This window comes from Eucalyptus grandis, chromosome 2, assembly GCF_016545825.1.
Source record: "Eucalyptus grandis isolate ANBG69807.140 chromosome 2, ASM1654582v1, whole genome shotgun sequence".
NCBI classification, from domain to species: domain Eukaryota; kingdom Viridiplantae; phylum Streptophyta; class Magnoliopsida; order Myrtales; family Myrtaceae; genus Eucalyptus; species Eucalyptus grandis.
This window is the reverse complement of record NC_052613.1, coordinates 2211896-2283984: the sequence shown is the minus strand read 5'-3', so window position 1 is coordinate 2283984 and position 72089 is coordinate 2211896. Positions and strand designations below refer to the sequence as shown.

General features: G+C 39.7%; 1 protein-coding gene, 1 long non-coding RNA gene and 2 pseudogenes across 2 annotated transcripts; all 4 read right to left on the bottom strand.

The window, feature by feature from the left end:
* Positions 1-14649: 14649 nt before the first annotated feature.
* LOC120290227 lies at positions 14650-15343 on the bottom strand. Its single transcript, XR_005548072.1, has 2 exons — positions 15143-15343; positions 14650-15001 (listed from the first exon to the last, which is right to left on the bottom strand). It is a non-coding gene; the product is annotated as an uncharacterized LOC120290227 (long non-coding RNA).
* A 12618-nt stretch (positions 15344-27961) lies between these two features.
* On the bottom strand, positions 27962-31758 carry LOC104434252 (annotated as a pseudogene).
* Positions 31759-44867: 13109 nt separating this feature from the next.
* Positions 44868-45424, bottom strand: LOC108956046 (hypothetical protein). Its single transcript, XM_018864999.2, has 2 exons — positions 45229-45424; positions 44868-45088 (listed from the first exon to the last, which is right to left on the bottom strand). Exons 1-2 carry the CDS (start codon positions 45362-45364, stop codon positions 44868-44870), a joined length of 357 nt encoding a protein of 118 aa, XP_018720544.1. The 5' UTR covers positions 45365-45424.
* A 25726-nt stretch (positions 45425-71150) lies between these two features.
* Positions 71151-72089, bottom strand: part of LOC104434251 — a 5229-nt pseudogene continuing 4290 nt past the window's right edge.

Below are 72089 nucleotides of genomic sequence, written 5' to 3'. Positions count from 1 at the left end.
CAGCTTTTGCATGGTTGAAATGTGAAGGCGGTATAGAAGATTGTGAAAGCTTTCTCAAAAGCCATAACATCTGGACGAGGAGCGGAAGGCATTTTGGGGTTAGACCTTCATATGTCCGAGTAAGCATGTTAGACCGTGATAGAACTTTTGGCTGTTTCGTTAAAAGGTTATCGCAGATCCATATGTGATGATTGATGGAATTTCAGTCGGCGGGAGATGACTTACCTGATTCCGACGCGCAAACAAGAATTAATCCCGGAACGAATGTTGAATTGCGGATGAATCACGAACAATATTACCTCACGACGGTTTGGATGCGATCACGAGGAAAGCACCTGATTTCCACGGCGTAAATGCAAATTTTTCTTGTAAAAGTGAAATGGAACGCCTTGATGGAAAGGGGAGAGAAAGGAGCGTACGTTCTGTCAACAACAACCATCAACGGTTGCTTTCAGGAGGCTTTTATACATCTCCCTTCATACCCTTTCAATTGTGTCTTTCCAATAACACCCCATCATGGACGTACCAACTAAAGTACAACATCTCCCATTTGGACGTAATGGGCTTGATAGCGCTCTATCAAGAATATAAGGCATTCAACATTCATCAACTTTACAAAACAATTCATACTGGCAAGTAAGCCGTGCGACCAGTGAGTACACATGCATTTGGGAGCTCAAATTATGCACTTGTTAGGGATGACATAATAGCTACAACCTCGAAAAGAAATAAACAATCGATGTCTTAGAGTGCCCCAGACATATTTTGTTACATTAGTTCAAGTATACCTATCTCTTAAAGGCTATACTTGACTATTCTCAAAACACCATATATTTACAATTATATCCGCAACCACATAAGGGCAATATAATTGGTCGACCAGTAAATACATGTAATGGATATAAAACAACAATAGTCTTCCTTTGCACTCATGTCTCTCTCCATTTCAGAACAACTGCTTTCCTAGATATGTCCCATAAGACCATATCCATTCATGACCGCCGATAACATGCTAAAGTAGCAACATTGATTTTTCACTTTGAGAACATAGTCAGAAGTACCATAGGGTACAAAATGAGGTAAATTATAAATTACCACAAGGGCTCACACGATGAGTAAATAGGGATAATTTTGCTCATCTTCCCTTATTGGTCGTACAATACACATGTAGTATGAATTACATGCTATAGTGGATTTCTCTTTCTATAAGAGCATATGTCATTTATTAACTATATTCATTATAAGGATCTTAGCCTAAACATGGTCACGTGCTTCTCATGTACTCATGCTTAGCTCGAGTGCTATATCAACTCGCTTTCCATAGCACCCAATTAAGTACTCGCGTTCGACATCTTACAGGCATACATGATTATGGGACTATCATGTTCGGTCTTATTATAAATAAATCATAGATCTCATCTTGACTCCAATCAAGGCGACATATCATTTTATGTACTAAACTTGCTCATCAACGTTTATTTGTACATAATGTCCCATATTAATGTGCTATTTATAGCACTTGAGGCGATTGCTCATGTGAGTGAGTCAATCATTGCTTGCTGACATACTTTTCAATAATATATGTGTGTAGTGCAAGTCTCATACTATATTTGTACTTATTGATAAATATCAAGTCACTAATAAACAAACAAGTACAATACATATGTTCACAAATACATAAACCAATGATTCTCTATAATAACACATATCACATTCTACGCAATCCTAGTGATATCCTGTGGGTTAAGAATATGTCTCTAGGAATAGCCTTCGTAAATAGATCAGCAACCATTCTATTGGTTGTAATGTATTGTAAGATCACTTCTTTCTGCGCTATTATATCTCTTATGAAGTTGTTCTTTATGTCAATGCGCTTCGTCCTTCTATGATACTTAGGATTTTTCACGTAGGCAATGGTTGCTTGACTATCGCAATAAACTATCACCGATCTTGGAACCTTAGTGATGATGGCTAAATTTTTCAAGAAATGTTTTAGCCATATTGCTTCTTGACTGCAGTAGAACATGCAATAAATTCTGCCTCCATCATAAACAATGTCGTGCATGTCTGTTTCTTGCTATTCCAAGAAATTGCACATCCATTGAGCAAAAACGCATATTCGGAAGTCGATTTACGCTCATCCAGGTCTCCACCCCAATCAGCATCTAAATAACCCAATAGGCGTAAATCATTCCCTTAGTAACAAAGTCGATAGCCCATGGTGCCCTTCAAGTATCTCAGGATTCTCTTCACTGCTTTCTAGTGTGCTTGACCGAGATTTGATTGATATCGGCTCACCAGTCCCATGGCATAACATATGTCGGATTTAGTACACATCATAGCATACATCAAACTTCCGATCGCATTAGTATAAGGAACAGTTTCCATCACTTTAATTTCTTTTGGAGTCTTAGGACATATCTCAGTATTTAGGCCTTCACCTTGTATGACAGGGGTATCAATGGGATTACAATGCTGCATATTGAAACGTTCAAGAATCTTCATTATATAAGACTCTTGTGATAAAGTAAGTAGTTTCCTTGATCGATCTTTTTCGATCTTAACTCCTAATATATAAGCAACTTCTCCCATGTCCTTTATTTCAAAGTTGGAGGACAACCATTCTTTTATGATGATATCCAAAACCTTGTCATTTCCAGCCAATAGAATATCGTCCACATAAAGTGATAAAATCACAAATTTATCTTTGGACCGCTTCACATATACACAATGATCTTCCTCGATCATCGTGAAACCAAAAGTGGTTATGGCTCGATGAAAACGAAGATCACTGTCTAGATGATTACTTAAGGCCATATATTGAGCGATGAAGTTTGCAAATTTTATGCTATTGACCTTTAGCTACGAAACCTATTGGTTGTTTCGTATAGATTTCATCATCTAGTTCTCCATTGAGAAATGCCGCATTTCATCCATCTGATGTAATTCAAGGTCCAAATGTGTAGCGATGGCTAGAATAAGACGTATTGAGGCAAACCCTACAATTGGTAAAAATGTTTCCTCATAGTCTATACTCTCTTGTTGAGTATAACATTTCGCCACAAGACGAGTCTTATACTTTTCAATGGATCGATCTGGATCCATCTGTCCTTCGCTTAATCTTGAAGACCCATTTGTTTTTAATGGCCTTACAATTAGGTGGTAGATCAACTAAGTCCCAGACATGATTTGCCCGCATAGACTCCATCTCATCTTCCAAAGCTTTTTTCCATTATTCCTTATCAGAGGATGAGAGAGCCTCTTGAACAGTCTTAGGCTCGGCATCATCATTCTAAGCAATCATAAATACTTCACTTTCAATCTCAAAACGACGACGGGGAATACTTTTACGATTACTTTTATGCAATTGAATTTCTCTTGAATTCAATTCGTCAGGCGATACAATACCCCCACTAGGTCTTACATGTTAAGGTAAATTTTCATTTCCCTCTACAACATCAATGTGTGTGTTATTAGAATCTTCCATCTCATATAATTGGAAGTCTTTATCAATCTCACATTTACTAGGAAAATTGTTCTCCAAGAACGTGACATCTCGTGACTCCATTTCGGTCACAATTCCATCAGCTTGTTCACTTGTGAACATGTACCCTTTTGAGTGTTCAGAATATCTTATAAAGATACATTTCTTCTCTCTAAGGCCTAATTTGCCATATTTGTGGGAAGAATCATGAACATAAGCTGCACATCCCCATGGACGTAGACTACTCAAGTCTGGTTTCCTACCAGTCCATAATTTATAAGGGGTGGAAATGACCGATTTTGAGGGCACTTAGTTAAGTACATAGACAACAGTCAATAACGCATCTCCCCAATAGGAGTTAGGTAAATTTTCTTGCGCCATCATAGACTTAACAATTTCCAATAGGGTTCTATTCCTTCTTTCAGCTACCCTATTTTGTTGTGGAGTATCAGGAATAGTCAATTGCCGTACAATTCCATTTTCATCACAAAGAGCCTTGAATTGCTCAGATAGATACTCACGTCCGCGATCGGTTCTCAATGCCTTTATTGTTTGGTTCAACTGATTCTCTACCATCGCTATATATCTTCTAAAGCAGTTTAATGCTTCTGACTTATGCGAGATCAGAAAGACATAACCGAAATGCGTGAAGTCATCTATGAAAGTGATGAAATATGAGACTCCATGCCTCACCCTCACATTTTAGAATGTATGAGTTGCAATGGAAATTCGGCTCTAGTCCCTTTACCGAATGGTTTTCTAGTTGCTTTTCCCACCAGACAATGTTCACATACGGGTAGATTAACATTAGTGAGTGACCCTAAAAGGCATTCTCTAGCTAATCTTTGCATTCTTTGCAACCCAATGTGACATAATCTAGCAAGCCAAGTACTTGCATCAATCTCAACATTATTAGAAGATGCAATTAAAGAAAAACAACCATCAACATTAACATTGTACTGATCATAGTCAATGTCTAACACCATAAAACCATTCGATACATGACCTAAACTATAATAAACTGTTCCATACAAAATGTTAACACAATCACCATGGAAATTCAATATATAAGCTAAGTTAAGAAGAACAACTACAGAGACCAAGTTTCATCAAATATCTGGAGCATAAAAGATATCATGCAGGAATAGGTTTCGATCACTACGTAAGATTAATTTACATGTGCCGATACTTTTCACTTCAACTCTTGAGTTATTCCCAACATATATCCACATTCTTCCAAGCTATATCCGACGATACTCCATAAATGCTTTTCGGTCTCTAGCTATGTGGTCTGTTGCTCCTGAGCCTACAGTTCACATTGGATGAAATTCAGCAAGCATTACAGTACTAGAAACAAAAGCATTACTCAAAGTAATGGAGTAATAGGGTACCTTTTTTCGGCTTAGTGCATTCACGAGCAAAGTGACCCATCTTGCCACAATTGTAGCACTCCATCTTGGTCTTGTCATTCTTCCCACCACGCTTCTTTCGTTGGAAGGTCTTAGCCCTCTTAGGTGCCTGATTAGTCTTCTTCCCTTTGTTGTTGAATTGAAAATTCCTTTTGCCCTTGAAGCCCGAAGTTTTGCACGAACTCGATTCAGCAACATAAGCATGAGTAGAGGATCTCGCAGCCTCTATGCGCTCGTCCTCTAATTCCAAATGACGCGCTATATCATCAAAAGTGACAATATTCTCATTACGCGTCATATTGATTTTATGCTCCCAATTGTTAGGAAGAGACCTTATAACAGCATGAACTTGCTGTTCATCAGTAAAGGAGTGACTTGCCGACTTCAGCTCGTGAATCATGTTTGACATCTCCCGAAGATGCTGCCTCATCGTTACATTTGGGTGCTTTCGGAATGTGTCAAACTTGATAGTGAGTCTCCTCAGCTTAGTGGCAGATGCACCCCCAAACTTATCTTTCAAGGCAACCTACATAGCTTGAGCTTGATCACAACTTTCAAACTCACACATGAGATCATCTTGTATACAGCTCAGCAACGTGATACGAGCAATGCTATTTTTCTTTTTTCCAAGCTTGAAAAGCTTCTAAATCTCTCTTGTATTGAGCTGAAGTTCCATGCTCAGGTTTATATATGGTATGGTTGAGGGTTTCCAAAACCTCTTGCTCCTCAAGGATGTACTGAACCTTTCGGTGCCAAATATCATAATTATCACCGTTCAGCTTCTCACTCTTATTGAGGTAAGCCATAATCAATTGTTATAACATACTGACATAATAAACGTAGAGTCAATACTAGCACACTTTACAGAATAACACACATATTTAATTTGCAGCAAGACAAATTAAATTAATGATAATTCAACAAAAGACACAAAAGCAAAAGTTCACTATGTTTCCAATCAGCTTCTATGTACAATTGTTCTATTATCATTAATTAGTTTAATTTGCGTAAATTTTAAGTTCTAGGTGAGAACTCTCTCAAATTCTACCAACCTACGAACTCCCACTAGGAAAAATAATTACATGACCTTATGTAATTTCTACATTTTTCCATTAATACAAAAAACATAGCATGATGTAAACCAACGTACAAACAACAATTATGCCTCAACTATAATCAAAATCACAATTCAACATGTAATGGATTTCCTACCATTGTTCAAATTTCTAACAACTAGAAAATTGCAAGTATATTAAAATATATACATGATATCATCAAACCAAGCTTTACACAGCATATATGACATCATTTGCACACAAGCTAGCTACTGTATTTCCTAAACCACAAGAAAATACAAGCAACAAATGAAAAAACTATGCATTAAACCCCAAAAAATACGCATACTTAGGGTTTCCTTCGCATTTTCATAAATTTATAAAATTAAAATGTGGCATCCCAAAATCTCATGGCAATTCCTGGAGGCATTACAACCTATGGAAAGATGATGGAAGTACCCTTAAGTTGAATTGTAACCATTTAATCCATAATTTGTAATAAGATTTATGGCCAAGCTTTTAATGGATAATTATTTGATAGGAAAGAAAATTCTATCATTGGCCATGTGTGTTATAAATTGGAATTTATAGATTTATGACTACTATTTTTATGGCCATATTATTTTTGTAAGTTAGGAATTCATTTAAGTGGTAGATATTAGTAGATTAAATTAGAGAAGGGTGGGCCAAGACTCTTAGGCCAAGACCAGCCCACGATCACCCACCATTCGGCCATATGAGCCTGGCTTGTGAAGCCCAAAGGGAGAGGAGGAGCTGCCGTTGACCAAGCTGGCCCCAAGCCCAGCCGATAAAGCCCATCTTGCATGGCAATTGCCAAGTGGCACCGGCATGCAAGATCATGATTGTTAATCATGAGGGGGAAGAAATTAGAGAGTGAGGGGGTGGATTAAGCGAGGAAAGGGAGAGAAAGAGAGAGAGTCATCCGAGAGAGAGAGAGAGAGATGAGAGAAAGAGAGAAAGGAAATGAAGAAAGGAAGAGAGAAAGGAGAGGTCGTGCGTGCAAGAGGAAGGAGGAGGGCCGTTCGCCGATCGTCCGCCTAGCTCGCCGCCGTTCATTTGCCACCTTACCCGCCGTTTGTCGCTGTTTTGTGCTCAAATTCGAGGCAAGTAGAGTCCTAAAACCTACCCTTTGCTTGCTGTAATGTGTGTGTAGAAGATGGTGAATTTTGGTTGTGGTAGATGTGATGAAAGGTCGAAGCTATGGGGAGAAATTCATTGGCCTAGCATACTGTTTCCTGGAAAAACCAGTCCGACCCTTCACGAGTTTGTGAGCTGCATGCGACTTTTTTGTTGGAATCTCGCTTCGATCTCTTCATGAAAATTGTAGAGAACATCTTGAGGAATAACATACTAAAATTTAAGACAAAACAGACTTCTTAATGAAAGTTGTAGAGTAATTCTTGAGGTAAAACATATCAAAAATTTAGAGAAAAGGAACAAAAATAGGTTGGTGAAATCGTTGTCCTTTGAAGGAACTGGATCTGGGAAAATGCTACCTCGACCTAGTATGATTCTGTGATTTTTATAAAATCATACAGTTAAAATTTGATTGTGTGTCCTTAATGAAAGTTGTAGATAATATTTTGTGGTGTAGCATACTGAAAATTTAGAAGAAACAGACATATGTAGATTGGTGAAACGAGTTTCCTTTGAAAGAAGATAATCTGGAAAAACGACACCGAGAACAAGGGGAATTAATCGTCTATATCTGTTAATCTAGAACGATTTGGATTTGGATTTCTTCACGAGATATTTACCTTTAGGACTTGTCTATAACATATTAAAATTTCAGAATTTTTGGAGTTCAATTAAATATTTCATTTAAATTACTTCCGAAATTGTGCAAGCTGAAGTGTTAAAATTTTGAAGATTGTGATGTATGGACCGTACTGTTTTGTGTGAGATTCTTTTGGTATGGTGTTTTTTCATAAGATATCTGCCTTTAGGTCTCGTCTATAATGTATCAAGTTTTCAAAAATTACTTATACTATTTATTAATTTTCCTAGAGTTTTAACCAAAAGAGTGTATTATGTTTTATCTAAAAATTGATGTGTTATCGAAAATAAATGAATTTTTCCATGTGATGCAATGCTTTGAGTGGTTGATTTTGCTGTAGATGTAATGACATATGGCGTGTTATGGAGCATCAAAAAGCTGGTTGAGACTCTTGATATTGATGCATCAAATGCCATGTTGAAATTGAGATACATATGTGAATATAAATTGAGATAATAACAAGACCGTCGGAGGTGTGAGCTGACGATACCTCGAGAGTTTCGAGATGCCCGGAGTGTGTGTGTCGGAGGGATACCTTGTGATGCTAGTTGGGGTACGAGATGCCTGGAGTGTGTGCACCGGATGCCTGAAGGTGTGTGCCGGAGGTTCCTCGTAATGCCAGGTTGGATGCGAGCGATAAATTGAGGGATACAAACACTGATCCCTGGAAAGATAAAAAATTGAGACTGTATCATGCGCATGGATGTGTACATATGGCATGATGATATATGCATGACTGCTTGATGATAAGTGCATGGTGGGCACATATGGCATGGTGATATATGCATGACTGCTTGATTATAAGTACATGGTGCTATATGCACATATGGCATGGTGATATATGCATGGCTGCAAGGTAAGGTATGCTTGAATGCATGAATGATATGTGCTTTATTCATGATATCTTGATTATTCTGTTTGATGCACTGTGTAGTGAGGCGGATCTTTACTACTGAGTGGTTGTACTCACCGCTTTTGGGGATTAACATTTTAGATTAGAAAGATGTCTCTTTCACCAGTTGTGCGTGGTACCCTCTATGGCATACCTACTAACGTCGAGGTGGAGTGCACCGAGCATTCCTGTCTTAGTATACCTGGTCTAGAGTATGTCCGAGTTTGAGTATTGGTGATGTACGACGTGGGTTCAGCTGATGGCCCTATCATCCAAGAGTTTTTGTCTGTTCATGTTCAACGCAATGGGGTGATGCTAGGGATGTTACCGCCGCCGCCGCCCGATGCACCGGGTTGGGTGTGATGGTACGTAGGACTAGTGGGAGCTGACGCTTTCTTTTTGGGGATAACCGACACTTGTTGATGGAGGGATGTACATGTTTCATATAGGGTCAAGTTCTCTTTTGGGTATAGCCAAGTATAGTTAAAAATTTTGGCCTTTTTTGTATCGACCCGAAATGTCCATCATGAAAATATAAATAAAGGTGAATCGGCTTTATCTTTTCTTTTGGTGCGTAGTTGGTGTGCATTGCATTATTGTTATTGGAGGGAGAGATTGTGAGACTTGTTTATGCTTCTACTGATGAACTGCGTTGGAACCTTAAAAAAAATGGTAAGGAATTCCATTGATCAACCCCTATGAACTCTGGTTTCATTTTAATCATAAAAGTCATTAGACTGGCATGTGATAGGATGAGTGGCAAGTAATCTGTGGCGTTCCTAACGAATTGGGGGCCGTCGAGGAGTGCCACATAAAAAAGTATAAAATAATTATACCACAGTGTAGAGCACATTCATACGAGCCAAATGTCACTAACCATGCTCCAATCAGACCTCACACACGCCCATGCGCTCCGCCTGAGTGCGCGGCCCGTATGGAGCACGCGCCAGCGAGTCAAATGGCTCATGGCCGGTCCAACCGGTCCAACAGGTGACCGGTCCAATCGGTCCGACTGGTTTGATCGCTGGATCGGTTGATAGGTTCGACCGTTGACCGGTCAACGGTCGGGTCAGTCGGCTAAACCTCGGGTCGGGTCGGGTCGCGGCCAGCCAACTGCCGCCGGCTGTGACGTCATCGATGACATCATCCGGCGACCGACCGTTGGATGATGTCACAGTGACGTCATCACACGCCAATTCACTGACCGACGCGTGTTGCGTAGGTACCAGTTCGCTGACCGGCGCGCATCACGCATGCGCCGGTTCATCGATCGACGCGTGTTGCGCACGCGTTGGCTTTCTCAGCGCTTCAGGCACGTGACACCCATGCGCAGCGGCTTCTGGCCGCGCATGTGGGCGTGTTCGACATCCTCCAGCGGCGCTCGACCCATCGCCGGACTCTTGACGAGTACTTGCACCCTGTATGTTTAAAAAATTATTTTGGCTGAAAAAATATTTCGAAAAATGGCCAGAACCGCATGGATGCACTCGACCCCGAACCCGTTCTTCGCTTTAGTTCGATTTCGAGTTTTCAAATGGCAATTCCGACCATTAGACATCCAAATAGTGTAGATTTTATACTCTTGATCTCAATATCAAATGGTAAACGAGAAAATTCAATGAAAAACAAGGCAGAAATCACGACTCGGCTTTGATACCAATGATGGAATTCAAGTCGGTGTAAGACGACTTACCTGATTCCAACGCGCAAACAGGAATTAATCCCGGAACGAACGTTGAATTGTGGACGAATCACGAATAATATTACCTCATGATGGTTTGGATGCGATCACGAGGAAAGCACCCGATTTCCACAGCGTAAATGCAAATTATTCTTGTAAAAGTGAAATGAAACGCCTTGATGGAAATGGGAGAGAAATGAGCGTACGTTCTGTCAACAACAACTATCAATGGTTGCCTTCAGGAGGCTTTTATATATCTCCCTTCATACCATTTCAATTGTGTCTTTCCAATAACACATCATCATAGACGTACCAGCTAAAGTACAACAATGATTATTAGTAGGAGCAAGATCTTTTGTACGTCAAATTCCAACCCCCAAGTCTGCAGCTAGGATTCTTGTGCATTTATTCCAATTTTATTTAAATCCATTGGTGCCAAGTACGAGAGGGCGGTGATTTTATTTGATTTATCGCTAAAATCCATCCTAAGCGTGCAATACTATCTGTACCAAGGTCCGTCCGTGCTAGTTATGAGTATGGGGAACCACTCGTGGACGCTAGATCTGTCTTGTGAGGAAACGACGAAGATTGTCTACTCCGTTATCAAATACGTTACACATGTAAGCTTTTTTCTTTCTGGAATATCTTTGGTTCAATCAAAGTGAACCGTTGAACTCCATGTTGTGGATAGTGGCATCACTGGACCATTCACAATCAAGTGTTCACTGACTTTTGCATATATTTCATTTAGCTCCTCTCATCCATGTCTGACATTCTCGAGTATGCTGGTTTTTAGAATTGTTGCATAATGTATTTGAAAGGAGCGACATTAATCTTCAATACCACGTGAAAATTTCGCTTGCTACGTGATGACAAAGAGAGGCAGAACGAGGGAAATCATCACGTTACATTGACCAGTCCAGCATCACGTCATGCGTTCTAATTTGCAGTTTCATGCCGAGTATTAAAGGGAATTAAGAGAGACGGCATACAAATTGGATAAGTCAAGATGGACACCAAAGAGCGTGCTGAAAATGGCCCCAAGCGTGAGGTGACAAAAGCTTCTGGAGCCGTTTCCTGGCCATCGCCTTGAGTGCTCTCGTTTATCTTCTGTTCAGCAACCCGCTGAAGAGTCAGTCATTCTCTCCAAGTGATGCTTCCCACTCCATCGAGGACGTTAAATGTGAGAGAGTTGATGAACAATTTCTTTCATTTCCGGTCTGTTGAAAGCATCATCATTCGGACATCGCTAGGCCAAATCCGCTATCTGTGGGGCAAAAGCAAAAAATAGCAGGAGTATGAGTTTTTTTTTTTTTTTTTTTTTGGGGGGGGTGGGGGCGCGGGCTTGGTGGTGGGAACATCAGATTGACTCTTCAGTTCGTGTCCTGTTACCATATTAATTATAAGCTTTTTGTATGTATAAAATGTTTGCATAGAATAGTTTCGTATTGAAGAACTGTTACTCATTTGACGTTCTAAGATACAGAGAAATCAGTACATATGGATGGACCTGTCCTGCTATGGTAGACATACTAATCACTTTAGATCTCATCACATGGATATGGAACATAATAAATCAAGCATACTGGTACAATTTCACTGACCTTAAAAACCTCCTCAAAGGGGTAACTCCCTCTCACGTCACAATCTATGATTGCTTCCAAAAGCATTTTGTGGTTTTTGGCCTTCGAAAATCGTTGTCATCTGGGAAAGGCAAATTAAGCGGTGAATCCTGAGATGGGATGTTAGCAATAATTTAACGCAAATAGTTTCCTTGTATGCCAGCTGATTCTGCCTAAGGATATATGCGCCTTATGTTAATGGCATTTTGTAACCTTACAGTTTACAGTAATGGGGAGATTCGATGATGGTATGTTGTATGTCATCTTTGAAAATTGGAAAGTGCATGTAGCATGCACTCTCCCGTGAAAGCTGCGCATAAAACCAGTTAAGATCGCAAAATGCTGACTTACAGTTGATAGTAGGATCCTAAACTTACTTGGGTCCCTGTCATCACGAGCGAGTGCGTGCTGACCAGTGACTATTTCTGCTAAAACCACTCCAAAAGCAGAAACATCTCCTTTCGATGTCATTTGCAGCTCGCAGATGGACCTGCAGGGAAACAGTAAGCTACAATGTCGAGTCTGAGATGAAATGCATGATGTCCGAAAAAGTTTGCACCATCGGTAAGCATGTTTTCTCTGTGGGTGAGCACTCGTGGGTGAGCAGTGACGCGGAGAAGCAGGGCGCTGGACGGCAGAGGAGAACCCGGCAGCAGGCGGCTTCGTGAGGGCCGGAACTTCAGCTGTAGCTCCGGTGTTGCCGCGCTGGGTCACGACTACCGGCGTCGGCGACGAAAGCAGCAGAAGTTGGAGCGGCTCGGGCAGCAGAGGGTTGTGCGACAGCTTTGGACTGTAGCTCCGATGCCGCGATCAGAAGCGGGTCGGTCGTCGCAGGCAGCGGAGTCGGCCGTCGCAGCGCAGGTGAGGAGGAGCCGTCGGTCTGGTGAAGACGCGGGCAGCAAGCGTGGAGAAGATAATGAACAGTAGCTGTCCAATCACCCCTCCTCTGCTGCTTCTGCTTTTTACGTTCCCCCTCTCTCTTCCTTTTTCCTTCTTGACTTTTCTATCAACTTTTCCTTTCCTTGTGCTCCTCTTCGAAGGAAGAAAAAACTGGAAGAGCTTCTTTTTTTTATTGTGTTGATTTTTCTTCGACTCGAGAGGAAACGAAGAAAATGCTCATCCTCCAAAACTGTACGCGTATTAACCTATTTATAAATCACGGATTATGATTTTAATTTTCCAAATTTATATTCACGAAGATTTCTTTTGCAAATGTAATATTTACTTTTCCGAACACAATATTTGTTTTTCAATTAAAATCTCGTAAAAGATAAATCCATAAAATCTTCCCGAGGATACGGGTTTGGGCCAATTTTCTCTTTTCGTGGGCTTAGCCCAACTCATCAAATTAAAATTCTGAACCATCAATTCGAAATCATCTGTCACCGGCCTAATGTAAATGCAAATTAAAAATAAATGCACTTAAAATTATATGTTAATAATTAATTAATTAATTTTTTTGTAGGGGTTAAAATTAATCCTCAATTTTTTTTTTTTGACCCAGAACCATGTATGTCAACAAGAGCGTGAGTGAGTAAACTTGGGGGGACACGTAAGCGGGAGGACCCACTACCCTTGGCATCCCACTTAAGACCCCAAGCGACCGTGAGGGGATTCAAATTCCTCCCTTTCGTGAGGGCGAAACCCCAAACCATCGCGGCCACCAAGGCGGTGGTATTAATCCCCAATTTTTTTTTAATGCAATAAATAACTAAACGAGTCACCAAAATTAGGTGTCAACATTGATATGCATCCATTATGGTCCAATTGGTTATCGGCTTTGCAAAGGCCAGCTTTTACTTTGTTTTTCGGAAAAAAGGATACCATAAATATTATAAATTTTGTGCGTTACTCATTTCAATATCATAACTTCTTTTTTTCGATCACTTAAAGATCATATCAGTGAAAAACCGATCACTTCAGTGTATTCGCCAACTTATTTTCATGGTTTATCATACATGACTTTTTTTTTTCTAGAAAAAAGATATGAAGTGCAACATGGACAAAGGGCAAGACAAAGTGACACTTTGATCAGAGAAAAACTAATTCTCTCTCTCTCTCTCTCTCTCTCTCTCCACACCAGGGGCGATCTTCGCTCGTCTTCAGAAAACCTCTGCACTTTCGCAACTTGAAATTCGAAAACTTCATCAGTAAAGCAAATCGTGAGGTTTTCACAGTAAAACACTTGTTCAGCATGATTTGCTGACAAATACCATTATGAGATGATACAGAGGGCGATGGCAGGAAGAAAGAAGGAAAGAAAACGATACAGGTTTTGTTGGCATTAGAATATAGAATGCGTAAGTTCATTTGCTTTATTATGAAAACTTGGTGGGGGAAAACCTCAGAACAATTTCTTCACTTTGAAAACTTTATCTTTCGCTCACTCCGTGTCATCTTATTTTACTGTCCGTTGCATATTTCGTCAAGTAAAATTTCCCCAATTTGAGGAATTGGGGTTCGGATTATAAGCAATTTTGCTCAGATCTGTTAATTTGGGGCAAACATTGTGATCAACGATGTCAATTAGAAACAATTTTGCTGACTTTATTTTGCCGATGAGGCATATCAGATGGTTTATATTAAATATTGCCATGTCGGATTTTCAAGCCATGGAAATTAACAATTGAAATGATCAATTTTTTTTTAATAAAAAAATGACCCTCGAATAATTGTCAAAAATAATTATGACAATAAGTGAGCACCGCTCTCACAAAATCCTTACACCAATATTATTTAGAGTAGGATTGACCTACAACCCAACTCTTACACATTTAGTATATGCCAAATGTTCGTACGTAACTCCTTTCAAAAGGGTACAGGATGATGGGAGTAGTGACTAGGGTACAGCCGGTACAGGAAAATGGGAGCGGGGAAAATTACGATTAGGTGAGGGTGGAGACATGTCGAGACTCGCCCTTAGGCTACGCGACCCCATCGCTTTCCTCCTCTTCTTCTTCCCGAAATCAACGTAGGAATCAAGACCAATTGCCCCCTTGAGTTTGAACCAACCACCTAATGCTTTTCTTGGGGATCCCGTCTTGCCTTCTTTGCTTACACCTTCATTACACAATTTAGAGAAATCCTAGAGTGAGTATATTGAGCTGGCGAAAGAATCATATGTTCATTATTAACAAATGTGATCTTTCTCGCGATAAGGAAATAAGAAGAAGAAAAAAGAATGATGGTGATATGTATGACCTGGGGCATCGGGAACATGTTGAGCAGGAAGCAAAGAGGCACTCGTAGGTGAAGGCAATAGATCCACCATGATGAGTAGATATGCCACCACTGCTATCGCCACCCACTCTCTCTCGACAGTGTTCTTTTTCATCATTGCTCTCGGACCAGGCAAGATCACAATGCAATCACACTACGAGAGTGGCGATGATGAGCAACGGATCATAGGCAAAGTTCGAAAGTTAAAGGATGAGATGGCTTGAATATATAATGTAGCGAGCTTCTTTAGCCCATGAAGAAAGATGGCTTTGTGGAATTCATGGTTTGGTCAAACTCGTTCATCTCTTGACTCTAAGTCTACAATAGAGCCATAATTCTAATGTATTAGGGCCCATCCAAACTTTTGGGAGGCTTCCTCGTCCTTGCCCTCAAAATTTAGTTAGTCTCTCATATTCGAGCAACCATTTGTGGTCTACTCCATCATTGACTTCACCCCCCTCATGATGACCACGAAAGGTAGTGGTCATGAAATTGTAGAAAATCTCTTCATAAGATCATTGAAAGCATAATGACATATCAATAAATTATAAGATATCCGTTTTTGTAAAATTTCATGTTTCGGTGGTTGGTTACTTAAATTGTCTGAAGGGAATTGATGATTTTGCATTTGAAACAGGAACAATGCAAGAACAAGAACATTCAAAAGTGCCTCCAATCTCTCCACCAATCAGTCTAGCCAAAACCTGACCAATCCAAAATCTTCGCCCAGAGTGCCTCCAATCTCTCCACCAATCAGTCCAGCCAAAACCCGACCAATCCACAATCTTCGCCCAGAGTGCCTCCAATCTCTCCACCAATCAGTCCAGCAAAAACCCAACCAATCCACAATCTTCGCCAAGGTCATTCTTCTCTCTCCAGCTCATATAAAAAACGCTAACACACAAAACAGGTATAGAGGAATCAAACCTGTTTGTTTTTGCAGACATTACAAATGAGAGAGATCTTGGGTTCTCTCTTTTTAGATATTCATGTTGAGAAAATGTTCCGGATGAAATGGAATAATAATGGTTGAGAATTGGCAAGACTTGCTGTTTCCTTTCTTTTCGCTGTTCAAGGAAGTCCATGTCGTGAACAGAAGATGGAGGAGGTAGAGAAGGCCAGAGAGGAGCTAAATTATGTATTCAAGATTGTTGTCGGTCAACCAAAAGTGCCAATCAATATGTAATTTGTACTCGAATCCTGATTACTCCCTACTTTTAGCGTCTCTTAGCCTTTTATTTAGCTACCTTGCGTACTATACTCGAGCTATCCTACGGTCCAATGATGATTTAACCTTATAATTCTCATCGCCTTGGAGAAGGTGTTAGAATTGTTCGCTATGTTAGCTTCACGGGCCGAGTGAGGAGGATGATGAGTATGAAAAGAATATCACTATTCTACTGAGCAAGTGGCCGATATCTTGATGTGCACGGGACATGTCTCGTCAAATCTAAAGTTTGTTGAAAATTTGGACAAAAAGGAATGTGTAACCAATTAAATAGTCTTTTTTTTTTTTTGAAAAGGATTAGCGTGCAAAAGATCATCTTAACTTTTGATGACCGAACTCAGCGTATGATTTGGGATCGTGGTCGTGTTGACTTGGGTAACAAAAAGCTTTGCCTATCGATGGATTATGGATTGGACATCCTTTGACCCGTTTGAAAATAAAGATATGAGCTTTTTCCATATTGTGTGTATGAATGCACATACTGTGCCAATTTGGATTGTTACGTGCTGTTTAACCAGTTTCACATGCATTATAGAAAGTTGCAACCCAGACATGACACATGCGACAAGACCACTCAACTCAAAAGAATTTGCTTAACATGAGGTATAAAAGATCATCTTAACTTTTGATGATCGAACTCAGCGTATGATTTGGGATCGTGGTCGTGTTGACTTGGGTAACAAAAAGCTTTGCCTATCGATGGATTATGGATTGGACATCCTTTGACCCCTTTGAAATTAAAAAAAAAAAGAGCTTTTTCCATATTATGTGAATGAATGCACATACTATGTCAATTTGGATTGTCACGTGATATTTAACCAGTTTCACACGCATTATAGAAAGTTGCAACCTAGACATGAGATATGCGACGACCACTCAACTCAAAAGAATTTGCTTAACATGAGGTATAAATGATGATGATGATGATAGCTCTAACTTGGAAAAAAAAACTAGTTTTTGCATAGAATCATGAACTTGCCTAAAACTGACTGAGTTGCTTTCGTGCCGGTTTCAAGAGGACCCTCTTCAATACATGAACCCAATTTTTCATAATTGCGACTTAAAGGGTTGGTTTTACGTTCCGACCTTGGAACCTAGCACTTTTAGTAGATAAAATTATATCATTATATCGGGGAATATCGCTCCAAATGGGCCAATGTAAGCAGAACTGGCCCATTGACAGGAAATAGCTTAGGTTTCAAAGTGCAAATGGGTATAAAGCAATCAATCCTGTTTGTTTTTACGGACATTACAAATGAGAGAGCTCTTGGGTTTTCTCTTTTAAGATAGAGTTAATATCACGAAAAATCTCAAACTAGTATACTTGTGACAAATTTACCATAAGCTAATTAAACCCTAAATTGATATGCTTTTGACCAACTTACCCCAAACAGATATACTTATGACAAATTTACTATATGTTATTTTCCATTAAATTTTAGTGTCAAAATGTTGAGTCGGATGAGATGTAACAGTTGACTGGTGTACTAATTTGAGATTTTACTCTTCATTTGCCATAGTTGATTGGAATTCCAATTTAAATTTTTCTTCTCTATTTGTCACAGTTGTACCAACTTTGTGGTTTTTTGTGATACTAATCCAATACTAGTTTTGTGTTTTTGAAGGTAAAAGAAAATAATTTATGATAAATTTATCACAAGTGTATCACTTTAGAGTTTTTGATGGTCAGTTGGGGTAAATTGTCACAAGTGTATTAATTTTGGATTTTTTTATAATATTAACCCTTTGAAATATTCATGTTGAGAAGATGTTTTAGATGAAATAGAATAATAATGGTTGAGAATTGGCAAGATTTGCTGTTTCTTTTGTTTTCCCTGTTCAAAGAAGCCCCTGCAGTGAGCAAAAGGAGGAAGTAAAGGCCAGAGAGGAGGAGTTAAATGATCTATTCAAGAGTGCCGTCAGTCAGCCAAAAGTACCAGTCGCTATGTAATTTGTATTTGTATTGCGATTACTTCGTACTTTTAGCCTTTTATTTAGCTGCCTTGTGTGGAGGAATTGTAGTTGGGATTATAAGCAATTGCACTAGTTTGTTAATTTGGGTCAAACATTGTTATAGACGATGTCATTTGGAAGCAATTATACTGACTTTACTTAGCCAGCGAGGCATGTCGAATAATTTATATTTAATATTGTCATGTTGGATTTTCCGGTCATGCAAATCGCTTTTGAAGTGATTTTTTTTTATATATAATCAAAATGGCACTCAAGTAATAAGAAAAACAAGGTTATGTGGTGCTAAGTAAGACGCTCACAAAATCCTTAGATTAATGTTATAGATTAATATATCTATTATGGGTGAAATAATCCTTGGTCCGGTGGAGGAGGTGGGATCGGCATAAACTGGCTTCGCTTAAAATTGCGAAGCGGCGAGGGCGAAGACATCTTGGGATTGCCCTTAGGCTACGCAACTCTATAACTTTCTTCCTCTTCTTCTTCATGAAATAAATGTAGGAATCAAGGCCTATGCCCCCTTGAGTTTTAACTCACCACTTAATGCTTTTCTTGGAGATCTTGTCTTGCCTTCTTCTCTTACACCTTCTTCACACAATTTAGAGAAATCCTAGAATGAGTCTATCGAGCTGTAGAAAGAATCATATCTTCATTATCAACTAATGCAAACTTTCTCACCATAAGAAAATAAGAAAGAAGAAAAAAGAATGATGGTGATATGTATTACCAGGGGCATCGGGAACATGATGAGCAAGAAGCAAAGAGGTACTCATTGGTGAAGGCAATAAATCCACCATGATGAGCAGATATGTCGCCATTGCTATCGCCACCCACTCTCTCTTGACAGTGTTCTTTTTCATCATTGCTCTCAGACCAGGCAAGATCACAATGCAATCACACTACGAGAGTGGCGATGATGAGCAACGGATCATAGGCAAAGTTCGAAAGTTAAAGGACGAGATGGCTTGAATATATAATGTAGAGCTTCTTTAGCCCATGAAGAAAGATGGCTTTGTGCAATTCATGGTCTGATCGAACTTGTTCATCTCTTGACTCTGAGTTTATAATAGAGCCATAATTCTAATGTAATGGGGCCCATCCAAACTTTTGGGAGGCTTCCTTGTCCTTGCCCTCAAAATTTAGTTAGTCTCTTGGATCGTGGTCTATTCCATCATTGATTTTAAGTCATGCCCCGAACCTCGGGCACACGCACATCCCTCGGTGGTCGACTAAAATTGCGACGTTCCGAGGACGCGTCGCCGACCCATTCATTTTATACACATGCTGAAGCGAATTAAACATATACCCTGACAACCATCAAGCACTGGGATAGTAAAAACACATGCCAACACATTTTTCACAAAATGCGCTTTGTAAAAACATATCAGGTTCAAACCACCACCCCCAGTGGCCACGTTGGTTAGAGCCTTGCTCCCTCACCGAGAGAGAAGGGGTTCGAAACCCCGCGTCCCCATTGACGCGACTCACCCGTGGCTGGGTCTATGGTGGTGGCTCAATCGCCCTGAGTTTACGTCGCCAGTTGTCGGTTGTACGGTAGTTCCTAGGTCATAAAAAAAAACATATCAGGTTCAACCTATAGATTTATATATAGGAGTCTAGAGCAAAAAAAAAAAAAAAAAAAAAAAAAACTACCAAGCCAACTCTACCCCGAACCCTACTTACTCGGGAGCTAGGTCTACCACGATACCATCTGGGATGTCGATATCCAAAGGATTAACTACCTCTACTCCGGACCCTTTAGCCTTGGGCCTCAAGTTCGCCATGATATTGTCCAGTATATCGATATCTATGGGGTCAAGTACCTCCTCATACTTGGTTTCGATGGTAGGCCTATCAAAACTCTCCAAAGGACCCTCCCGAACCTCGTTAGGCTTGTTAAGAACCATGCTTTGAAGCGGTAAGGTACCAAGTGAGGTAAGCCCTCATTGACCCAAATAGTGATTATTACAAGCTCACAGGTCCAGGTGGTCCCGAGGATGGGGAGGAGGGTAGTCTCAGTCTCCACCTCCAGTGGACACCCAAAACAGATGTGACGTACCTCCATCTAAGGACTTGAAAAAGGGTTAACCACGATGGGGTGAGATAAAAATCTCAGCAAGTCCACACCCTAAACTCTGATTAGGATGAGAATTCACTCAGAGGCAACCTAAACAGGCGTCATACATAGACTTACATCATCTCAGCACCTCCTTACACATTAGTATATCACATATATATTTATCAATGTAGCAAGCATAATCAATAACTAGAACATATTATTTCATCACATCACTTTCATTTATCAACCAACCACAATGGTCCCAATTATAAGGTAAAACCGTTATGACATATCCTATTCTATGCCACACAATTTTACCCCATAATAAGGCGTAGCTATCTCAATCACTCATGCATGTCCTAGTTATTTACGATCTAATGGCCATGGCCAACTCAACAGTCGATGGTCATTTGGCATAACCAGGTGTCATCCCGCTTCATCGGGCACGGCAATGTCTTCATCTAGATGGCATTCCATAAAGGAGCATCGGCCTAGCCTCCATTGCGATCGTCATCCATTGACGTGGGGCATCCGAACTTAATCAGGCATCGCCTCCCCAACTTTCATCAGGTGATGGGTTCCGATAGCGATCATACCCATATCCAAACTTGACCAAGAACATCATACTTTGCACTTAAATACTTCCATTTCAAATAATGGACTTCGCTAATTTTCTTCGTATTAAAAATTCTCGGTAAAATAATTGTGCGTGGTCAGACGGTCAAATCGAACCATAAACGTGATACTCTCATATTTAAAAAATTCACAATTTTATATAGTTCATAAAAATGTTTTTGACGTAAAAAACCGACACCCAATATTTTTCTATTTAAATGCCATAAAATCATATTTGTACAATAATAATCCAAAACGACAACCAAGCACTCAATTGCATAATTTAGCAATCAATTTCATATATAAACACATCCACGGCGATCGGTGTAAAATTCTAATAAACAGCTATCCTGTCATAATTTACACTAATAAAAATTAATTAAATAAATCTCGGGAAAAATAAATTATTTTAATTTAAATAAACTAACAATGTTAACTAACTATGGTTAACGAACCACGATTAACTAAACTAACCCTAGTTAACTAACTAACCTAGGGTAGTTAATCCTAACTAAACTAATCTAACCACCTAGTTCCTCTAACTAAACTAACCAACTAACTAGTTACACTAACTAAATTACATTAATCCTAATTAAGACTAAACTAATTTCTTAAGTGCAATTAACTTCCTAATCCAAGATTAGGGCGTCAACTCACTGGATTAGCGAGGCGACGGGTCCACGGCGATGGTGGCGAGAAGACAGTGAAGACCTGAGTCTACGACGTTTCCAACGGAGGCCTGAAAGAGGCTGAAAACAGCCCACAAGACTTGGCTTGGCTGGTCGATTCTGGCTCTATGGCTGTTGATCGAGTGGTGCTGGGTTGGACGGCGTGGCTGGCTAAGGTGGTGGAGAGGCGGGTGATGAGGAGGTGAGGAGGCTGAGATGGTGGCTGCTCGACGGTGGCGGTGTAGCTAGGTGGATGGGGGTTGCGATTGGAGCCGGACGATGGTGGCCTGGACGCGGAGTTGGACACAAGTGGCGTCAAGGCTATGGGATGGTCGAGTGGAGTTGGCGTTGGACGCGGGGTTGACCAGCGATGCGGTGGTGACTTGACTTGGTAAACGGTAGAACCGACGGGCGAAAGGGGCTCGACTGGATGGCTGGTTGGTTTTGTGTTGCAGCAAGGGAATGGAAATGAAGAAAGATGGAATGAGGAAGAAGAAAGCATAAGCTGTTTTGCAATGAGGGCTGGTCGCATAGAGGGAGAAGGGAGGGGACAAGGGGTCAAGAAAGTCCACCATGCAACCAATTGGGAGCCAAGTCAAATATCTTGGCACTTGAGTGCAAAGCCTCCAAAGTCTTTAGCCACCAAGGTCAACGGGTCCTTCAATGGGTGATTTTCTTCCATTTCCTCACCAAACAAAGGCAATTTGGTAGCCAATTAATCCCCCTTCAGCAGTCATACGAATTTCTTCTTAGTTTTATTCAATTCCTCACCAAATCAAGTCATTTTGGTGGCCAAAAGTCCCATGGCAGCAGCCCATACGAATTTCCCTTTAATTCTTCACAAACTAATTCATTTAGGTAGCCAAATAACCAAGCAAAGCTGCCCATCCGAATTTCCATAAATCCTTTTCGCTGAATTTGATTTTCCGCAAAAGTTCCGAGCTTGATGGAAATTTTCCGAAAGATGAGACGAGGTCCTAAAAATAAATCGTAACACTTTTGAACGTTTGATTCCCGAAATCGAATTCAATTTCATGGTTAAAATTGACCGGACGTAATTTTGGCGCGACCTAACCTACCAGGTAGCTTTTAGGGATTTTATCGCGTTCCACCCATGGTCAATAATTTTCAATCCACGTTTATCCATCGCCGACTTGTAGGTGACGTTTGGTTGTCGTGAAAATCGCAAGGTTTCAATTACAAGCACCGAGTATAAAATCAATAGAAAACCGAGTTAGTGTCATTCGACGTGAATTTCACAATCAAATGGAATCACCGGCAATTGAATTACATGAGTCCGTTAAATCAACCTATATCTTATCACAAATTAATTATAACGGTGTCGTTTTGACCCTTACCAATTATCACAGTCGAGCGATCGCTTTCCGATTGAATTTTCAAATCTGCTGCATTTATATCCCTTAATAGCTTTACCTGATAGATTAGTTAACTCGTGAGTGATCAGCTCCGAGAAAAAAGACTAAAGACGCGTCAACAAAAAGCCCATTTCATATTATCGAAATAGGGTAGAATTTTCAGGATGTCACATTTTATCTCCCTCGTGAGGACCACGCAAGCTAGTAGTCAAGAATTCGTAGAAAATCTCTTCATGAGATCATTGAAAGCATAATGATAAATCAATAAATCAAAATACTTCTATTTTTGTAAATTTTCACTTTTTGATGGCTAGTTGCTTAGATTGTCTAAAATGAATCAATGATTGTGCATTTGAAACAAGAACAAGAGTAAGAGCAAGAATGTTTGGAAGTGCCGCAATCTCTCTACCAACCCGTCCAGGCAAAACCCGACAATTGACAATCTCCGCCAAGGTCATTTTTTTCTCTTTAGTTCATATTGAAAACACTAACACATGAAATTAGTATAAAAGCAATCGGTCCTATTTGTCTTGGTGGACGTTACAAATGAGAGAGCTCTTGGGTTTTCTTTTAAAATATTCATGTTAAGACTTCGGATCAGATTTTTAATTATTTTGGTCTATTTGTCATGATAATTAGGGTTATGATAATTGTTAATTTGACCCGTGAGACAACAGGTTATTTTTCGATTATTTTAATCATTTATTTTGTTGATAGCTTAGATTTAATATTTATTCAATAATTACTTATCTTTTAAAAAAAACTAAAAAAATCAAAAAATCAAAATTCTGCATGAGCATATAGATTTAGTAAATCAGACATGTAAGTTTAGTAAATTAGAATTTTCTTAGGATTACATTTTTAGGATTGCATTTTTTAGAAATAAGTTAGGGTTGGACCTAAATAATTTTTTGAAATAGGGTTTTAGATAATGTTCACACATTTTAATTATCTCATTTTTCCAAAAAAAGTAGTTTTCTAAGATAGGATATGGTTTAAGTCAAATTAATCCCTATAATAAATTAGAAAATTATCCCATTTTAGATAGATTAACTAGGGTTTTCATAAATTCTGAATTTCAATAAAAAAAATGCAAAAATATTATGTGCATGTTAATTAGTTTGCATAATAGGCCCATTTAATTAGACTTTGCATATTAATAAGAGTAAGTCATTATGTTAAAAAATGCATTTTCATAAAAGAATTCTGATTTAAAAAAAAACCCAAAAAAAATTGCTTGTTTCGTGTGATGTAATTTATTTATTGAATGTTTGAGCATCCGTGTGGTCACTTTTTGCATGATAGTAATTTAGATTAAAATAAATCAACTGCCTGCAAAAAACATTTTTGAAAATTAAAAAGAAATGGTACCGAAGGGCATTAGAGAAGTCTAGTGTAATCAAGTCCCCGTACCCTTAGTCTCTGGTTCGTAGAAGTGAAATAATCTTTGGTTCGTAGAAGTAATATAATTCTCCTATTATTTCACTTAGGTGTCTAATCCACCTATCGTAAACCGATTAGTGGTGACTCATAATTAATAATCTTTTGCATGTTAAATACTTGAACCTTAAGTCGTGAATTGGTATGGGTTTGGGAGAGCCCGAGCTAAGTTTTAAAAACTTACTAGTCCATTAACCTAGCTTTAGGTGACGCACCCAAATTTTAGGTCGCGACAAAAGTAATTGGAAGGAAGGAAGGAAGGATAATATGTTTCCATCGACATTAGCATCAAGAATGCCTGGAAGTTCATTTGCTTTATAGTGAAAACTCCGTAAGGGAACACCCCGAAACACCCCGAAATAATTGCTTTACCGCATAAACTTCGTCCCTTGCTCATTCTGAGCCATCTTATCTTAGTCTCCAATGCAAATTTTGGGAAGTAATTTTCCCTCAATTTTAGAAATTGGGGGTGGGGTTTTTCGAAGAACATAAGCAATTTTGCTCCAATGGGGGAAACACATGTAATAATAATTTTGCTGACTTTGTTTTGATGGTAAGTCACATCAGACAACTTATATTTAAATATCATCACGTTAGAATTTCCCGTCATGAAAATTGCCGATTGAAGTGATAGATTTTCTTATTAAAGCGGCACTCAAGTAATTGAAAAAAAAAATTATGGCTTCCTCACAAAGTCCTTAGATCAAATATCATTTAGAGTAAGATTGACCAATAGGCCCAACTGTTACACATCTAATATGGACCAATAGAAGTAGTGGAACATAATATACCTAAGATCAACAAGCATTGATAATGACTTGGCACAGACATTTCATGGGCAAAGAAAGGAAAATGATACGATCGATATGGATGGCTACGTTGTTAGATAAGGAGAGGCCTCATTGTCATGGACGGAGCCTAAATTTATGCGAGGGCGAGGGCGTACGTGGCGAGGGCGGACGCACAATGGGAGTGACCCTTAGGTTCCGTGACTCCACTACTTTCCTCCACTTATTCCTGAAATCAATGTAGGAATCAAGGCCAATTGCCCCCTTGAGTTTGAACCCACCACCTAAAGCTTTCATTGGGGATCCTGTCTTGTCTTCTTCGCTTCCACCTTGATTGCACAATTTAGAGAAGGCTTAGAGTGAGTTTATGATGATTCCAACTGGAGAACGATTCCTATGTTTAGTATATACTTAAGGTGAACTTTCTCGCCATAAGGAAAGAAGAAGAAGAATCATCATGATGATGATGATATATATTACCGGGGGCATTGGGAACATGCTAAGTAGGAAGCAAAGAGGCATTCATTTGCGAAGGCAATAAGTCCAGCATGATGAGCAAATATGCTGCCACTGCTATGACCACCCACTTTCTCTCAATGCTCTTCTTCGTCATCAATGTTCTCAGACAATGCAAAATCCCAATGCAATCACACTACGAGAGCGTCAATCACGAGCAATGGATCATAGGCAAAGTCCAGAAGTAAAGGGACTAGACAACTTGAATAAATAATGTAGTGAGATTCTTCAGTCTCGCTAAGACTAAATGGCTTTGTGGAATTTATGGTGTGATCCCAGTCAATGGCCCCGATTTTCTACATTCCAACATTGAATCTATCTCCCCTGTGATGACCACGCTAGCTGAGTGGATGGCTTGTAGAATGGGTTGAGATTGTTTATAATGTTAGACTTGACAGGTCTAAATGCGAATGATATGTATGAAATGAATATAAATATTTCAACCGACAGGTGAGCTTTATTATAATGTGTCTGGGCCATCAAGCGTTCCATCAAATCAAACTTTGTTGAAAATTCAAGCAATTAACCCATCGAATAATGGGCCATCAACTTTCACATTACCAAACTAAGCACATACATTGTTGATTTGATCAAAATACAGCCCACAGATCATTTGAAGTCGACTCTTTTCTCCAACTTAATGTTAAAAAAGACAAGCGTTTAAAAAATCATTTTGACTTTTGCTGACCAAACTCGGTGGATGATATGTCATGGTGGCCATAGACTTTGGCAACGACAAGGTTCCCCGAATAATGAATCAGGTGGATCGGACATTTTTTGGCTCGTTCCAACATAAAAAAAAAATGAGTCGTTTCTATAATGTGCTTATGTATGTATGTGTATATATACATATAAAGCCAATCTAACAACTATGTAACTGGACTCAAAGTTGGATTCAAGTTTGAAGAATTTGAATTTTATGTTCGCAGAACGTCAAATTCATATTTGTTCTAAATACATATCGTGTCAACTTGGATTTGTACGCAGCGTCAAACCAATTTTGAAGCGGGATTCTGCAACTTTTTCCAGCGTCTCTTCGAGCCTCTACCAGGTACATAGAATAATCCCCCTGTGCAGCTTTTGCATGGTTGAAATGTGAAGGCGGTATATAAGATTTTGAAAGCTTTCTCAAAAGCCATAACATCTGGACGAGGAGCGGAAGGCATTTTGGGGTTAGCCCTTCATATGTCCGAGTAAGCACGTTGGACCGTGATAGAAATTTTGGCAGTTATGTTAAAAGGTTATCGCAGATCCATCTGTGATGATTTTTAGTGGGAGCAAGATCTTTTGTACATCAAATTCCAACCCCGAAGTCTGCAGCTAGGATTCTTGTGCATTTATTCCAATTTTATTTAAATCCACTCGTGCCAAGTACGAGAGGGCGGTGATTTTATTCGATTTATCGCTAAAATCTATCCTAAGCATGCAATACTATCTGTACCAAGGCACGTCCGTGCTAGTTATGAGCATGGGCAACCACTCGTGGACGCTAGATCCATCCATCTCGTGACATCCGTCTCGTGAGGAAATGACCAAGATTCTCTACTTGGTAATCAAATCCGTTGTACATGTAAGCTTCTTTCTTTATGGAATATCTTTGGTTCAATCAAGTGAACCGATGAACTCCATGTTGTGGATAGTCGCGTCACTGGGCCATTCACAATCAAGTGTTCACTGACTTGTGCAGATTTTACATTTAGCTCCTCTGATCCATATCTGACATTCTCAAGTGTGCTGGTTTTGAGAGTTGTTGCATAATGTATTTGAAAGGAGTAACATTAATTTGCAATACCATGGGAAAATTTCGCTTGCTACTTGATGACAGAGTGGCAGAATGGTGGAAATCATCTTGGCACATTGAATCTTATGCCGAGTATTAAAGGAAAAAAGAGAGATGGCATGACATATTCACATTACGTCAGGTGTAACCATTCGCCCCGACGGTACCCATGAAAGTCTAAGTGGTGCGAAAAAGCTCATAGTTTCCTGACACTTCAAATAACGAAAGCACAACTCATGCTGGGATCCCTTTGTTTCCAAATTGGATGAGCACCAAAGAGGCTTGCTGAAAGTGGCCCCAAGCGTGAGGTGGCAAAGGCTTTTAGAGCCGTTTCCTGGCCATTGCCGTGAGTGCTCTTGTTTATCTTCCGTTCAGCAACCCGCTGAAGACTCGGTCATTCCCTCCAAGTGATTCTTCCCACTCCATCGAGGACGTTAAAATGTGAGAGTTCATGAACAATTTCTTTAATTTCCGGTCTGTTGATAGCATCATCATTCAGACATCGCCAGGCCAAATCCGCCATCTGTGAGGCAAACACAAAATAGCAGAAGCATTGGTTTATTCTTTGTTTTTTCAGGCTTGGTGGCGGGAACACCGGATTAACCCTTCACTTCGTGTCCCGTTACCTTATCAATTGTAGGTTTTTTGTTCAGTTAAAATGTTCGCATAGAATAGTTTCATATCGAAGAAATGTTACTCGTTTGGTGTTCTAAGATACAGCAATCGGTGCATATGGATGGACCTGTCCTGATACGGTCGACATGCTGATCACTTTAGAACTCATCACATGGATATGAAACATAATAAATCAAGCATACAGGTGCAATTTCACTTACCTTAAAAACCTCCTCAAAGGGGTAACTCTTTCTCAAGTCACAATCTATGATTGCTTCCAAAGCATTTTGTGGTTTTTGGCCTTCGAAAATTGTTATCATCTGAGAAAGGCAAATTAAGCGGTGAATCCTGAGATGGGATGTTAGCAACAATTTCATGCAAATAGTTTCCTTGAATGGAAACCGATTCTGACTAAGGATATATGCGCTTTATGTTTCATTTCATGCGCTAATGGCATTTTTTATCCTTACAGTCTACAGTAATGAGGAGATTCAGTGATTGTATGTTGCACGTCATGTTTGAAAATTGGAAAGTGCACGTGCGCTCGCCTGTGAAAGCTGCGTAAAAAACCAGTTAAGATCGCAAAATGCTGACTTACGGTTGACACTAGGGTCCTAAAATTATTTGGGTCCCTATCATCACGAGCGAGTGCGCACTGGCCAGTGACTATTTCTGCTAAAACCACTCCAAAATCATATACATCTCCTTTCGATGTCAAACGCAGCTTGCGGAAGGACCTGCGGGGAAGCAGTAAGCTACAAAGTCGAGTCTGAGATGAAATGTATGGTGTCCAAAAAATTTTGCGCCATCGGTGAGCATGTTTTCTCTGTTTCCCTTGTCATAGAAAAAGAGCAAAGCACCTACTCAGGTGGAATATAACCAGGTGTGCCGAGTACACGCATTGCAAATACTTCTTGTTCATTGGATCGTTCCACCAGTCTTGCGAGTCCAAAATCAGCCACCTGCCGACACAGCAAATCAACATCAGTCTAGGAGTTAAATATCCTAGCAACTTAAGGCGAAGGCAGAAAGCCTGGAAGGGAACTTCATACGAAACTTCCATCAAACTCACGTCACTGAGAAGTGAGTGCTCAAACCAGTTATCCATTCCCTTTGCTCTGAGCCCCTGGTCAAGTAAAATGTTACTTGTCTTGATGTCACGATGCACATAACGTGCCTTGGTATGATCATGAATGTACCCAATTCCTCTTGCAGCATCAAGTGCTATATTTGCTCTTGCTGTCCGTCCAGGAGAGAGGTCGGTGACCTGCAGGAAATAGCAATTGAGTACCTTCAACAATTTTTCTTTAAGTAGAAAAAGGAGGTAGATTTATTATTATTGTAACCTTTCAGCAAAGGATCATGAAGATGTTCGTTTAGTGAGCCATTTGGAACATACTCATATACCAAGTATAAATGCTTGTCACTGGTTGAATATTCAAGAAGCTCCACCTACAGAGCTAGAGAGATCAGTGAGATAGCATCATATCCCTTCACTCTCTCTTGATTACCAATTTGCATGAGAGATCTAAATCATTACCAAACTTTTATTTTTATTTTTTGGCCAGTAGATACTTACCACATTAAGGCGATGTATTTTGCACAAAACTTTAAGCTCAGCAAAGAACTACTTCAACTGGCTGGATTTCATCTTCTTAACAGCAACTTCCTGAAATTGAGACAAGGCATGTGGGATCTCTTTAGGATCTACTCCAGCGTTCCAGGACCCGAAGTAGTAGGATTGATTCTCATAATAATAAAAGTGAAATATATTGAAATTTTTTGCGAAAATTGTCGAATCCAAAAAAAAAAATGTTCGATAGCAAGTTGATCGGTTAATTCAATAATAAATGGTAATTAGCACTCGATTTAATTGGTACCATCCAACCGAATCCAAATAGGAAAGCAGATCATTGTTCTGGATTGAGCTCCACGAAAAAAAGTGGAGAAAAAGTAAAAGCCTGACATGTGTATCATACCCGGTTCCCTAAAATGCTATAATACACACTCCCATACCCTCCCTCTCCAATTCTCCGAGCATCATCAAAGTCTTTTGTAGCCTCGTACATATCCTCCAAGCTATACATAACTGGTTTATCTGATTCAAATTTCACATCTGGGACAAGAATAATAGCTTCATGTAAGTGTATCAGATACTATGCATGCCTTCACTTGCCTTTTCTTAGATAAACTCATGAAAGTTCATCATTTACTTGTCAGAGAAATAAAAATCAAAGTGGCTCTCTGAGGAAAGACAATTCTTTCAGTTTCTTCAGCTTGTATATGAGCTCATACTTTTCTGTTTAATTCAAAATTTTATCTCTATGCCATATCATGTCCCGTATATCTCACTTGAACTCAGGCCATTGTGAGAAAATTCCCAATTTTTAATTCACTTAACTGACCTTCAAAGTCCTTTTTGTGGAAGAGTTGTTTCAGTGGGGTAGTCTTCTGGGCATTTGAGCTCTTAGTTGTCGCCTCAGGATCTACTTGTCCAACGTTGCCCCTTCTGTGTCTCCTTTGATATAACAAAATCAGCACGCTCATCGATGCTAAAGTTACCACTGACAGGATCATTGCTATCTTAATCCACTTCTTCATTTTTCCTAACACATGATAACAAACTGTAAGTGGATGTAAGATATTTGGATGAAAAAAATGTCTGACACTACTCATGATTCCATTTATGTCTACTGTATATTGTCCCTGACTTGATCTCAATTTATTTCAGTCTTAACTTATCTACGATCATTCTGTAAATGAAAATTTTAGGCCTTGCAATCTTATAATGATAGCAGAAGATCACTCTTAAACATAAAGAGAGAGTTCAGCTTACGTTGCTTGTGACCTTGAGTTGCTCTATTTTCCATAGGTATATACGGCACCCACCCGACATCTATGTAACTAGGATCCTGAGTCAACTTCGGGTTTAGTTTCTCAACCTCACTCAAATTTGAGGACAGCAGATGGGCAATCTGTGATAGAGTGTCATGCTCTCGAACCGTGTAAGTCACGATTTCTTGAGATCCTTCTTCCACACAACCTCACAAGAGATGCATAATTACCATATTTCCAGCATTAAATACGTCCTCACCAGTGACATTATAAACTTATCCACTGTAGAAATCATTGTAGACTCTGGCAAATGAATCATCTGGTTTTACTTTGTAAGAAGTATCATAGGAGTATCTGTTGGTGCCATTCAGGTATGTACAAGTGCATGGCACAGATACCAGATAATCTTGCTCTGCCCCGTGGATTATCGGTTTGATTTCTGACACGTTGACCGAGTAGAGAGACGCTATTTCTTCTACGTGACGTCCTCCAGAGATATGGTACAAGTAAGAATTGCATGATTGCAGTGCTTCAGAACATGGGAAAGGGCGCATGAGACTTGTCCTGCTGAACACACTAAGGGAGAGAGCACTTCTGGAGATAAAAATCAGCGAGACAAGAGACAGGAAGAATTTGCTGATAAAACGAGCCTTCTTTGATGAAGAACCAATTGGCAAATAAGGGCAGAAGTCCACCACAAGTGCCATAACTTGGCACGCCGGGACACTTAGGTGCCATAACTTCAAAACGGTACACTTAAGTGCCACTTTTTTTTCGAGTGGGACACTTAAGTGCCACCTCCGGCGACCCTTGCCGGAAATCCTACGTGGCAATATTTTATTATAATTTTTTGCCTACGTGGCTCGCCGGAGCTCCAAATCAGCATAAAAATTAAAAAAAAAAAGAAAATTTTAAAAATTTTAAAAATAAGAAATTTTAAAAAATTAAAAAAAAAAAAAAGGGGGAGGTCGAACGGGTAGGCGAGGGCTGAGCCCTCGTCACCGCCGCCTCCCCAGCCGTCGCCGGGAAGGGCCGGCGACGGAGGGGGGAGGGTCGGCCGGGGTCGCCGGCCCCCGGCCGACCGACGGCGAGGGCTGCGAGCCCTCGCCGGATCGCGGCGAGGGCCGCGACCCTCGCCCCAGATCTGGGCGAGGGCTCGCGGGCCCTCGCCGCCGGTCGGCCGGCCTCGCCGGTCCCTGGCCAGGGCCCGGCAACCCCGGCCGACCCTCCCCACTCCGTCGCCGGCCCTTCCGGCGGCGGCGGCGGGCGAGCCCTCGCCCGCGGCGAGGGCCGCGACCGGCCCACGCCCAAGATCCGGCGAGGGCTCGCGGGCCCTCGCCGGCTCCCCCGCCGCCGGGGAAGGGCCGGCGACGGAGTGGGGAGGGTCGGCCGGCGGCGAGGGCCCGCGAGCCCTCGCCCGGATCTGGGGGCGGGTCGCGGCCCTCGCCGCGATCCGGCGAGGGCTCGCGGCCCTCGCCGTCGGTCGGCCGGGGCCGGCGACCCCGGCCGACCCTCCCCCTTCGTCGCCGGCCCTTCCGGCGACGGCGGGAGGCGGCGGCGGCGATGGCTCAGCCCTCGGTCGCCCGTTCGACCTCCCCCCCCTTTTTTTTAATTTTCTTAATTTTTTAAAACTTTTAATTTTTTCTTAATTTTTAAATTTTTCTTAATTTTTCTTAATTTTTTTAATTTTTCTCTTTTTTTTTTTTTTTTTTTGAATACTTTATAATTTAATTAATTTTTATTTTATTATTTACACGTAGACACAAAATGGCGTCGTTTTTGCGTTTTCTCCGCCACGTCAGCGTGCAAAACGACGCCGTTTTGGACTAAACTCGCCGGAAAATTGCCACGTCAGCCATTTGGCCGGATTTTTGCCGGAGTGGCACTTAAGTGTCCCATTTTACTCCGGTGATGGCACTTAAGTGTCCCGGCGTGCCAAGTTATGGCACTCCAGGTGTCCCGCACTCGCAAATAAGCGAAATGCACCTTTGAGCCTAGAGCTGTCTTTTGCTTTGTATCTTGTTGCTCTGATGATGACTGACGAGAACATAGGGTACTGTAATTATGACCAATCCTTTTAAACCTGTTGAAATATATATAAAAGAATATTCAGCTGCGCCTTTAGCCGAGATCCTTGTCTTTTCCACCGGGTCGGTATCTTTCTGATCTTATTAAATCTGTACGCGACAGGTGCATGTTCTCTCTTATTAGCAATAGAACAAACTGCTACATGTGTTTAAAGAAAGTTTTGAAGAAGGGACGTACCCTTTAGTTTAAGTTCTTTTCAGGCATATTGTGGAAGGCCAAGGATGTCAAGGAGTGAGTTTGAGCACAAAAGTCCATCTTCTTCATACTAATTAGTCAGAATTGGCAGTGATTTGATATTATGGAATGTGATTAGGTGGTGCAAAAACGGAGGTGGAGGTCTAGTTCTGCTAAGTACTGGCACCATTTCCCTATATTACTAAGAACAATCTGAGGTAGCGGCAAGCACTCCGTTCCATTAACATCTCTTTCATATAGATCACATTTTTGCGATGATGATTTATGTATTAACATAAAAGATTTCATCATATGTGTCTTCATTGCTATGTCTTTTAGCAGTGTGGAAGCTAGACGCGTCTTGGTGTTCATGGAAGTATGTGGGCGAAATGAGACTTTCTCAGCCTATTTTATTGACACAAATTGCTGACAAGGGCACGTAATCTTTGTTGGAGAAATCCTCGTGAAGAATTTTGAAGTTGACAAAACGTTTCCATCAGTCTAGTCTGAAGGTCTGCAGACTCTGTTAGTTAAAGTCTGAAGACTTCCGGACAGCCAGACTCAAGACTCAAAGTCTATCCTCATTGACAGTCTCTAATCCGTTGAAGAAAGGTTATCCAGAACTGGATGTTTTGTTCAGGATTTAACCTTATCATCTGGAGAAGATCTCGTGGCTGAAGAAGACGTATCAGAATCCTTTGATTGATCAAGTTTGATTCAATGACTAAAGATTCGATGATTGTCTAAATATTATTAGAAGATTCTACTTATGGAAACCAAGATCCTGATTGTATGGGCGAACAGGATTGATGGGCTATCAACACGTTCCTTTAATAGCTCGAACAATCTTCCTAATTGATTCCGTCCAACGGGTAGATTGGAGGAATTCCTTTGGTAAGTGCCAACGGGTATGATGGCATAAAGGAGTATATAAGGAAGACGTTCTTAGTTGTTCGTGGAGTGCGCGATAGAAGAATTCCAAAGTCGAAGCTCCTATTTGTTTAGATAAATCCTTTGAGCGAATACTTGTATACAAAAGAGAGTCTATATTTGTGAGAGACCTTGAGGAGGTGTGGTAGAACATCTACACTGTGGAATCAAGGCAAAGCTGTGCTGTAACTTCTCTTTTGATTATAGTGAAATCCAGCCGGTGGGCTGTCAGTGCGGAAGAGTGGACGTAGGCTTGGATTAAGCCGAACCACTATAAATCCTGTGTTCAAATTTCTCTCTCTCTACCTTGATCGTATTTCAATTTGTTAAGAATTGCTTCCATATATCGATAAATTGTTTGTGCGCCTATTCACCCCCCTCTAGGTGTTTATACTAGCAATATCAATTGGTATGAGAGCCTGTGTACTTACTTTATTTGAAGTGTTTTATTTCATAGTAAAAGATCCATGGCTAGTATGCTAGCACCAGGGCTGATGGAAGGACAAAGCAATACCAGACCACCCTACTTTGATGGAAAGGATTACAACATCTGGAAGAACAAGATGAAAGCTTTCCTACGATCAAAGGATCCTCTGGAATGGGACGTTGTAGAAAAAGGAATTACTCCTACCACTGCATCAGTCTCTGAAAGAGGAAAAGAAACTGAAGAATCCATCGGAATGTCTCAAGAAGAAATAACCAAGAGACAAACACTCGATGCAAAAGCAATTTACTCCTTATATTGTGCTTTATCACCAACTGAATATAATAGAATATCTTCTTGTGGTACAACAAAAGAAGTTTGGGACAGATTGCATATCACCTATGAAGGAACAGATCGAATGAAGGAAACAAGAATCAACATTCTTCTCGGTCAATACGAAGCCTTCAGAATGAAACTAGGAGAATCGATATCTGATATGTTTAGTCGTTTTACAGATATTGTGAATGGTCTTGAAAATCAAGGTCAACTAACTTCTGATCCCATGAAGGTAAACAAGCTACTACGTGGACTCTCCAGGGATTGGAATCACATAAAGACTTCGATAAGAGAGACGCGGAGAATTATGCCTCTATCTGTTGACGAGCTAATTGGAACTCTTCAATCCTATGAAGTGGAAAGGATCAATGAAGATGAAGATCCAAAAGGTAAGAAATCCATTGCACTAAAATCAAATGATGATTCTGATGATACAGATTACAAGAAGATGATATGGACGATGAGGAGCTTGCTCTCATGATAAGAAGATTCAGAAAACTAAACAGAAAGGAAGAAGGTTCAACTCAAAGAAACAAGGCTTTCAAAGACAGCAGACCAAGTCTGTTGATGATGAGGAACCAAATAAAGATGTAGTCTGCTTTGAATGCAAGAAAAAGGGACACATCAGACCCAATTGTCCTCTTCTGAAGAAGAAGAAAGGAAAAACTGAAAAATTTCGAAAAGCTCTCAAAGCTGAAACCTGGAGTGATACTGAGTGTGAAGAAAGTGATAATGAATATGCCAATCTATGCCTGATGGCACAATCGGACTCAGACTCTGGATCAGACTTAGACAGTGAATTTGAGGCAAGTAATTTTAAAATTCATGTCAAAGTTTCTAAATATATTGATGAACTATGCTTTAGTCTTAAGACTTCTCTCAAAAGAATTTCCAAACTGAAAAAAGAAAACTCAGCCTTAAAACAAAAGGAAAATGTTTTAGCAAAAAGAGTTAAAAGTCTAGACTTGTCTGTTTCCAATCTTAAAGAAAATGAAGAAAATCTTTTAAAAGAAAATGCTTTTTAAAAACAGACTTATCAAATATATCAAAGAAATTTTCTATAGGGTCTAAAAAACTTGAGAAAATTCTTTCAGCACAAAGACCTTACTTCAATAAGTCTGGTCTAGGTATGACAGAAGAAACAATTCCCTTGATTGATTTTCCTAAAGTAAAAGAAAGAATTAAGAAAAGGCTTTCGAGTGAGGTTTACAAAAATCACTTCAAGAAAGTTTTTGTTAAACCTGTAGGAAGAAATGCTCTCAGATGTTCTAAGTGCAATAGTCTGGATCATTTTGAAAAAGAGTGTCCTATGTTATGGAAACCTGTTAAGAAAGTATGGGCTAATACTGTTTATCTTACTAACACCAAAGGACCCAAGAAAATTTGGGTACCAAAGAAAGCTTGAGACTTTATTTTAAATGCAGGTCTCCGTCAAGAAACAGGTAAAGTGGTATCTTGATAGCGGATGCTCAAGACACATGACAGGAGACTCAAATTGCTTTATAAAGCTTGCTAAAGTAAATGGTGGAAAAGTTTCATTTGGAGGAAACAGCAAAGGAAGTATTGTGGGATTTGGAACCGTAAAAATTGGAACTCTCACAATAAGTAATGTTTCCTTAGTAGAAGGACTCAATTACAATCTTCTCAGCATTAGTCAATTGTGTGATACTGATTTCAAGATCTTCTTTCAAGAAGGAACATGTTTAGGAATCAGTAAAGACTCTACTCAGTCTTTCATGGGTCGAAGACATGGAAATATCTATCTTCTGGATGTGAAACAAAATGAATCGCAATGTCTTATCTCAATTCAAGACGAAGCAAGCTTATGGCACAAAAAGCTTGGTCATGTCAACATGAAGCAATTAGCCAAAATCTCATCAAAGCAGCTTGTTCGAGGTCTACCAAAATTACCATACCAAAAGACTGATTCATGCACTCCATGTATTTTGGGAAAGCAGGTAAGAAATTCTTTTAAGCCAATAAATCATGTCTCTACTAATCATGTTCTACAGTTGCTGCATATGGATCTCTTCGGACCAACCATAACTCAGAGTATTGGGGGTAAGAAGTATTGCCTAGTAATTGTTGATGATTACTCCCGTTTTACTTGGGTATATTTCCTTTCAAGTAAGTCCGAAACCTTTTCGTATTTTGAAAAATTTGCTAAAAAGGTTCAACATGAAAAAGGTTGTGTTATCTCTAGTATAAGAACAGATCATGGAGGTGAATTTGAAAATCAAGATTTTACAAAATTCTGTGATGAATCTGGCTTTAAGCATGTGTTCTCGTCTCCATATACTCCTCAAAGCAAAATGGAGTTGTGGAAAGAAAGAACAGATCTCTTCAAGAAATGGCTAGAACTCTTTTAATTGAAAGTAAAATTTCTTCTCGATTTTGGGCGGAAGCTGTTTCAACAGCTTGCTATATCATCAATAGAGTCTTCTTAAGATCTATTCTTCGAAAACCCCTTATGAGTTATTCAAAGAAAAGAAGCCTATTGTTTCATACTTTCATGTATTTGGTTGTAAATGTTTTATATTGAAAAATGCAAAAGATCGAGTTGGTAAGTTTGAAGAAAGATCGGATGAAGGTATCTTCCTTGGATATTCTACATCAAGCAAAGCTTACGAGTCTATAACAAGAAGAGCCGGTCGTAGAGGAGTCAATGAATGTCAAATTTCAAGACTCAACGCAAGATGAATCAAGTCAGACTCGTCAAGAAGAGTCTGAACCTGCTCCAGACCCTCCAAAGTCTACAACTCAAGAAGCATCTCAGACTCTGGAAATCCAGCATCAGGTTGTTAGTGAAGATCTAAATAAAGAAAGAGATCATCTACCAGACAAATCAACAAGTAACTGGAAGCATAAGTCCAGTCATCCCAAAGATCTTATAATTGGCGAAATTAATGAAGGAATTCGCACCAGATCCAAAAGGCGAGAAGAGTCAAGTGCTGTGGCACTCGTTTATGAAATTGAACCAAAGAGCATAGAAGAAGCTTTATCTGATGAAAGCTGGATTGAAGCTATGCAAGAAGAGCTTAGACAGTTCAGCATAAATGATGTTTGGGAATTGACATCCCAACCAAAAGGTAAAACTGTTATTGGAGCTAAATGGGTGTTCAGAAACAAGATGAACGAGAAAAGAAAAGTCGTACGAAATAAAGCAAGACTCGTGGCCAATGGATATACGCAAGAAGAAGGAATAGACTATGATGAGACTTACGCTCCAGTGGCAAGGTTAGAAGCTATTTGACTTTTACTTGCGTTTGCCTGTTATAAGAATTTCAGGTTATTCCAAATGGACGTCAAAAGTGCCTTCCTAAATGGATTTATCCATGAGGAAGTATATGTGGAACAACCACCAGGGTTTGAAGACCCAAAGAAGCCAGACTCGGTCTTGGGCCGAAAAGGCTTTGTATGGTTTAAAGCAAGCACCTCGGGCTTGGTACGACAGGTTAAGTAAGTTCCTAATACTAAATGGTTTTGTCAAAGGTAAAGTAGATACGACTTTATTTATCAAGAAGGAAAACAAAAGTTTATTACTTGTTCAAATATATGTGGATGATATTATTTTTGGATCCTCTAATGAAAGTCTCAGTGCAAGAAATTTTCAAAGTCTATGCGGGATGAGTTTGAAATGAGTATGATGGGAGAGTTAACATTCTTTCTTGGTCTTCAAGTAAAACAATTGAAGGAAGGTACTTTTATTTATCAAGAAAAATATGTTAATGATCTTGTCAAAAGGTTGGACTGGAGAAGTGTAAAAAGACCGACATACCGATGTCAAGTTCTTTGAAGATAGACAAAGATGAAGAAGGGAAGAAAGTTGATCAAAAGCTGTACATGAGCATTATTGGATCACTTCTTTATCTTACTGCCTCTAGACCTGATATTTTGTTGAGTGTTTGCATATGTGCTAGGTTTCAATCAGATCCTAGAGAATCTCATCTCAGTGCTGCGAAACGCATCATAAAATACGTCGCTTCATCATCAAGCATCGGTCTTTGGTATCCTAAGAAGGGAGACTTTAAACTTCTGGGATATTCAGACGCAGATCTGGCCGGTTGCAGAGTTGATAGAAAAAGCACTTCAGGAACTTGCCAGTTGCTTGGAAGCATAACAGTGTCTTGGTTTTCAAGGAAACAAAGTACTGTGTCTCTTTCAACAACAGAAGCAGAGTATGTAGCTCTTGGAAGCTGCTGTTCGCAAATTCTATGGATAAAACAACAGCTAAGAGATTTTGAAATCGAAGACTCATGCACGGAGATTAATTGCGACAACACCAGCGCTATCAACCTCACCAAAAATCCAATTCTCCACTCAAGAGCGAAGCATATAGAGATACGACATCACTTTATTAGAGATCATGTTCAAAATGGAGATGTTTCAATTCAATTTGTTGACTCAAAGAATCAACTGGCTGATATACTCACAAAGCCTTTGGAGAAAAATCAATTTGAGTCTATACGATCCAGACTTAACATTTTGAGGTATGAGGATATCAAAGTCTAAAGACTTTCAGACTCAGGCTTACAAGACTTTATCTACGATCTTGGCTCGACCTTCGGCCGTAAGTCTTTCTCTCTCTCAATCTTATCTTGAAAAGGTACGATCATCAGACTTGTTTAAATTGTTGCTATATTTAATTGACGTAAATATTGCATCGATTCATTTTCAAAAGGGAAGTTATTTTTGAAATAGCTATTTTTATGGATAAAGACAGTTATTTTGAAAAGGCATAATTTTATTTCCTTTGTGACGGTTCGTTTACTTTTCTTTTTAACCGAACGAACACTGTCGATTTCTCTTCACTTTTCTAATCACTTCTCTCTCAAAAACCCTAGAAAGCATCGATCCTCCATTCCCGTTTGTCTTCTTTGCTAAATCTTCAAAAAGTTGTCATCTTTTCTGGGAAAGTCAAGCGAGGAATCTTCCAAACACTGAGAAAGATGTCTTCTTCACGAAAGTCGTCAAGAATCGCAAGCAGGGGACCACAAAGAATGAGTGAGGGGCCTACGCACTTCGATTTTACTGAAGATGAAGTTACTCCAGATCAGCAACCGAGCCCACAACATTCTCAGCAGTGTCATTCTCCACCATCTAGTCCTCAAGGCGTTGTTAATCAGCATCAGGAAGAAATCGTCGAGGATGCAGACCTCGTAAGAGTTCAAAAGCCCGCTTTTATTTACAAGCTATATCGTGCTTTAAAAGGAATTCGTACTCCTTTGAACTATGTTGATGATTTTGTTAAAGAAAACGAATATAGGAACGAGTATATCTTTCTGCGAAAAATGGAAAGTTTGGGAATCGCTCGTAAAGGGGTGGCTGAGGAAACCCTTGCGAATATCCCAAGTGATCCTCGTGATCGGGGCCGAATCCACAGATGGGAATGACGATGACAATCTGTTCAATCTATTTCAACCGAAAATGGGTATTGCGGCTGAAATTCAAGGAAAAAGGGGAGATTTGTTCAGATCAAAGGAACAAAAAGATCTGTACTCAAAATTGCTTAAGCGTGGGGTAATAAACCCTAGGAGTGGACTTTGATTTTCTGGATGCTGTGAAAGTGAACTTGAGGGAAAAGTTCAGTTATCTACAACTTGAAAAGTTTTGCTCTGACTCAACTGAGGCCTATGCTGAATTGACTGCATATTTCTATTCGAATATGAGCTTTTTAGATGCGAATAGATTCTCCTTCAGCGTTAAAGAACAAGACTATGTTGTGGATATGAATATGCTGGCATACGTGTTAGAAGTTGAGAGAGGCAGATATCAACCAATCAAAGTTTCCATTGCTCGGGCCACACTTGAACTGGTGAAGGACAGGAGAACGGATGAGAAGATCACCTACTCAAGGATGAATGCATTTAACATCTTGCTTCACAAGATTCTGATTAATTGCCTTCGGCCGAAATCAACTTCCAAAATTGATGTTTCAAGCTCTGAGGCAAAGTTGATGTATGCCATCCTCTGTGGAAAGAAGTTTTCTCTCCCTCATACTGTTATGTTTCACATGTATAGAGCAGTGATGAAGGACAGAGGTCAACTTTCTTACCCAAGCCTTGTTACGAAGTTATTTAGACATCTGAATATTCAGCCTTCGCAAATCTTTTGTGTTCGATCATGCGATCATATGGTGGTAGGACTGAAAATGGTGACCAAAATGCGTATGAAGGAACTGAGCAAGGAATTGGAGAAATTCAAGGAGAAGACTCCTGCCAAATCTCATCAACTCTCTTCTACTGCTAAGAGAAAAGGGAAGGAGCCCATGGCTGCTCCATCAAAGAGAAGAAGAGCTCTCCTCGTTGAGGATGAAGATGATGATGAAGACATCACCATCTCTGCAATGGCTTTGAAGAACTTAAGTCGTCCTGTTCCTCAGAAAGAATCAGAACAAAAGACGAAAGAAGCAGAGGAGAAGGAAGAAGAAGAAAGAGAAGCAGAGCAAGAAGCAGAGAAAGAAAGACCTGAAGAAGAAAGAAGAGAAGAAGGAGAACCCGAGGAAATCTCTTCTCCACCCGTAGGCATGGAAATAGGGGAGATCGGGAGAAACGAGTGACGTCTTCATATCCGGATGCAAGTGAAGGAGTCGGTCGCTCGCTGCCCGACCCGAAGATGTTTATGCATCTCAATTTCCAGAGGAAGGTCATGAAGCTTCATCGCCAAACCTGCGAGATTATGTTGATCCACCATCGTCTGCTTTTACTCCAACAGATCGAGCAGAAGCAAGTACTCAGACTGATAATGGAGTAGATTTTCGCAGAATCATGGATATTCTTTTGGAGATGAAATGTCAGATTTATGCCTTGGGATGCGAAGTTCAAAGCTTGAAGAATGAAGGTCAAGCTTCTTCATGTTCATTGAATGAAAAGATGCAAGCCCTCTCTATTCAGAATCAGGCCAATGCCAAGAGTGAGGAGGTTGTACAGCTGAAGGAATACTTTAAAAGGCTGGAAGGCATTGTTCAGTCTATGGAAGATTTCCAGCTTGTCCGCGTTCCCAAGCAATCTTAACTTCATCTCATCCTTTTTAATGATGACAAAAAGGGGGAGAGATGCAAGATTTGATTCAAAAACTTTTCATTCATTAAACTTTTTGTTGGACTATTTTGAGGTTTATGGTTTGAACCTGTTTGACTTTGTTTTGTGTCTGGATAAGAATTGCCTAGACTTGGACTTGACTTGACTGCTTCTATTAATCAATATTGATATCTTATGAATGGCTTAATCATATACTGGACTAACCTATTTTCTGTGGTTGCAGATTTTAATGTTATTCTATTAGCCATTTATTTCTATAAGATATGCATATGTGTTTGAGAAATGTTTTGCAGGTCAAAGTTATCCAAATCTGCAGGAAGGTTTTGTCACCATAAAAAAGGGGGAGATTGTTGGAGAAATCCTCGTGAAGAGTTTTGAAGTTGACAAAACGTTTCCATCAATCTAGTCTGAAGGTTTGCAGACTCTGTTAGTTAAAGTCTGAAGACTTTCGGACAGCCAGACTCAAGACTCAAAGTCTATCCTCATTGACAGTCTCTAATCCGTTGAAGAAAGGTTATCCAGAACTGGATGTTTTGTTCAGGATTTAACCTTATCATCTGGAGAAGATCTCGTGGCTGAAGAAGACGTATCATAATCATTTGATTGATCAAGTTTGATTCAATGACTGAAGATTCGATGATTGTCTAAATATTATTGGAAGGTTCTACTTATGGAAACCGAGATCCTGATTGTATGGTCGAACATGATTGATGGGCTATCAACACGTTCCTTTAATAGCTCGAACAATCTTCCTAATTGATTCCGTCCAACGGGTAGATTGGAGGAATTCCTTTGGTAAGTGCCAACGGGTATGATGGCATAAAGGAGTATATAAGGAAGATGTTCTTAGTTGTTCGTGGAGTGCGCGATAGAAGAATTCCAAAGTCTGAAGCTCCTATTTGTTTAGATAAATCCTTTGAGCGAATACTTGTATACAAAAGAGAGTCTATATTTGTGAGAGACCTTGAGGAGGTGTGGTAGAACATCTACACTGTGGAATCAAGGCAAAACTGTGCTGTAACTTCTCTTTTGATTATAGTGAAATCCAGCCGGTGGGCTGTCAGTGCGGAAGAGTGGACGTAGGCTTGGATTAAGCCGAACCACTATAAATCCTGTGTTCAAATTTCTCTCTCTCTACCTTGATCGTATTTCAATTTGTTAAGAATTGCTTCCATATATCGATAAATTGTTTGTGCGCCTATTCACCCCCCCTCTAGGTGTTTATACTAGCAATATCAATCTTAATATTGAAGCTGAAGCTTTATGGCGTTGTGTGGAGATCTTTAACGAGACTTTTCCGGGCGGCAATGAGCCAAATTTATTTTCGTTACAGAGCCAAATTTAACGAGACTTACGAGCTGATTGTTTAGCAGGCCGTGCTCATTGCTTAATGCCTCTAGTTACTTAGCTTGGTAGCCGCTTTTCTTGGCACTTAATGTGTAATTTTGGTAAATCTGATAACAAGCAACCAAACATAACGGTGCATTTTTTGATCAATTTGCTGCATTTAACGTTGATTCAAAGTTCTTCCGTTTTCATTTATCAGACTAGTAGACTGGTAGGGTTATACTCGACATTCAATAAGAGTCTTGCACAAAGGTTTGTTAAACAATTCGAGCGATAGGTCTTTATAAATGCCGATTCAGTATTCTTGCATATTGCTGTTGTTTTCTTCACGATCTTGCGGGCCGGTCCTTACATTGTCTTTTCGGGCTTGTGAATGATTACTTTTGGAGATATTTTAGCAAGACCTATAAAATGGATCGGCCTCTCTCAAAGTCATTAGATCAATATCATTTGGATTAAGATTGACCTATAGGCCGAACTGATATGCATCCATTATGGGCCAATTGGTCATCGGCTTTGCAAACGCCAGCTTTTACTTTGTTTCTCAGAAAAAAGGTACCATAAATATTATTAATTTGTGTGGTACTCATTTCAATATCTTAACTTCTTTTTTTCGATCACCTAAACATCACATCAGTGAAATTTCCCAACTTATTCCCACGGTTTACCATACATGACTTTTTTTTTTTCCAGATAAAAAATATGAAGTCCAACATGGACAAAGGGGCAAGACAAAGTGACACTTTGATCAGAGAAAAACTCTCTCTCTCTCTCTCTCTCTCCACACGCCAGGGGCGATCCTCGCTCGTCTTCAGAAAACCTCGGCACTTTCGCAACTTGAAATTCGAAAACTTCATCAGTAAAGCAAATCGTGAGGTATTCACAGTAAAGCACTTGTTCAGCATGATTTGCTGACAAATACCATTATGAGATGATACAGAGGGCGATGGCAGGAAGAAAGAAGGAAAGAAAACGATACAGGTTTTGTTGGCATTAGAATAGAGGGCGATGGCGTAAGTTCATTTGCTTTACTATGAAAACTTGGTGGGGGAAAACGTCAGAACAATTTCTTCACTTTGAAAACTTTATCTCTCGCTCACTCCGTGTCATCTTATTTTACTGTCCGTTGCATATTTCGTCAAGTAAATTTTCCCCAATTTGAGGAATTGGGGCTGGGATTATAAGCAATTTTGCTCCGATCTGTTAATTTGGGGCAAATGTTGTAATAAACGATGTCAATTAGAAGCAATTTTACTGACTTTATGTTGCCCATGAGGCATATCAGACGGTTTATATTAAATATTGTCATATCGGATTTTCAAGCCATGTAAATTGTCAATTGAAATGATCGATTTTTTTAAAAATCAAAATGGCACTCAAAGAATTGTTAAAAGAAATTTTGGTAATAAGTGAGCGCTACTCTCACAAATCCTTACACCAATATTATTCAGAGTAGGATTGACCTACAACCCAACTGTTATGCATTTATTCCGTGCCAAACCTGGGAGTGGCGAAAATTATGATTAGGTGAGGGCAGAGACTTGTTGGGACTCGCCTTCAAGCTACACGACTCCATCGCTTTCCTTCTCTTCTTCTTCCCAAAATCAACGTAGGTATCAAGACCAATTGCCTCCTTGAGTTTGAACCCACCACCTAATGCTTTTCTTGGGGATCCCATCTTGCCTTCTTCGCTTACACCTTCATTACACAATTTAGAGAAATCCTAGAGTGAGTTTATCGAGCTAGAGAAAGAATCATATGTTCATTATTAACTAAGTGATCTTTCTCGCAATAAGAAAATAAGAAGAAGAAAAAAGAATGATGGTGATACGTATTACCAGGGGCATCGGGAACATGTTGAGCAGGAAGCAAAGAGGCACTCGTTGGTGAAGGCAATAGATCCATCATGATGAGCAGATATGCCACCACTGCTATCGCCACCCACTCTCTCTCGACAATGTTCTTTTTCACCATCGCTCTCGGACCAGCCAAGATCACATAACAATCACACTATGAGAGTGGCAATGATGAGCAACAAATCATAGGCAAAGTTCGAAAGTTAAAGGACTGGATGGCTTGAATATATAATGTAGCGAGCTTCTTTAGCCCATGAAGAAAGATGGCTTTGTGGAATTCATGGTTTGATCAAACTCGTTCATCTCTTGACTCTAAGTCTACAATAGAGCCATAATTCTAATGCATTGGGGCCCATCCAAAATTTTGGGAGGCTTCCTTGTCCTTGCCCTCAAAATTCAGTTGGTTTCTCGGATTTGAGCAACCATTTGTGGTCTACTCCATCATTGACTTCACCTCCCTCATGATGACCACGCAAGGTAGTGGTCATGGATTTGTAGAAAATCTCTTCATAAGATCATTGAAAGCATAATGACATATCAATAAATTAGAAGATATCCGTTTTTGTAAAATTTCATGTTTCAGCGGTTGGTTAATTAAATTGTCTGAAGGGAATTGACGATTATGCATTTGAAACAGGAACAATGCAAGAACAAGAACATTCAAAAGTGCCTCCAATCTCTCCACCAATCAGTCCAGCCAAGACTCGACCAATCCACAATCTTCGCCAAGAGTGCCTCCAATCTCTCCACCAATCAGTCCACCCAAAACCCAACCAATCCACAGTCTTCACCAAGGTCATGCTTCTCTCTCTAGCTCATATAAAAAACGCTAACACACAAAGCAGGTATAGAGCAATCAAACCTGTTTGTTTTTGCAGACATTACAAATGAGAGAGATCTTGGGTTTTCTCTTTCTAGATATTCATGTTGAGAAAATGTTCCGGATGAAATGGAATAATAACGGTTGAGAATTGGCAAGACTTGCTGTTTCTTTTCTTTTCGCTGTTCAAGGAAGTCCATGTCGTGAACAGAAGATGGAGGAGGTAGAGAAGGCCAGAGAGGAGCTAAACGATGTATTCAAGATTGTTGTCGGTCAACCAAAAGTGCCAATCAATATGTAATTTGTACTCGAATCGTGATTACTCCCTACTTTTTGCCTCTCTTAGCCTTTTCTTTAGCTACCTCGCATCCTATATTCGAGCTATCCTACGGTCCAATGATGATTTAACCTTATAATTATCATCGCCTTGGAGAAGGTGTTAGAATTGTTCGCTATGTTAGCTTCACGAGCCGTGTGCGGAGGATGATGAGTATGAAAAGAATATCACTATTCTACTGAGCAAGTGGCCGATATCTTGATATGCACGGGACATGTCTCGTCAAATCTAAAGTTTGTTGAAAATTTGGGTTTTGAAAAAGATTAGCGTGCAAAAGATCATCTTAACTTTTGATGACCGAACTCAGCGTATGATTTGGGATCATGGTCGTGTTGACTTGGGTAACAAAAAGCTTTGCCTATCAATGGATTATGGATTGGACATCCTTCGACCCCTTTGAAAATAAAGACATAAGCTTTTTCCATGCTGTCAATTTGGATTGTTACGTGATATTTAACCAGTTTCACATGCATTATAGAAAGTTGCAACCCAGACATGAGACATGTGACAAGACCACTCAACTCAAAAGAATTTGCTTAACATGAGGTAATAATAATAATAATAATAATAATAATAGTAGCTCTAACTTGGAAAAAAAAGAAAACTAGTTTTTGCGTAGAATCATGAACTTACCTAAAACTGACTGAGTTGCTTTCGTGCCGGTTTCAAGAGGACTCTTTTCAATACATGATTCCAATTTTTCATAATTGCGACTTAAAGGGTTGGTTTTACCTTCCGACGTTGGAACCTAGCACTTTTAGTAGAGAAAATTATATCATCATATTGGGGAATGTCGCTCCAAATGGGCCAAGGTAAGCAGAACTGGCCCATTGACAGGAAAAGAGCTTAGGTTTCAAAGTGCAAATGGGTATAGAGCAATCAATCCTGTTTGTTTTTACGGACATTACAAATGAGAGAGCTCTTGGGTTTTCTTTTTTAAAATAGGGTTAATATCACAAAAAATCCCAAATTAGTATACTTGTAACAAATTTACTATAAGCTAATTAAACCCCAAATTGATATACCTTTAACAAATTTACCCCAAACAGGTATACTTATGAAAAATTTACTATCTATTATTCCATTAAATTTTATTGTCAAAATGCTGAGTTTGATAATATGTGATAGTTGACTGGTGTACTAATTTGAGATTTTACTTTTCATTTGCCATAGTTGACTGGTTTTCCAATTAAAAATGGTATTCTCTGTTTGTCACAGTTGTACCAACTTTGTGGTTTTTTGTGATACTAATCCAATACTAGTTTTGTGTTTTTGGAGGTAAAAAAAATTAATTTAGGATAAATTTATCACAATTATATTACTTTAGAGTTTTTAATGGTCATTTAGGGTAAATTATCACAAGTGTACCAATTTTAGATTTTTTATGGCTAAAAAATTAGTTTGGAATAAATTTGTCACGGATGTATTAATTTTGGATTTTTCATAATATTAACCCTTTTAAATATTCATGTTGATAAGATGTTTTAGATGAAATAGAATAATAATGGTTGAGAATTGGCAAGATTTGCTGTTTCTTTTGTTTTCCATGTTCAAAGAAGCCCCTGCTGTGAGCAAAAGGAGTAAGTAAAGGCCAGAGAGGAGGAGTTAAATGATCTATTAAAGAGTGCCATCAGTTAGCCAAAAGTGCTAGTCGATATGTAATTTGTATTTGTATTGCGATTACTCCATACTTTTAGCCTTTTATTTAGCTACCTTTTGTCGAGGAATTGGAGTTGGGATTATAAGCAATTGCACTAGTTTGTTAATTTGGGTCAAACATTGTTATAGACGATGTCATTTAGAAGTATTGTACTGACTTTACTTAGCCAATGAGGCATGTTAGACGGTTTATATTTAATATTTTCATGTTGGATTTTCCGGTCATGCAAATTGCTTTTGAAGTGATTGATTTTTTTTTTTAATAAGCAAAATGGCACCCAAGTAATAAGAAAAACAAGGTTATGGCTAGGGGTAAGCATTGGTCCAGGGTCCACCTTGGACCGACCCTGGGTTGGCCCAACCCAGCCAGTCTTGGTCCGGTTCCTAAGAAGATTGGGTTGGTCCTTAGTCCTAGGATTCCTAAACTAACACTGTGCAGATTGGACCTCGGTCCTAAGAGTTTAGGGTCGATTCAACCCGATCCAACCCTAACTATATATATGTATATATTATGTGTGTGTGTCTATATATATATATATATATATATATATATATATATTTACATATTAAACAGCTCTTTAAAGTATATTATTTATAATTTATTTATATAAAGAAAATTTTAAAATAAATGGCGTGAACAATATTAAACAGCTCTTTAAAGTAATTTTACATTGTTCTTTAATAACTTATATTTTAATGTTTTTTACGGTGTCTATAGTCATAATTTACGAAGGAGGAAAATATTTTTGTGAAGAATTCTCATGGTGTCCAAAAATGCATAAACAGCTCCTTACGGTGTCCTCATTTAGTACTCATTCGCTTCTATCTTATTTGTCTTCTTAGTCTTCAATTTGCCAAAATTGAAAGAAATAACTTCTCTACTCACCACTCGACACTCGCCTCGCTCGCTTTGGGTCACTCATGCCGCTCATCGCTTGATGCTCGCTTGGCTTATTGCTCCCTACTCAATACTCAATACTCACTCTGTTCGACACTCGCCCTACTCGACCCTCAGTGCTTGCCTTTCTTAGCTGACCTTGCTTGTCATCTAACCCATTGGGTTGGTTTGGTCCTCAGTTGCCCTTTCAAGGAGTAAAAACAAATGAAATAAAAAAATTATTAGTTGGTCCCGGGTTGACCCTGAAATCGGACTGAATCCATTGGGTTAGTTCAGTCCTTAATCACTTTTCCAAGGAGTACAACAAATGAAATAAAAAATTATTGGTTGATCCTGGGTTGATCTTGGAATTGGACCGAATCCACTAGGTCGGTCCAGTTCTCGATCCCAGCTCAATAAGGTTGGTTCTCGATCCTAAAAATTGAGGACCAGCACTGTACGGTTTGATCCTAAGGTTGGGGGGTGGACCGGTCCAACCCGGACCATGCTCACCCCTAGTTATGGCACTAAGTAAGACGCTCACAAAATCCTTAGATCAATATTATTTAGATTGACCTACTGTTATGTATCTATTATGGGTGAAATAATCCTTGGTATAGTGGAGGAGGTGGGATCAGCATAAACTGTCTTCGCTTAAAATTGCGAAGCGGTGAGGGCGGAGTCATCTTGGAATCGCCCTCAGGCTACGTGACTCTATGGCTTTCTTCCCCTTCTTCTTCCCGAAATCAACGTAGGAATCAAGGCCTATGCCCCCTTGAGTTTGAACCCACCACCTAATGCTTTTCTTGGGGATCCTGTCTTGCCTTCTTCTCTTACACCTTCATCACACAATTTAGAGAAATCCTAGAATGAGTCTATCGAGTTGGAGAAAGAATCATATGTTCATTATTAACTAATGCAAACTTTCTCACCATAAGGAAATAAGAAAGAAGAAAAAAGAATGATAGTGATACATAGTACCAGGGGCATCAGGAACATGATGAGTAGGAAGCAAAGAGGCACTCGTTGGTGAAGGCAATAAATCCACCATGATGAGCAGATTTGCTGCCACTGCTATCACCACCCACTCTCTCTCGACAGTGTTCTTTTTCATCATCGCTCTTGAACCAGGCAAGATCACAATGCAATCACACTACGAGAGTGGCAATGATGAACATCGGATCATAGGCAAAGTTCGAAAGTTGAAGGACTGGATGGCTTGAATGTATAATGTAGCGAGCTTCTTTAGCCCATCAAGAAAGATGGCTTTGTGGAATTCATCTGATTGAATTCGTTCTTCTCTTGACTCTAAGTCTACAACAGGGCCATAATTCTATGTATTGGGGACCCATCCAAACTTTTGGGAGGCTTCTTCGTCCGTGCCCTCAAAATTTAGTCAGTCTCTTGGATTGTGGTCTATTCCATCATTGATTTCATCTCCCTTGTGATGACCATGCAAGCTAGCGGTCAAGAATTCGTAGAAAATCTCTTCATGAGATCATTGAAAGCATAATAATAAATCAATAAATCAAAATACTTCTATTTTTGTAAATTTTCACATTTTGATGGCTGGTTGCTTACATTGTCTAAAAGGAATCAATGATTGTGCATTTGAAAAAAGAAAAAGAGTAAGATCGAGAACGTTTGGAAGTGCCCTAAATCTCTCTACCAATAGGTCCAGGCAGAACCCGACCAATTGACAATCTCCACCAAGGTCATTCTTTTCTCTTTAGCTCATATTGAAAACACTAACACACCAAATTAGTATAAAAGCAATCGGTCCTATTTGTTTTGGTGGACATTACAAATGAGAGAGCTCTTGGGTTTTCTTTTTAAATATTTATTATGCTAAACTTTCTAACAATTGAGGAGCTCCAAGGCCCCTCAGGCTTGCTCTTGGGCGAACGTAGCCCGACTTGCTGCCAAGGGATATGAGCTCTCGTATGTTCCGCCTACCTTTGCGGATAATGTTTCGGCTGTCAACCTTGCTGATGAAGTGCTTGAAGCGGTGGATCCCAAATTGCATGAATGCCTTGTTGGGTACTATGTGGGGAGGAGGCTCTCGTTTTAGCTCACAGAGAACTCTCTCAAGTATAGTTGGGGGCAGAAACTTGTTGAGATTATGGCCAATGATCAGGGCTTTTATTTCTTCCATATTCCTGACCCGATTTTCCGAAGGAAGATCTTGGAGGATGGCCCTCTAACTGTGGTGAGTGTGTCGCTTATTCTACAATAATGGAAGCCATTGTTAGAATTGAAGAAAGTTAAGCAAACCTCGGTGCCGGTCTGGATAAGATTGAAGAACCTTCCTTTTGATCTTTGGTGGGCGTCGGTGATTAGTGCCATCACGAGTGCCGTTAGCAAACCCTTTTATGTGGACCAATGCACGGAACAAATGAGGATGATTTTTTTCGCAAGAGTGTGTGTTGAGATCAAAGCCAACCAACCAAGGGTTTCCTCTGTGAATGTGACCTTGCCTGGGGTTGTTTGATCGATTGCTATCGAGTATGAGTGGAGACCACTTAAGTGCAACAAATGTGGCTTGTTCGAACACTGCTATGTGAATTCCCTTGCTGTCCCAACTTTGGTGGTTGATGCACGGCAAAAACAGGCTGCACCCGCCCCTCTTGTTGCAGCCCAACTCCTCGCTTCTGCTCCGGTGGTGGCGGAAGGTTCTCAAGAGGCTGGAAAGGATTGGAAGTAGGTCAAGGGGAAGAAAAAGAAGCCTCCCCTGCCAAGGGAAGTTGCATCTGCCCTTTTGGTTAGCTTCGGAGATCAGGGTTGTGTCCTCAAGCAAAAGGCTGCTGTGGTCAAGAGGAGTTTGCCTTTTACGTCAACTCTCAATGCCTAGAGAGCACTGCAAATCCTTACCAGGACGGATACTTATGTTCCCACTACTGAAGAGGAGTCCTTTAGCCCTATTGAAGCTTCCTAGGAGCCGATTAGTGCTAAGGAGCCAGAGGACTCCGCCGATCGAATTGAGACCTTAGATGAGGACTTGCTGTCCCCTAGTCCTTCTCCGAGAGCTTCTCTAGTTGCTACGGTTGTTGAGTCTATCCAGGACAAGTTGCTGGCTCTTGATCCTCAACCACCCCTCCCTCAGTTCCAGCGGCTCCACCTACCTCTAGGCGCAAGCCTCCAAAAAGGAGGTAACCCTTGGTCTCTTTTCTTTCTTTGTATATATTTACATAATGTTGTTGGAATGTTAGGGGCCTTGTTGGCCCCACTAGGCAGGCTGAGATTCGTAACCTGGTCTTTTCACATCGGTTGTCTTTGGTTGGTTTACTGGAAACTAAGGTGCCGGAGAATCTGTTTAGCTCCATTTCTAGAAGTTTGTTGAGGAATTGAGCTTGGATTACAAATTATGAATTATCCCCTAGGGGCAGGATTTAGATTGGTTGGGACCCTTTATAGGTTAGCTTTGAAGCTTTTTTTTTGTCTCTAGTCAGGCGGTGTATGGATACCTCTGATGGTTAGAATTTGGAGTGGTTTGCTGCGTGTCTGTTATTTATGGAGAACACACTTTTACCCTCCGGAGATCTCTGTGGGAGGATCTTATCTCTAGAAGTGTCGCTTTGCAAAATTCTGCTTGGCTAGTGATTGGGGATTTTAATGCTATAAAAGACCCTTCTGACTAGGTAGGTGGCTCGAATGCTTGGATCTCGTGCTTTGACGATTTTAGTCAGTGTTTGGCCCAAGCAGAGCTTGAAGACTTGAGGTATGTTGGCTTCAGATACACTTGGACAACTTCAATGGGTGCTGCTAGGAAAGCGAGGAAGATTAATAGAGTCCTAGTGAACTGTCGCTGGAGCCTTTCTTTCTCTTACTCGGAAGCATCTTTTCTAGCCCCGGGCATCTCAGATCACTCGCCTATGGTGGTCAAGGTGCTCAACCCGACTCCTCGGAGGAAGTCCTTTTAAGTTTTTTGACTTTTGGATGAAACATCCGGATTTCAATGATATTGTTTTCGCAGGTTTAGGAGGCTCCTGAGGAAAGAGTGCCTATGTTCAGACTTGTTTGTAAACTCAAAGCTCTCAAGGTTCATCTAAAGCTTCTTAACAGAGAGTCTTTCTTTGATATCTTTACCAAGATAGCAGATGCGAGGATGGCCTTGGAGGCCACTCAGGCGGATTTACAACGGGATCCTACTTCTGTTGATCTTGTTGAGTTGGAGAAAGAATAGTGACAGGTTTTTACTAACCTACAATCCTTTGAGGAGTCTTTCTTTAGGTAGAAATCAAGAGTCAGGTGGCTTAATGAGGGAGACCGAAATACAAAGTTCTTCCATCAGTATGTCAACATGAGGCAATTGAGGAACAAAATCCTCTTAGTCCAGGACTGTTCGGGGAACCTTATCACTGAGCCGATCTTGGTGCAGTGGAGATTTGTTGAGTACTTTCAAGATCTTCTAACATCGCAGGTAGAGCTTGATAGGCCTTCGATTGAGGAGATTCGGGAGGTCATCCAGCATCCGCTCTCGGCCGAACAGGTTAGCTTCCTTAGCCGATCGGTCATGGAATTGGAGGTTCGTGATAACTTATTCTCCTTAGCTAGGGGTAAGACTCTAGGCCCAGACGGCTTTACAGTTGAATTCTTCAAGGAGAATCGGGAAATAGTTGGCCATTTGGTTACAATAGCTGTTATGGACTTCTTCACCACTGGCGGGCATTTGAGGGAGATAATAACACTATTTTGGTGCTGGTGCCAAAAGTGCTGAATGCGACCTCAGTGGATGATTACAGGCTAATTGTTTGCTGCAACACTATTTATAAGTGCATTACCAAGTTGTTGTCCAATCGGGTTGCTTCAGTTTTGAAAAGCGTGATTAGTCCTTTTCAAAGCGCGTTTGTGAAGGGCATGTGTAATGGAGATAATATCTTATTGGCCTAGGAGCTTTTCTCCAGATTCCACCTTTGGCCATACTTGCTTAGGTGTGCGATTAAGGTGGATTTTAGGAAAGCTTACAACACGGTTGATCGGGACTTTCTTGAGAGGGTTCTCTTGGCTTTTGGATTTCCTGAGTTTGTGGTTCACCTTATTATGACATGTGTGCGCACTCCTAAATTCTCAATTGCACTAAATGGAGAGCTTCACGGATTCTTTGTGAGTGGTCGCGGCCTTTGTCAAGGTGATCCTATCTCTCCCTATCTATTTACTTTGGTTATGGAGGTGCTTTCAGGGATCTTAATTAGGTGCTCCTCAAAGCTAGAGTTTAAGTTCTTCTGTAAGTGCAAGTTAACAAATCTCTCACATCTATTCTTTGTGGACGATGTCTTTTTTTTTTTGCGAGGCGGACTTACCTTTGGTGGCCCTCCTCAAAGAAGGCCTCCAAACCTTCTCCTCCTGGAGTGGCTTGCGGCCAAATGCTACTAAGAGTGAAGTATTCATTGTGGGAGGCACGTCTACCTTAAGGAATCATATTCTCTCTGAGTTTGGGTTCCCTGAAGGTAACTTGCCAATTCGGTATCTAGGAGTTCCTATTATTACCTCAAAACTCAAAAAGGCCGACTGTTGCACTCTCGTTAGCAAAATTACAAGAATGGTTCAATCTTGGACTCACTGCTTCCTTTCTCTAGCTGGCTGTCTACAACTTATTAGCTTAGTTCTTCATACTATCCAAACCTATTGGGCGAGTGTTTTCATGCTTCCTATAGCTGTGTTGGACTAGATTGAGAAAATCCTCAGACAATTCCTGTGGAAATGCCTGGAATTGGGTAGAGTAGGTGCCAAGGTGGCTTGGGAGGATGTGTGTCTTCCTATGAAGGAAGGAGGAATTGGTATCCGGAGACTCCGAGATTGCAACAGGGCTGCCATGCTGAAGCACATTTGGCTCCTATCCTTGGATAAAGAGGCCTTGTGGTGCAAATGGATTCACTCCACGTTTTTAAAGGAGAGGAACTTTTGGGTTGCCAAGAAGCCAGCTATTTGCTCCCGGGCTTGGAATAAACTCTTAAGTCTCATGAGCGAATTTCCGAATGCCTTCTCCTAGAGGATTGGTGATGGCCACTCGGAATCGCTTTGGTTTGACAACTGGCACCCAAGGGGTCCGCTGAATTTAATAGTCTTAGACTCGCTTATTTACAGCTCAAGGCTTTCGAGGTAGGCTTCAGTTGTAGATCTCTTTTCTGATGCTGGGCATGCTCTTAAGATGGTCCTTGAGATGTGGGATCATCCCCTTCCGATCCTCTCCTAGGAAGCATACCGATGCTGTTGGAGGGAAGACCCGTCGGGCCAGATCACGGTGGCAGCCACTTGGGAAACCATCAGGTGAAAGTGGTCCATTGTCTACTGGCATGCTTTTATTTGGAACAACGCAATCACGCCAAGGTATCGGCTTAACCTTTGGCTTATTGCCAGACGCAGGCTACCCACCCAAGCTCTACTTTTATCCTATGGTAGAATTGACAGGGGTTCCTGCGCTTTTTGCAATGGTATACCTAATTCTATTGATCACTTATTTTTTTATTGTCCTGTCACGGCTGGTATTGCTTTCTTTTGGGTGGCTAGATGCAATTTACCTTGGCCAAACAGATCTTGGGGAGAAAACCTCCGTTGGGCTTCATCCTTCTTGATGGGCAAGGGTTTCTTTAAAAGCATTGCTCGCTTTTCCTTTGGTGCTCTTTGCCATATCATTTGGAAGAATATGAATAACATCCTTTTCAGGGATCAACCCCTCACTGTCCTGTCGATGAAGAACCATTTGTTTAAGGTGGTGAGAGATAAGGCTAGCACCTTCAGAAATGTGGAGGACAACTTTAGGAACAGAAGGTTGCAAAGAAGTTGGGGCATTGATCCCATTATCTTCACAGGGGGTCCTTAAATGGCCCATCTTATTATTGATGCTTGAGGAAGTCCTCTCCTCCTTTGCCGAGGGGTTGTGTCTAGCCGGTTGTATTTCCACCATGCTTGCTTTTGTTGTTTTCTTGATCCTTGTATTTGGACGCTGCAGTTGTGGCTTTTACATCATGGCATGCTTTCACTCATAATGTTTTCTCATCTTGAGTGCAAGTTTTTGATGCCGTGATCTTTTGTACATTTGGCCCTTCCTCTATATATTTATTACTTTTACCAAAAAAAAAAAAAAAATGGTAGAGAATTGTCAAGATTTGTTGTTTCTTTTGTTTTCGCTATTCAAAGAAGTCCGAAGTCCATGTCGTAAGTAGAAGGAGGAAGAAAAAGGCCATAGAGAAGGTCCAAGGGCTTATTTGATAACCATTATGTTTTTCTACTTATCTACTTTTATGTTCCCCAAAATTGAAAAAAAAAAATAGAAATCTATTTGGTAACGTTGTCAAATTTCTCTATTCCTTGGAATAGAAAACTAATCAAGGAATAGGTTTGGAATAAAAAAACAAGTAAAATGAATTTACTTCTTTATTCTTGGGAATAGAAATGGAAAAAAAAATTTCTGGACAGAGATTATTCCTAAGAACATAAATATTATGAAGCGCACTAGTGATCTATTCAATGTGTTGTCAGTCAGCCAAAAGTGCCGGTTGGTATGTTATTTGTGCTTGTATAGTGATTATTATGTTTTTTTTTAGCCTTTTATTTAGTTGCCTTGCGTCCTATATTCGAGTTGTCTTGCAGTCTAATGAAAGATGGCTTTGTGGAATTCATAGTTTGATCACAGCTGTTAGTTTCTTGACTCTAAGTCTATAATGTGTTGGGTGATCTTAGGCCTCTCTCACCCCGAAAGCTAGCTCAAGGGGTAAGACTTTTTCTCGCACTTATAAACTGACTACATGCTCATTCCATAATCGATATGAGATAAATTTTAACAATCTCCCCCTTACACGTCGGACTTAGGTCGGGGGTCTCAACAATTCTCTTTAAGTGACTGTAGACTTGTTAGTAACTTGAGCTCTGATACTAGTGTCGAGTGGTTTTGGGCCTTTCTCACCTAGAAAGCTAGCTCAAAAGGTGAGGCTTTCTTTCACACTTATAAATTGACTATCTACCCCTTCTACAACTGATTTGGTATAAACCCCAACACAATAGAGCCATATTTCCAATGTATCGTGGCCCATCTGAACTTTTGGGAGGCTTCCTCGTCCTTGCCCTCAAAATTACAATTGTCGTCGGATTCAAGCAATCATTTGTAGTCCATTCCGTCATCGAGTTCATCTTCCTCATGATGACCACGCAAGTTAGCGGTCAAGAATTTGTAGAAAATCTCTTCATGAGATCACTGAAAGCACAATGATAAATTAATAAATCAGAAGACATGTTTTGGTAAAATTTCTTGTTTCGATGGCTTGTAACTTAACTTGTCAAAAAGATATCAATGATTATGCATTTGAAACAAGAACAAGAGCCATATTTCCAATGTATCGTGGCCCATATGAACTTTTGGGAGGTTTCCTCATCCTTGCCCTCAAAATTATGGTCATCGCCGGATTTGAGCAACCATTTGTGGTCTATTCCATCATTGGGTACATCTTCCTTGTAATGACCACACAAGCTAGCGGTCAAGAATTTGCAGAAAAATCTCTTCATGAGATCATTGAAAGCACAATGATAAATCAATAAATCAGAAGACGTTTGTTTTGGTAAAATTTCATGTTTTGATGGCTGGTTACTTGTTAAAAAGAAATTGATGATTATGCATTTGAAATAAGAACAAGAGCCATATTTCCAATGTATCGTGGCCCATCCAAAATTTTGTGAGGCTTCCTCATCTTTGCCCTCAAAATTATAGTCATTGACGAATTCGATCAACCATTTGTGGTCTATTCCATCATCAAGTTCATCTTTCTCATGATGATCACGCAAGTTTGTGGTTGAGAATTTGCAGAAGATTTCTTCATGAGTGTTGGGGAGAACCCAAAAACACAATTCATCACGAATTAAACCCAATTCAGGATCAATTTTTCTGCTGAAACTACATCAACCGAAATTTTCTTAACCCCCAACAACAATAAACAATATATAATCTCACAATATGCAAGTATAATGCCAAAATGATAAGTAGACAAAACAAGTAATAACACCAAAGATTCAAAGTAGAAAACCCAATGAGAAGAAAACCACAAACAACCCAAAAACATCCACTAATCACCAACAATAGTAGGATACACAAGATATTCTTCTTTAATCATACACTAGAGGCTCAACATTAGTATTACAACCATATTTTCTCGCCACATAGTAGATAAATAAATTAAGATCAAGAAAACCCTAACTATAATTAGAGAATTAGGAGGTAGTTCTCAACGAACATACTCAAATTTGATTCAATGCTGTTAACGTTTGGCCTTCAAATTGGGGCCACACAGACTTGGCCCTTTTTTTTTCCTCTTCTCCAATAACACGTTTGGGGCCACACAGATTTGGCCCTTTCTCTCCTCTGCACTTCACTTTTCAGGCACACTTTCTCTTCTCTCTCCTCACTTGCCGACACACGCATGAAGCCTTATGTTTCTTTTTTCACTTGCTTTTTCACTTTTCTTCTCTTCTTTTTATTTCTTTCTTTTTAACGTTAGCTGGGCCCCACAAAAGAGGCGGACCCAGCCAACAATGAGATCATTGAAAGCACAATGATAAATCAATAAATCAAAAGACATCTGTTTTGGTAAAATTTATGGCTGGTTACTTAACTTATCAAAAATAAATGGCTGATTATGCATTTAAAACAAGAACAAGAGCCATATTTCCAATGTATCATGCCATGTCTGAACTTTTGGGAGGCTTCCTTGTCCTTGCCCTCAAAATTACATTCGTTGCCGGATTCGAGCAACCATTTGTGGTCTATTCCATCATCGGATTCATCTTCCTCGTGATGACCATGCAAGCTAGTGGTCAAGAATTTGTGGAAAATCTCTTCATGAGATCATTGAAAGCACAATGATAAATCAATAAATCAGAAGATATTAGTTTTGGTAAAATTTCATGTTTTGATGGTTGCTTATTTGACTTGTCAAAAAGAAATCGATGATTATGCATTTGCAACAAGAACAAGAGCCATATTTCCAATACATCATGGCCCATTTGAACTTTTGGGAGGCTTCCTCGTCCATGCCCTCAAAATTACAGTCATCGCCGGATTTGAGCAACCATTAATGGTCTATTCCATCATCAAGTTCGTCTTCTTTGTGATGACCACACAAGCTAGTGGTCAAGAATTTGCAGAAAATATCTTCATAAGATCATTGAAAGCACAATGATAAATCAATAAATCGGAAGACATTTGTTTTGGTAAAATTTCATGTTTCGATGGCTTGTTACTTGTCAAAAAGAAATCAATGATTATGCATTTGAAACAAGAACAAGAGCAAGAGTAATAACCTTCAGAAGTGCATTCAATCTCCCCATCAATCGGTCCAACCAAAGCTTGACCAATCGACAATCTCCACTGAAGTCATTCTTTTCTCTTCAGCTTGTATTGAAAACGTTAACACACGAAAATGGGAAAAATTACTAAAAAAATTCTAAGCCCATTGCATTTGTACTAATTTAGTTCTAAACTTTTCAATTTGGTTAATTTAATCCTAAACATTTTGACATTTTACTAATTTAGTCTATCTGGTCAATTTTGTCTGATGTGGACGTTGGTTGTCCTACATGGCATATTGGCACTAACATCAATAATTTCTTCAATTTTTTTTTGGATTATTGATTTATTTATTCTTTTCTTTTTCTATTGTCCTTCTTTTCTTTTGTTTTTATTCATTGTGGCAGGTGAGCTTTGGCGAGGGCTCTGATGTTCTCGCTCAGATTTGGGTGAGGCCGAGCGAGAGCTATAACTCTTGCTGTCCACTATGAAAGGCAAAAAAAGAAGGAAAAAAAATTTATCCATATCAGTACTACCCATGGCATGTAGGACAATCAATATCCATATCAGTAATTTCTAGTCAAAGTTAAAATATTTAAGATTAAATTTGCCAAAATGAAAATTAATGACTGAACTAGTGCAAATACAATAGGTTTAGGACTTTTTGATAATTTTCCCCATGAGATGGGTATAGAGTACTCTTACTCTTGTTTGTTTTTGCGGACATAAAAAATGAGAGAGCTCTGGGGCAAAGGATCATTTTGACTTTCGATGACCGAGCTCGATGGATAACCTGGGATGGTAGGCCGGTGGCCATGACTCGGATGAAGACAAGCTTCCCCTGCCGATGAATTTTGCAGCCGACATTTTTTGTCCCATTCCAATTAAAGAAATGAGTCGTTTCTAGTGTGTTTATATATCAAAGTCAAAAGTGGCCAATCGCGTACACTCATAGATAGAGCATATCTAGCGACGAGGTATCTACAAGTGCAAAGGCACAGATATCAGATCATCTTGCAAATGACATTATAAGCTTCTCCACTGTACCTGTCATTGTTGACTCTGGCAAATGAATCGTCTGGTTGTACTCTGGAAGAAGTATCATAGGAGTATCTGTTGGTGCCATTCAGGTATCTACAAGTGCGAGGCACAGATACCAGATAATTTTGCTTAGCGCCGTGGATTATCGATTTGATTTCTGACACGTTGACCGAGTAGATGGAGGCTATTTCTTCTATTAAAGTCCTCCAGAGACATGGTACAAGTAAGAATTGCACGATGGCGGCGCTTCAGAACATGGGAAAGAGTGCCTAAGGCTTGTCTTACTAACACACTTAGGGAGAGAGTAGTTCTGGAGAAAAATAATCAGCGAGGCAAGAGACGGGAAGAATTTGCTAATCGAACGAGCCATTCTTTGATAAGGAACCAATCGGCAAATAAACAAAATGTGCCTTTGAGCCTAGAGCTGTCTTTTGCTTTGCATCTTGTTGCTTTGATGATGACTGACGAGAACATAGGGTACTGTAATTATGACCAATCCTTTTAAACCATTTGAAATATAGATAAAAGAACATTCAGCTGCGCCTTTAGCCGGATCCTTGTCTTTTCCACCGGGTCAGTATCTTTCTGATCTTGTTAAATCTGTATGTGACAAGTGCGTGTTCTCTCTTAGCAACAGAACAAACTGCTACATGTGTTTAAAGAAAGTTCTGAAGAAAGCGACATGCCCTTTAGCTTAAGTTCTGTTCAGGCATATCGTGGAAGGCCAAGGATGTCAAGGAGGGAGTCTGAGCACAACAGTCCATCTTCTTGATACTGATTGGTCAGAATTGGCAGTGACTTGATATTATGGAATGTGATTAGGTGGTGCAAAAACTGGAGGTGGAGGTCTAATTCTGCCGGGTACTGGCATCGTTTCTCAATATTACTTGGAAAAATCTGAGGTAGCGGCAAGCGCTTCGTTCCATAAACATCTCTTTCATATACGTCACGTTTTTGCCATGATGATTAATATATTAACATAAAAGATTTAAGCATACGTGTCTTCATTGCTACGTCTTTTAGCAGTGTGGAAGCTAGCCGTGTCTTGATGTTCATGGAAGTTAATGGGCAAAATGAGACTTTCTCAGCCTATTTTATTGCCACAAATTGCTAACAAGGGCGGCCAATCTCTATCAGAGCTGAAGTTTCACGGCGCCATGTGGAGATCTTTAACGAGAATTTTCGGGGTCGCAATGAGCCAAATTTATTTCATTACAGAGCCAAATTTAACGGGACTTACGAGCTAATTGTTTAGGAGGCGATGTACATTGCTTAATGCCTCTAGTTATTTTGCTTGGCAGCACCTTTGCTTGGCACTTGATGTGCAAGTTTGGTAAAACTGACAACAGGCAACCAAACATAACGGTACCTTTTCTGATCAATTTGCTGCATTTGACATTGATTCAAAAATTTTCCGTTTTCATTTATCAGGCTAGTAGACTAGTAGGGTCATACTGGGCGTTCAATAAGAGTCTTGCATATAGGTTTGTTAAGCAATTCGGGCGACAGGTCTTTATATACCAATTCGGTATTCTTGCGGGTTGTAGTTGTTTTCTACACAATCTTGGGGGCCGGTCCTCATGTTTTCTTTCTGGGCTCTTGAATGTTTGCTTTTGGAGTTATTTAAGCAAAACCTATAAATTGAATGGGGAGTAAGATTGACCTATAGGCCCAACTGAGATGCATATATAAGGGGCTAATGGGTCATCCGCTTCTCAATGGCCAGCTTTTATTTCGTTTTCTGAAAAGGGACACCACAAATATTACAACTTTTGTGGGGTACTCATTTCGATATTATAACTTCTTTTTTCCAATCACCTGAACACCGCATTAGTGAAAAATCGATCACTTCAATGCATTCGCTAACCTATTTCGATGGTTCATAATACATGACTTTTTTTATTTTTAATAAAGAATATGAAGTCCAACATGAACAAAGGACTGGACAAAGTGACGCTTTCATCAGAGAAAAACTAATTCTCTCTATCTCCACACCAATGGCGATCCTCGCTCGCCTGCAGAAAACCTCAGCACTTTCGTAACTTGAAATTCGAAATCTTCATCAATAAAGCAAATCGTGAGGTTTCACAGTAAAGCACTTGTTCGGCATGATTTGCTAATAAATACCATTATGAGATGATACAGAGGATGATGGCACTAATGGCAGGAAGAAAGAAGGAAAGAAAACGATGCAGGTCTCATTGGCATTAGAATCGAGAATGCGTAAGTTCATTTGCTTTATTATGAAAACTTGGTGAGGGAAAAACTCAGAACAATTCCTTCACTTTGAAAACTTGATATCTTGCTCACTCCGTGTCATCTTATTTTACTGTCCGTTGCAAATTTCGGAAAGTAATTTTCGCCCAATTTGAGGAATTAGGGTTAGGATTATAAGCAATTTTGCTCCAATCTGTTAATTTGGGGCAAACGTTGTGATAAGTGACGTCATTTACTTTGCAAGCGAGCCACGTTGGATGGATTATATTAAATATTGTCACGTCGGATATTCAGGCCATTTAAATTGCCGATTGAAATGATCGATTTTTTTAATCAAAATAGCACTTGAATTATTGATAAAAAAAAAAATTATGACAATAAGCGAGCACCACTCTCACAAAATCCTTACACCAATATTATTTAGAGTAGGATTGACCTACAACCCAATTGTTATACATTTACTATGTGCCGATTGTTCGTTTGTGACTCCAACGAGGGGGCGAATCATGGAGGTGACGAATATTGCGATGAGGTGAGGGCAGAGACACGTTGGGACTTGCCCTCAGGCTACGTGACTCCATTGCTTTCCTCCTCTTCTTCTTCCCAAAATCAACGTAGGAATCAAGACCAATTGGCCCCTTGAATTTGAACCCACCACCTAATGCTTTTCTTGGGGATCCCATCCTGCCTTCTTCGCTTACACCTTCATTACACAATTTAGAGAAATCCTAGAGTGAGTCTATCGAGCTGGAGAAAGAATCACATGTTCATTATTAACTAATGCGAACTTTCTTGCCATAAAGAAATAAAAAGAAGAAAAGAGAATGATGGTGATACATATTACCGGGGGCATCATCATAAGCATGTTGAGTAGGAAGCAAAGAGGTACTCGTTGGTGAAGGCAATAGATCCACCATGGTGAGCAGATATGCCACCACTACTATTGTCACCCACTTTCTCTCAACTCTCTTCTTTTTCATCATAGCTCTCAAACCGTGCAAAATCACAATGCAAACACACTATGAGAGTGGCGATGATGAGCAATGGATCATAGGCAAAGTTTGAAAGTTAAAGGACTGGACGGCTTGAATATATAATGTAGCGGGCTTCTTCATTCAAACCATCAAGGAAGATGGCTTTGTGGAATTCGTGGTTTGATCATAGTCATTCATCTCTTGACTCCGAGTCTACAATAGAGCCATAATTTGTGGCCCATCAGAATTCAAACTTATAGTCAATCTCTCAAATAGTGGTCTATTCCATCATTGACTTCATCTCCCTCGTGATGACCACGCAAACTAGCGGTCAAGAATTTGCAAAAAATCTCTTCATGAGATCAGTGAAAGCATAATAATAAATCAATAAATCAAAAGACTTCTGTTTTTGTAAATTTTCATTTTTTTGATGGTTGGTTGCTTAAATTGTCTAAATGAAATCGATGATTGTGCATTTGAAATAAGAAAAAGAGCGAGAACAAGAACACTTGGAAGTGCCCCCAATCTCTGCACCAACCGGTCCAGGCAAAACCCAACCAATCGACAACCTCTGCCAAGGTCATTGTTTTCTCTTCAGCTCATATTGAAAACACTAACACGAGAAATTAGTATAAAAGTAATCGGTCCTGTTTGTTTTTGTGGACGTTACAAATGAGATAGCTCTTGGGTTTTCTTCTTAAATATTCATGTGGAGAAAATGTTTTGAATGAAATGGAATAACAACGGTAGAGAATTGGCAAGATTTGTTGTTGTTGTTTTTATTTTTTTCTATTCAAAGATGTCCATGTGGTAAGCAGAAGGAGGAAGACAAGGCCATAGAGAAGGTCCAAAGGCCTGTTTGGTAATCATCATGTATTTTCTATCTATTTTTTTGCTCTACAAAACAGAAAAAAAAAAAAAAAAACATAAATTCGTTTGGTAATGTCAACTAATTTTCTATTTTTCAAAATAGAAAAGTAATCAGAAAATAGATTTGGAATATAAAACAAGTAAAATGAAACTACTTCTTTGTTCTCGGGAAAGGATATGAAAAAAATTATTTCTGGACAGAAATTATTTATGAGAATAGAAGTATTACCAAACGTAACGTAAATGATCTATTCAAGAGTGTTGTAAGTAAGCCAAAAATGCTAGTCAGTATATGTAATTTGTACTTGTAAAGTGATTAAATTTTTTAAACCTTTTATTTTGTTGCATTGCGTCCTATATTCGAGCTGTCCTACAGTCTGATGAAAGATGGCTTTGTGGAATTCATGGTTTGATCATAGTCATTCATCTCTTGACTCTAAGTCTACAATGGAGCCATATTTCCAAACTTTTGGGAGGTTTCCTTGCCCTTGCCCTCAAAATTACAGTCATTGCTGGATTCGACCAACCATTTGTGGTCTATTCCATCATCGAGTTCATCTTCCTCGTGATGACCATGCGAGTTAGCGGTCAAGAATTTGCAGAAAATCTCTTCCTGAGATCATTGAAAGCACAATGACAAATAAAAAAAATCAGAAGACATCTGTTTTGGTAAAATTTCAAGTTTCGATTGTTGGTTACTTGTCAAAAAGAAATTGATGATTATGTATTTGAAACAAAAACAAGAGCACCTTCATAAGTGTTGGGATATAATAAACGGAAACGATAGGATCTTGCAATTTATGTCAACGCGAAATCGCCAGAGAAATAAACGAGAAAATTAGGACACTGGAAATTTACGTGGTTCGGTCCGAGTATCGATACCTACGTCCACGGGGAGAGCCAGCATCAAATAATCCACTAAAATCGGAGAATCAGAGTATATAATTGCTCAATCGCTCAAGTGTTTCCCGCACCTAGATTTAACCCCAAACCCTAAGTGTATAAATAACAACTCTCATTGGGTATAAACTCACGGCACAAAATTACCACGCGTTCAAGTCGCACGCCAAAAAGAAATCTCCAGCTTCTCTTCGGCAGATGTGCGGCTCCTTACTGCTTCGCGCGGCTCCTGGATCCTTGCGGCTACGTAGGTTTTCTTTCGGCCGTGAAACGCACGAAGAGAAACCTTTCCCTTTATACGTGTGGGCCCAAGGTCAAACTTTGACCTGGGCCCACCATAATTTGTATTTCACGGTCTCTACGTGCGTGGACTTCACGCCAAAGAAGAGTTCTTCACGCGCAGGGACTTCTCGCTATAAAGAATTTTTTTTTTGGTCAGTCATATTCTATTCCCATTCTACACTTACTCTCAGACTTTTGCCTTACCTCTTGCAGGGCGTGGGAGTCGAAACCATTTCTAAAACTTACGCGTTCCCATCCCATCCCTCCTGAGAATGTGGAGATTTGAACCCCTCACCTCCCTCTTCCATGTTGGAAGGGTGGCCACTGGGGCGAATCCCAGTGGTTGCTATAAGGAATTCAGCAGTGCAAGAATTCAAAGGAAATAGGAAACCTGGGCCCACCGTGGATAACATCTTTTAGCGATAATTCCGAAAGAAGTAATTCGTATATCGTGTGCCCATTTTTTTTTATTTCCTCCTATTTTCCAGCGAAAAAACTCGAGACATAATTTAACAATAAGTGTGCTCAATATCTCCACCATTGGGCCCAGCCAAAGCCAGAACAATTGACAATCTCCATTGAAGTCATTCTTGTCTCTTCAGTTCGTATTGAAAACGTTAACACAATAAATGGGGAAAAATTACTAAAAAAAAATTCTAAATCCACTGTATTTGTACCAATTTAGTTTTAAATTTTTAAATTTAATCAATTTAGTCTAAAACGTTTTGACGTTTTATCAATTTAGTCTATTTGGTCAATTTTGCTTAATGTGGATATTGGTTGTCTTATGTGATACATCGATGTTGACATCGACAATTTTTTTATTATTTTTTTTGCATTATTTATTTATTTATTATTTTCTTTTTCCTATTTTTTTTTTTTTTTCTTTTCCTTTTTTATTTTATTTTATTATTATGGTTGGTGAGGGCTACAATGTTCTTGCTCAAATTTGGGTAAGGTCTAGCGAGAGTTGTAACCCTTGTTGGCCACTATGAAAGGAAAAAATAGAAGGAAAAGAAAAGAAATAAAATAAAATTGTCTATGTCAATACCAATTATGCTATGTAGAACAACAACATCTATGTCAACAATTTCCAGTCAAAATTGACTAGATGGACTAGACCGGCAAATTATCAAAATGTTTGAGACTAAATTGGCCAAATTAAAAGATTAACGATTGAATTAACACGAAAGATGTAGTGCTAGGTTATGTAATTAAGTCTCACATAAAACAGAATTATATCTTGATTTTACTCGATTAGAAATATAAAAAGATACCATTATGAATAGAGAAATCACCCTCAGTTTCGAAGACACATCGCAGCAAATCCAAACATTTGGCTATTTCCTATTCTAAAAATATTAATTTCATCTCACAATAACACACGATACTACATTTCTTAGAATTTCATCGGTTGGGCTTACTGCGTCAAGGATGATGATCATCATATAGACCTGGCTATCGTGCAATTAAATTAGTTCCCTTTAACTAAGAGAGGATTAAATTACGGAAGTGGGCAGTCGTGAATTTAATTAGTTCTGTTGTAGTACCAAAAAAGATGAGCTTTTGAGAAAGACAAGAAATAACTCGACATGGATACTGTTTAATGCCTTTACTTACTGAACTTGGCACAGCTAGCTTGGCGCTTGATGTACAAGTTAGGTAAAACCGATAACAAATCGCTAACCTAATGGGACATTTTCAGATCAATTTGCTGCATTAAAGGGGATTCAAAATTCGTCATTTTTTCAATAATTAAATTAGTAGGACCATACTCAACATTCAGCAAAAGTATTGTATATTGGTTTGTTAACCAATTTCGGCGACGAGTCTTTATATAAGGATTTAGTATTCTTGCATATTGCGTTTATTTTTTCCATGATCTTTGCGGGGTGGGTCTTGTGTTTTCTTTTTGGGGCTTGTTAATGTTTGGTTTTGCAGATACTCTGGTAAGACTATAGTTTTTTTTGGTCGAAGGTGAGACTATAGATTAGATGGGCCTCTTTCAAAATCATTTAGAATAACATTGACATATAGGCCAACTATTATGCATGACAATGGGTCATCGACCTCTCAAAGACCAACTTTTACTTCATTTAAATATATATATATATATATATATATATATATATATATATATATCACAAGTGTTATAACTTTCATATGATGCTTATTTCATTGACAATAAATATTTTTTCGATCACTGAAACATTATATTAGTAAAAAAAATCGCTCACTTTACCGTATTTGCCAACATATTTTGATGTGATCTTTTCTAATGAAATTTAAGTCCAACGTGACGTTTTTTTGAAAAAATATGAAGTCCAACGTGGACAAAGGACATGACGCCGTGGCACTTGTGGCTAAAAGGACACTGTTTCATCCGAAGAAAAGCTGATTCTCTCCTCTGTCTTCTCTCTCTCTCTCTCTCTCTCTCTGTGGGCGCAACAAGGGCGATCCTCTCTCATCTTCAGAGAACCTCAGAACTTTCGCAACGCAAAATTCCAAAACTTCATCAGTAAAAACAAATCACAAGGTTTCCAAAATAAAGTAATTGGAAGGAAGGAAGGATATATATGTTTCCATCGGCATTAGCATCAAGAATGCCTGGAAGTTCATTTGCTTTTTAGTGAAAACTCCGCAAGGGAACACCCCGAAACACCCCAAAACAATTGCTTTACCGCATAAACTTCGTCCCGCGCTCATTATGAGCCATCTTATCTTAGTCTCCATTGCAAATTTTGGGAAGTAATTTTCCCTCAATTTTAGAAATTGGGGTGGGGTTTTTCGAAGAACATAAGCAATTTTGCTCCAATGGGGAAACACATGTAGGAATAATTTTGCTGACTTCGTTTTGATGGCGAGTCACGTTGGACAACTTATATTTAAATATCAGTTAGACAACTTATATTTAAATATCATCTTCCTCACAAAGTCCTTAGATCAAATATCATTTAGTTAGATTTTCCTGATCAAGAAGCATTGACAATGACTTGGCATTTCATGGAAAGAAAGGAAAATGGCTATGGATGGCTACGTTGTTAGATAAGGAGAGGCCTCATTGTCATGGACGGAGCCTAAATTGATGCGAGGGCGAGGGCGTACGTGGCGAGGGCGGACGCACAATGGGAGTGACCCTCAGGTTCCGCGACTCCACTACTTTCCTCCACTTATTCCTGAAATCAATGTGGGAATCAAGGCCAATTGCTCCCTTGAGTTTGAACCCACCACCTAAAGCTTTCATTGGGGATCCTGTCTTGTCTTCTTCGCTTCCACCTTGATTGCACAATTTAGAGAAGGCTTAGAGGGAGTTTATGATGATTCCAACTGGAGAACGATTCTTATGTTTAGTATATACTGAAGGTGAACTTTCTCGCCAGAAGAAGAAGAAGAAGAAGAAGAAGAAGAAGAAGAAGAAGAAGAATCATGATGATGATGATATATATTACCGGGGGCATTGGGAACATGCTGAGTAGGAAGCAAAGAGGCATTCATTTGCAAAGGCAATAAATCCAGCGTGATGAGCAAATATGCTGCCACTGCTATGACCACCCACTTTCTCTCACTGCTCTTCTTCGTCATCAATGTTCTCAGATAATGCGAAATCCCAATGTAATCGCACTACGGGAGCGTCAATGACGAGCAATGGATCATAGGCAAAGTCCAAAAGTAAAGGGACTGGACAACTTGAATAAATAATGTGGTGAGATTCTTCAACCTCGCTAAGACTAAATGGCTTTGTGGAATCTATGGTGTGAACCCAGTCAATGGCCCCGATTTTCTGCATTCCAACATTGAATCTATCTCCCCCGTGATGACCACGCTAGCTGAGTGGATGGCTTGTAGAATGGGTTGAGATTGTTTATAATGTTAGACTTGACAGGTCTAAATGCGAATGATATGTATGAAATGAATATAAATATTTCAACCGACAGGTGAGCTTTATTATGATGTGTCTGGGCCATCAAGCGTTCCATCAAATCAAACTTTGTTGAAAATTCAAGCAATTAACCCATCGAATAATGGGCCATCAACTTCACATTACCAAACTAAGCACATACATTGTTGATTTGATCAAAATACAGCCCACAGATCATTTGAAGTCGACTCTTTTCTCCAACTTAATGTTAAAAAAGACGAGCGTTTAAAAAATCATTTTGACTTTTGCTGACCAAATTCGGTGGATGATATGTGATGGTGGCCATAGACTTTGGCAACGACAAGCTTCCCCGAATAATGAATCATGTGGATCGGACATTTTTTGGTTCGTTCCAACATAAAAAAAATGAGTCGTTTCTATAATGTGCTTATGTATGTATGTGTATATATACATATAAAGCCAATCTAACAACCATGTAAATGGACTCAAAGTTGGATTCAAGTTTGAAGAATTTGAATTTTATGTTCGCAAAACGTTGGATTCATATTTGTTCTAAATACATATCGTGTCAACTTGGGTTTGTACGCAGCGTCAAACCAATTTTGAAGCGGGATTCTGCAACTTTTTCCAGCGTCTCTTCGAGCCTCTACCAGGTACATAGAACAATGAAGCTGTAATGGGAGGCAACGTGCCCTTTTTAATGAATTCTTGGTATATTTTCTTGTGGCTTCATTGCTTATCCCCCTGTGCAGCTTTTGCATGGTTGAAATGTGAAGGCGGTATAGAAGATTTTGAAAGCTTTCTCAAAAGCCATAACATCTGGACGAGGAGTGGAAGGCATTTTGGGGTTAGCCCTTCATATGTCCGAGTAAGCACGTTGGACCGTGATAGAACTTTTGGCTGTTATGTTAAAAGGTTATCGCAGATCCATCTGTGATGATTTTTAGTGGGAGCAAGATCTTTTGTACATCAAATTCCAACCCCGAAGTCTGCAGCTAGGATTCTTGGGCATTTATTCCAATTTTATTTAAATCCACTCGTGCCAAGTACGAAAGGGCGGTGATTTTATTCGATTTATCGCTAAAATCTACCCTAAGCATGCAATACTATCTGTACCAAGGCACGTCCGTGCTAGTTATGAGTATGGGCAACCACTCGTGGACGCTAAATCCATCCATCTCGTGACATCCGTCTCGTGAGGAAATGACCAAGATTCTCTACTCGGTAATCAAATCCGTTGTACATGTAAGCTTCTTTCTTTATGGAATATCTTCGGTTCAATCAAGTGAACCGATGAACTCCATGTTGTGGATAGTCGCGTCACTGGGCCATTCACAATCAAGTGTTCACTGACTTGTGCATATTTTACATTTAGCTCCTCTGATCCATATCTGACATTCTCAAGTGTGCTGGTTTTGAGAATTGTTGCATAATGTATTTGAAAGGAGTAACATTAATTTGCAATACCATGGGAAAATTTCGCTTGCTACTTGATGACAGAATGGCAGAATGGTGGAAATCATCTTGGCACATTGAATCTTATGCCGAGTATTAAAGGAAAAAAGAGAGATGGCATGACATATTCACATTACGTCAGGTGTAACCATTCGCCTCGACGGAACCCATGAAAGTCTAGGTGGTGCGAAAAAGCTCATAGTTTCCCTTTGTTTCCAAATTGGATGAGCACCAAAGAGGCTTGCTGAAAGTGGCCCCAAGCGTGAGGTGGCAAAGGCTTTTAGAGCCGTTTCCTGGCCATTGCCGTGAGTGCTCTTGTTTATCTTCCGTTCAGCAACCCGCTGAAGACTCGTTCATTCCCTCCAAGTGATGCTTCCCACTCCATCGAGGACGTTAAAATGTGAGAGTTCATGAACAATTTCTTTAATTCTGTTGATAGCATCATCATTCAGACATCGCCAGGCCAAATCCGCCATCTGTGAGGCAAACACAAAATAGCAGAAGCATTGGTTTATTCTTTGTTTTTTCAGGCTTGGTGGCGGGAACACCGGATTAACCCTTCACTTCGTGTCCCGTTACCTTATCAATTGTAGGTTTTTTGTTCAGTTAAAATGTTCGCATAGAATAGTTTCATATGGAAGAAATGTTACTCGTTTGGTGTTCTAAGATACAGCAGTCGGTGCATATGGATGGACCTGTCCTGATACGGTCGACATGCTGATCACTTTAGAACTCATCACATGGATATGAAACATAATAAATCAAGCATACTGGTGCAATTTCACTTACCTTAAAAACCTCCTCAAAGGGGTAACTCTCTCTCAAGTCACAATCTATGATTGCTTCCAAAGCATTTTGTGGTTTTTGGCCTTCGAAAATTGTTATCATCTGAGAAAGGCGAATTAAGCGGTGAATCCTGAGATGGAATGTTAGCAACAATTTCATGCAAATAGTTTCTTTGAATGGAAACCGATTCTGACTAAGGATATATGCGCTTTATGTTTCATTTCATGTGCTAATGGCATTTTGTATCCTTACAGTCTACAGTAATGGGGAGATTCAGTGTTTGTATGTTGCGCGTCATGTTTGAAAATTGGAAAGTGCACGTGCGCTCGCCTGTGAAAGCTGCGTAAAAAACCAGTTAAGATCGCAAAATGCAGACTTACGGTTGACACTAGGGTCCTAAAATTATTTGGGTCCCTATTATCTCGAGCGAGTGCGCACTGGCCAGTGACTATTTCTGCTAAAACCACTCCAA

Bases quoted from the DNA above. Each gene is read 5' to 3' on its own strand.
- LOC108956046 (XM_018864999.2), bottom strand. From the start codon at position 45,364: ATGGTGAAAAAGAACATTGTCGAGAGAGAGTGGGTGGCGATAGCAGTG. The intron at 45,089-45,228 runs GTAATACGTATC...TGTGTAATGAAG, and splicing joins ACATGTTCCCGATGCCCCTG to GTGTAAGCGAAGAAGGCAAG.